The 72,089-nt window shown below is 42.8% G+C and overlaps 1 protein-coding gene across 1 annotated transcript; it reads left to right on the forward strand.

Annotated features, from left to right (window-relative positions):
* Nucleotides 1-13,937: 13,937 nt before the first annotated feature.
* Nucleotides 13,938-40,877, forward strand: LBH (LBH regulator of WNT signaling pathway). The gene is made up of 3 exons (XM_061624988.1): nt 13,938-14,205; nt 17,848-17,947; nt 38,190-40,877. The coding sequence occupies exons 1-3, from the start codon at nt 14,180-14,182 to the stop codon at nt 38,376-38,378; spliced, it is 315 nt and encodes a 104-aa protein (XP_061480972.1). The 5' UTR covers nt 13,938-14,179; the 3' UTR covers nt 38,379-40,877.
* Nucleotides 40,878-72,089: the final 31,212 nt, after the last annotated feature.

Here is a 72,089-nt window from a genome sequence, read left to right on the forward strand (position 1 = left end):
CTTAAGGCACAATCCTAACCCCTGCCAGAAAGCAGCAAAACGTAACAGAATGGTTGAGCCACTGCTGCATCCAGAGCCCTGCACAGCCCTGTAGCCCAGGGGCGGATATGATGGTACTGCCCTCCCCTAGAGCTCAGCTTTACCTTCCTGCCACCCCAGATTTTTTTTTAATTGTCTTTATTTTAACCTGTGACATGACAGACAATGATAGCCTCCATTTGAAGAATAATAGTTTGTTTTAAGAACAGGGGCAATTTAAGTGAACAGGCCAGGGCGAATGCACAACAAAAGCCTCAACTGGAAGAACCCACAAAAGTCTGCTCATTCAAGATTTCCCTAAATGAGGGTGGATTTTTCATGATCACAACCATCCTATAATAATTGCTTAAGTGATCCTGAACAAAGCAGCATATATAGTAACATGACCCTTGAAGAGTTAAATATTAGAATTCTTTATTATGGACTAGAGTTGGACTCTACCTCTTAGACTTTCCTTGGCTCTGCTTCTCAGTTTCAGTTTTAGTTGTGTTCTCTGTCAGCCAGCAATAAATAAGCATGCTGGTTTGCCTGCAGAGCTTGCTTATTCTGAAGTTATTATAATAAGTAGAGCAGGACTGAGTGCTTATTGCTAAAGCATGAAAATAAAGAGATAACTTAAAGTACTCCAAAAGAATGGCTACCCTAAATTACCCTTTACTCTTTTAAAGCACTCTAGTGGTTATTTCTTCTTTTTCTTGAGTACTTGATGGCACAGGATGGACAGAATATGAAGAAACCGATTGGTTCCCCATTGGAAAGGGTGTGAGACAGGGGTGTATTTTATCAGCCTATTTGTTTAATCTGTACGCAGAACATATCATACAGAAAGTGGGATTGGACCAAGATGACAGAGGTGTGAAAATTGGAGGGAGAAATATCAATAATTTAAGATATGCAGATGATACCATACTACTAGCAGAAACCAGTAATGATTTGAAACGAATGCTGATGAAAATTAAAGAGGAAAGCACAAAAGCAGGGATACAGTTGAACGTCAAAAAGACTAAAGTAATGACAACAGAAGATTTAAGTAACTTTAAAGTTGACAATGGGGACATTGAACTTGTTAAAGATTGTCAATACCTTGGCACAGTCATTATCCAAAATGGAGACAATAGTCAAGAAATCAGAAGAAGGCTAGGACTGGGGAGGGCAGCTATGAGAGAACTAGAAAAGGTCCTCAAATGCAAAGATGTATCACTGAACACTAAAGTCAGGATCATTCAGATCCTGGCATTCCCAATCTCTATGAATGGATGTGAAAGTTGGACAGTGAAAAAAGCAGATAAGAGAAAAATCAACTCCTTTGAAATGTGGTGTTGGAGGAGAGCTTCGCACATACCATGGACTGCAAAAAAGACAAATAATTGGGTGTTAGAACTAATTAAACCAGAACTATCACTAGAAGCTAAAATGATGAAACTGAGGTTATCATACTTTGGACACATAATGAGAAGACATGATTCACTAGAAAAGACCATAATGCTGGGGAAAACAGAAGGGAGTAGAAAAATAGGAAGACCAAACAAGCGATGGATTGATTCCATAAAAGGAAGCCATAGACCTGAACTTATAAGATCTGAACAGGTTGGTTTATAACAGATGCTATTGGAGGTCGCTGATTCATAGGGTCACCATAAGTCGTAATCGACTTGAAGGCATATAGCAACAACAACAGAGGAACAGAAGTATTGCTGTGTACACTGCAGTTAGCTAGCTAGCTGGCTAACCACCTAGAATGTAACTCAGGCCTAATTTCTGATATGTGCAGCTCAGCATGATGCCTTTTCAGGGTTTCTGGACAGAAAAATCAACCCAGCAACCAGATTTAAAAAATTCCAATTGCTTTTCACCATTAGTTTCCTATCGCTTAGTTAGTCGTTTATATAGAAGCAAGTTTAAAAGTTTTCCCTTGATTATACAATTGAAAGGAAAATCTAAAGGTCAGGAACAAGACTAGAAGGAGGAACTCTTAAGCAGAAGCTAACAAATATACTCTATAGTATTCATTTTCTTTGTGTTCTGTAAATTTGTAGTATGAACCAATTTGTTTTTTTGGTGAATCTAAAATGGAAATACCTAATGCAGCATCAAAGCCAAGCTCAGGTGCTCACTGTACCAAAGTAGTTCAGTTCATGAAGAGTCAGAACACAGGGACAAACCACAGGTGAAAGAGGACTGTGGTATAGGCAAAGTCAGTTTGGCATTCCTGGGGACCTTTCAAAACGGAAGAGACAAGGGAAGATTGGGGATCACCAACCTGGTGCTCAACGGGCTAAATCTGTCCCTGAAAGACCAGGTCCATAGTCTGGGGGTCATTCTTGACTCTCAGCTATCTATGGAGCCTCAGGTTTCTGCCATAAGTCGGGCGGCGCTATATCAACTCCATCTGATACAAAGGATACACCCCTACCTCCCCAGCCATTTGCTCCCTTCGGTGGTACATGCTTTGGTTTCTTCTCGCTTAGATTATTGTAATGCACTATATGTGGGTCTACCCTTGAAAACGGTCTGGAAGCTGCAACTGGTGCAGCTCACCTGATTAAAGGCAGCCGCGGCTGATATCATATCACTCCAGTGCTCAAGGAGCTGCACTGGTTACTGGTGGTCGGCCGGGCCAAATTCAAGGTATTGACTTTAACTTTTAAGACCCTATATGATGCTGGCCCAGTCTACTGAAAGGAACGCCTTCAATATCACCAGGAGTGCCGTTTAACAAGATCAACCACAAAAGGCCTACTCTATATCCCACCAGTTAAAGCAGCTAGACTGGTGAGGACTAGGGCGAGAGCCTTCTCAGTTGTGGCCGTCACCTTATGGAATTCTTTACCAATTGACCTCCGCCAGGCCTCCTCCTTGATGTGCTTTCGCTGGGTCTTGAAGACCTGGCTCTTCAATCAGGCTGTTGAGGTGGGTTAGGTTTCACAGGTTTTGCAGTTATTGGTTGTGATTTTAATTTCTGTGTATATGTTTTTATACTGAGTGTATTATATATTTTTACTGTACGTCACCCAGAGTGGCGGGACAACCTGCCAGATGGGCATCTAATAAATCCAATAAATAAATAAATAAAAATAGGTGAGACAATTCAACAGATTAAACTTCATTCTGGATGAAAAAGGAGTGAGTGGGAAGGTCACTGCCTTGCCTTTCCCCTGGCCTGGCCCTCAATCCTTTCCACCAGTGGGGGGGTGACTGGTTTGCACTACATGCCTCCACTCCCCCAATGCCCTGCCTAGAAATGTGGCTCCCCCACCTAGAAAGTTGGGTGTCCCACCTAACAAGGAAGGCTGGCTACAGGGCTGGCCCTGCAGCTCATACTGGCCAGGAAGGAACAGTGGGGCAGGAAAAGTCTATATGGCACAGCAAACAAGCCTGGATCAAGCCCCTTACCACAACTTGTCAGTACCTGAACTGGCTTAGGATCTCAGCTCTGCCCTGTTTTAGGGGTTAACAGTGGCTACCACCTACCTGCAGGGATGTCTATGGTGGTAGGGCCTCTTGGTCAGAGGGATGACATCATCCCATCCAAGCTGCCTCCAGTATGGTACGTCAATGGTTTGGACAGAGCTTGGAAGTAACTAGTTACAAGTAACGAATTGCTTGTAATTCATTACTTTTTTGAGTATCGAGTGGGTAATTCCTTTACATTTTGATTGTAATAGAACTAGGAGTAATTTTACTACTTTTGTGGAGTAATTGTAATGTTTCCAGAGTTACTTTTGGGCATTACTTGGGGGGGAGCAGGGGAAGTCTTCTACTCCTCTGATTAGTAGATGAAAATCATGTGCCTCAAACTGGGCTTTTGTGCAGTGTTGCTCTTTCCTTATGCTCTGTGGATGGGTAGGAGGCGACGAGGGAGGAGGCAGAGAGTGAGATGGGGTGGAGTGGAGAAAACAATTATTTAAAAAAACAGATAATGGTGGTGAAGAATGGAGTGGAGGGAGAAAGGATCTGGAGGTCAAGAACATGGATAAAGGAGGAGAAGGAGGCAGCAGCAGAATGGAGATAAAGAACTGTGGAGGTGAAAGATGACAACATGTGTGTGTGTGAATACTGTGTTTGCATATGGCACACAAAGTAGCCTCCACCCCATCTCTGGCTACTGGGCTGCATTTGCAGTATTTTAACTTTTTTGCATCTCAGGGGAAAATGTTTGCTTGAGTGAGTGTCCCTTAGTTGGTGGCAGGGCAGGGTCTGGGAGGTGGTTAAGTGAGAGAGGTTGTGCTGGCTGGCTGAGGGGGGGGTTGCACTTGGTTTGATGTGCAAAGATCTGAGTAGTGGCCTCAGCCTCCCTCCCCACCACCCTTACCAGCAGAGAGACCACCATTGCTATCTTATGAATAAAAATAATTATTCTGCTACCTCTGTATGTGTTTATTTTTAATGTTGTTTTAGGCAGCAGCCAAGGCCAGCACCTTGTAGGCTTTTTTTAAAAAAGTAACTGAAATGTAGTGATTACTTTGGAGGAAAAGTAAAGTAATCAGTTACTTTCATAGCAATTGTAATTGTAACAGTAATTACTACTTTTTGGGGGCCATGTAACTGTAATTTATTACTTTTTAAAAGTAATCTTCCAAGCTCTGGGTTTGGATTGCTCCGCTCAACACCATCTCTTTGCCAGGTGTGTTTGTGCAGCAGGTCCCATTACTTTTTTTGCAAAGGGCCCCCTCCCAGAGTTCCTCTGTCGCTACAGCCAATCAAGTTGCTCAGTTCCCAGCTGCTGACGGTGCCTTTCCTGGTTGCCTTGGGAAAGAAGGACCTGGGAGACAGGGAGTTTACATAGACAGGAGGCCGGACAGCCAAGCCCAGGTACTTACTTTATGATCACTGCAAGCTCAGGCTGCCAGCCAGCAGCAAGCCTTGGGGGAGTGATTGGGGCTTGCTTTTAAAAAAGGGTTGTACAGGGAAGTATGGAGCAGTATATGGGTCCTTGCATGTTAAAGATGCTGTCATCTGCCAGCGACTGCTTCCTTTCCTTTGCTCCAGGGAGGAGGGTTTTTTTTTTGGGGGGGGGGTTGTTCAAGTAGTGTGTGTATGTGAGAGAGAGCTTTTGTTCAATAGGGACGTACTCCTAAGTAAATGTACCTTGGATGGCAGCTTTACCGCCCATTCCTATACATGCTTACTCAGAAGTAAGTTGCACTTCATTCAGGCTTACTACCAGGTAAGTGTGTATCTCAGTAACATCAGAAAACTCTGACCATGCAAATGAAATCCCATGCGACTGATTGTGTGTGAGCTCCACTCTAAAGCACTAACTAGAAATCTTCTCAGATTGGTACCTTATTCTTTTGGAGCAGAGAAAATATATTGCTAACTCTTTTTTTTTTTTAAGTAAAAAAAAAGGGGGGGGGAATGTGTGGTTTTGTTCCAGCCCAAAGACAGGAGTTAGGGAAGGAAAGAGGAAAAAAATAAGTTGGGGGAGGTGTGTGTGTGAAGATCCATATACCTGGGTGTGAGTCTGGATGTTTCTGTTGGGGAGGTGGAGTTGTTCATGTAGATCTTTCTTTCACTTGCTGATCTTAGGCTGGTAATGCTACATTCAGTCAGTCAATCAGGTGTTGCATTTCAGATGGAGAAGGCTGAAAGTGATTTAGGATGTATAGGGATTCTGTTCAGATGTGGATGCTGAGATAAATTAAAATTTTAGATTGTTAAAAATCAAGCACTGATTCATTTGTTGTGGTTATCTATTAATACTTCATAACAACTACATTTTTTTTCTTTTTCATTTTTGAGCAAAAAGGATTGGAAATCACAATCAGCTTTGAAACTCATTTGATGCCCTTGGACCCAACCTACCTCACAGGCTTGTTGTGAAGATATATAAGGAGATGTAAAATGGCTGCAAAGGGGAACTTAGGCTGCAATTCAATACATACTTACCTGAGAGTAAGTCCCACTGAACCCAATGGAGCTTACTTCTGAGTAGACATGTATTGGATTGCAGTCTTAATGCTTGTATCATAGGCATCAAACTTTGCTTCCCTAAACCAAAATGATGCATCCTTATAAAGGAAGGGACATGTTTTTGTCTGTACCCCCTACCCCCCTTAGCACACTTCCAGGCTTCAACCAATCTGGTATGATTGTGTGTTTAGACGCATGCATAAGTCCCAATTGTGTTCAAGTGTGCTTACTCCCAGGCAGAGCTTGGAAAAGTTACTTTTTTGAACTACAACTCCCATCAGCCCAATCCAGTGGCCATGCTGGCTGGGGCTGATGGGAGTTGTAGTTCAAAAAAGTAACTTTTCCAAGCTCTGCTCCCAGGTTGGTACAAGGGGCCCTTTCACCTTCTCTGCCCCATCCTCACAAGAAAGCCTACGCTAGGCTATAATCCTGTGCTCACTTACCTTGGAGTAAGTCCCATCAAACACAAAGAGACTTGCTTCTCTCAGAAAACATGTATGCCATGGGATTTTTTAACATCCACCCACACTTAACTGTGCAGTAGAATCTGCAGAAAATAACTTATAAGGTGTACCTGATCTCAAATGGAGATTACAAGGAGACGGAAGCCACTAGCTAAATACAGGGACAGGGAAAACAGTAGCTCTTTAGGACCACAGGGATTTCTGGTGTCCAAACAACTGATTCATTCATTCATTCATTTTTATTAGATTTATACCCCACCATTCCTCCCAGTAGGAACCCAGTCAATCGCAGAGACTGAAAGCTTATTTTTATTGAATAAAATACAATTTTATTGTATTGCCACCCTAGGCTTCTTTGGCAGTAAGGGCAGGATGTAAATTCAATAAATAAAATAAACTTAAAAGGTTGCATAATTTTAGAAGAGGGTGCGGGTGCGAGGGTGCATGGTGTGACTATTATGAAGGGAGCCTGCACTTCTGAATTTGTCACTACACTCCTGCCCTTTGCACTTGTTCTCTTCCTCCTAAGATTAGGCAAAGTCCTAAGTCTTCACCTTTGCTGGAGGCAGAGGTATAGGTTCGCATAGATCATAAAACAGAGGCAGGGGTCTTCCTTTTTTATTTTTGCATTTGTTTATGTTTTGTAGCTGTTATCCATTGAGAATTTTCAGGGGAGTTGGGATATAAATTTAATTGCCAGACGGCACTAAACTTTTCCCTAACTTTGATTTGCTGAAGTGCCTGATCTTAGGGGCCATCTACTTGCAAAACTGAACTTTGTGATTGTTTGATTTTGCCAAGGAGATCTGGGTTGCTTTTTATTTGAACAGCGAACTGACTCCATTTTTTAAAAAAAAGTAAACAGGCCTCAAGCCCTTAATCTTTGTTCAAGGAATCTTCTTTTTTTTTTTTTATCTCCGTTGCTATAAACTTCAGTGATGCCCTTCAGGGCATCACAGCACAGATTAAATTCTCCTTTGTGGAAAAAAGGGACAGCACCAGGCCTATTCATTACTTACGTCTGTTAAGACATGTGCTGCCCTTGAGTTCAAGGGTCTTACTCTTAACTATGAAACAATTTTTATTAGTGAGCAGTGCACAAAATGGGGGTTGCTGGATCCCACAAATTGCAACTGCCCCAATATATACTATTTAATTACAAGGAGCTGAAATTTTGTTGGAAAACTAATACACGAACTTACGCATGTGTATGAGAGCAAATATGCATTCAGTATGGAATTCAGGCTGTAAATTCACTAGTTGCCAGTTCAGAGCGTTTTCATTAGCCACACTCGGAGGGTGGACAGGTTTATCTGAGCATTTGCAAAATCTCTTAGAAGCGAATTATTAAAAAAACCACACTCAAGCGGCTCCCACCAGGTTTTACAGGAAGAAGCCGCAGTGTTTGAGCAGCATCGTGTGCCCCAGTTTTCAGGAGAGAGGTAGAAACACATTGGAACCAGCAGAACAGGGAGTGTGTTTCTACCCTCAGGGAACAGAGAAAATATAACTGGGGGGAAATTGCCTTTAAATCTAGTAATCTAAAGTCCAAGACTTTACAAACATCCTGTCACCCTTTAGTATAAAAATGGCTGAGATGTGAACAGGAAATTGACTTTATTCTGAACTTATGTGCATATGTCTTCTGATTACATTATTCTCAGGACTATAAAAAAAAGATGGCTTCAAAGTTCAAACTACGGAAGGCAGGAGAAAGTAAAATAGGTACCGTTGAATTTATTATGGAACACAGTAGCACCTTCCCCTTAGTTAGTTATTTCAGGTATTTATACAGTAATACCTCAGTTAAAGAAGAACATGCATTTCTGGACATTACTTCTTGAACAGAAACTTTGGCATCAGAGGTAGGAATCAAATGTAATGAGGAGAGGGTTGGAGAGGGTTGTGGATCAGCGCTTGCAAGTACTCTTGGATGAAACAGATCTTGACCCATTCCAATCTGGGTTTAAGCCTGGTTAGAGGACTTAATTGGACTTGGTTGCCCTGATAGATGACCTTTATCAGGAGAAGGACTTGAGGAGTGCGACCCTGTTGTTCTTACCTGATCTCTCAGCGGCTTTTGATACCATTGACCATGGTATCTTTCTAGGCCGACTTGGTGAGATGGGTATTGGAGGCACTGTTTTACAGTGGTTCCGATCCTATCTCCAGGGTTGATTTCAAGGAATAGCTTTGTATTTTATTGTATTACAATTTGCATTCCATAGAATACAAACTGTAGTACAATAAAAAACAATGTAAGAAATAAAAGAAGCAATAAAATACAATTAAAAATCAATATGAATATTTAATGGGAACATGCTGCAGACTATCTGAATGAAGCTCACGGACCAGTGGTGGCTCATGGACTACAGTTTGGGAACCCCTATACTGTATCAATAATGGCAGCAAGATGAGAGAATAGGGGTAGCTAATGTGGTGCCCTCCAGATTTGAGGGGCTACAGCTCCCCTCATCCCTGACCATTAGCCATGCTGGCTGAGGCTATTCGGACTTGTTGTCCAATAACATGTGGAGAGCATCATATTGGCTGCCCCTGGAAAGGGACATCAACACCAACATAATCATAAAAATACTGCATGTTAATCAGTGGTTGCAGCAGTCCTGATCAATAACTGTCTGGTAATATTTTGTAGACAGTGCCCACATAACTGAAGTGTTAACATGTTTTTTGTTTTGCTTGCTCCTAATGTTTCTCAAAGCTTTTTGTTTTTCCAAGTTGGAGAAAATAATACACAGATCCAATCAATGCTTCAAATGCAGTCTATCCTCACTTTGGTGTAGTATGCTTCTGTCAAAATGTGTAACTATGACAGAAGTGCTTTGTCATCACTGTCATAGTTTTTAGTGTTCAGTCTGCTTTGCAATTCTTATGTCATTTATTGATACAAGAAACCTGTGAAGTCAGCTAGAAAAGCAACTCCCTAAGGCCTCCCAGCAAGCAGCGTTATGGCTAAGCAGGGATGCAATCTGAGATTTCACACATCCAAACTCAAAAATCATTTGTTTATTTATTTTATAATATAATAATAATAATATAATAAATAACACACCTTTCCTCCAAGGCTGCCTCCCCATTTTATCCCCACAACAGCCCTGTGAGGTAAGTTAGCCTGAAATATAGTAATTGGTGCAAGGTTACCCAGTGAGCTTGAGGACAGAGAAGGAAATGGAACTGGGTCTCCCCAGTCATAATCTACCACTCTTAACCACTCTTCAACCCTGGCTGACAGTTCTGATTAGGGCATCTTGTTTCTAATAAAAATAAACTTGACATTGTGGCTGTTTCTATTGGCTGAAAAGGTGAGAATGTGTTTGCTCAGTGTGTGTTTTTGTGTTCTTAAATCTGTGAAGCTGGATAAGCCCCCAAATTTGTTAGAAGAACCCTGATGGTCTATGTGATGGCAAATCAGCACTTGTTTTCTTGTCTCATTTCCAAGCAGAGGTGATGAGAGTAAATGTTTAATTCTCACAAATACATTTTCAAAATGTGAAGAAAATCTAGGTGAATGACTGAAATCAAAGCATGTATATGCAATCCTAAAGATAACATACTTGTCCCAGAATAACCTAAGGAAAGAAGCTGAATGTTCATGGCTGTACTTCTAATAAGGAAACACTGGAAGGAGCAGGTGAGCAATCAAATGCATTATACAAAGCCAACCCAAAACTACACCAGATACAAGTGCTGTAAGCTTCAATACAAACATTTATGCAGCAATCCTGAGGAAAAGCCAAAAGCTCCAGCATTAAGCAATTTCTTGGATCGTATCTGTGCTGTTTTCTGCAAGCCTGCGCTGTTTTGAATGTGTTCCAGGTATCCTTCCTACACAACCATAGTTGTGTGTGAACTGATTTTCTGTGATGCAGTCCCATGCAGCTGGAGGTGTGAAAAAATAAGTCTATATTGACCAGCTTGATGTTCAGGCTTCCATTCTTTTAAAGGTCTCTCTGAGATGTGGTTGTGTATTACCTGTCTCAATGTTTTCTCCCATTAAATACTAATCTGCCTTTTTACTAGGCACAGAGAGAGTTAACTAACCCAGGCAATATGACATCATTCATATTTTACTTGCTCTGATCTGGTCTTCACAAGGTCTTGCATCTTTCCCTCTTGACCAATAGTGATTGGGTTCATGCCACTAAGAGGGACTGTGGCATGAACAGTCTCCCTCCTACTTGCCCCAAAATTGCTCAGGGTTTTTTGAGTGTTTCCAAAAAGCCTTCAGTGACTTTTTAAAAGTTTGATTTGAACACTCAAAGAAGCCCCAGGGATCCCACATCTTTAACAACTGCATAATGTACATGCAACTCAACAGGTGAAGCTCACCATGACTGTGTCTTCTTCATGCTAGGAAGAAGTGTCTACAGTTAAATTTCTATTGTGCAAAAAAAATTAAAAGAAATCTATTTTTGAAGGAAACTTTTTGTAAATTGCTTTGAGAACCTCTTGGGACTATATAGCTGGACATGTATGTTACGTAAATAAACAAATCTTTCCACCAGCATGGCCTACGTTGTGAAGGGGGGGAAAAGAAAGACATGGTTTGCAAGCAAAGGCAACTGAGGGGGCTTCTCCCCTGCTTTGCCTTTGCTTGCAAAAGGCGCATTTATTTCAAGTGGGTGCCACGAACCTCACTGGGTGACCTTGGGCCAATCACTGCCTCATGAAAACTCTATTCATAGGGTTGCCGTAAGTCAGAATCAACGTGAAGGCAGTACATTTTCCTGCCCATCAGCTGATGTCATGAGTGATGTCAACTGACTGACAGGCAAGCATGTTTTGAGGGAAATGGTCTTGCTGGCCAAACTGGACCCCTGGTGGGCCAAGATTGACCCATGAGCTGGAGGTTTCCTATCCTTGGCCTACAAGTTTGATCAGGAAGGCTAACTACAAGCTAGAGCAAGAGGAACTTCCACCCATAGATTTTAAAAAGACACATGTGGACTACTACTAAATAAACCAAGAAATATAATAGAAATAGAAAAATTATAATTGCAGTTGAGACTGCAGTCCTTAACATACATATGTGGATGTGTACATTGTTTAAATCAGTGCCACTTAGTCTATCTAATACTCGTACTCAGAGTAGATTCACTGAATTTGATGGACAGGTGGTCATGCCTATTAATTTCAATGAGTCTTCTCTGAATATGACTTAGTTGGATCCAACCCAGTGGATTTAGAACTGAAAATACAGAAAAGTTTCTGTTTGGAAAAGTTCAATAGGTACAATGGAGCATGTCCCCTCAGTCTGCTTCACCCCTTCTTTGCCCACGCAGATATTTATTGACACCATTTTGCAGTAGCCAAAGCATGAGATGGCCAGGGATGCTGTTACAAAAAGAGGTGGGGGTACACTGAATACAAGAAAAGAAGGGATGGAGCACATTAAGCTCACTAAGCACAGTTCTGTGCACCTGCAGGCTCCACCCTTCTTTTCCAGGTGTGCTGCTAGCCATTTCCACCATTCCTGCAGCTTGGAAACAATGGCCTGCGGCTGGATGACCTGCCTGCTTGTCACCATGCCAACTGCTGGAGCACACCCTGCAGGCAGCAAAGAGAGGCAGGCGGCAGCCACTGCAGTCCCACCCTCTGCAGCAGAAATGGTAGAAGCTCTTGGCCACAGTCCCTGGTAGCATCTGATAGGTAGGTAGGAAGGAAGACAGCCTGCCACAGCTCCAGCCAGTTGGTAGGAGTGGGGCAAGGAGCGAGAAAAACAGGGCTGGACTTTGAAAAGATGCTAGAGGCCTCCTCCCCAAGTAGAACAGCAAATGTTAATGTTATAGGACTGGAGGCAAATGCCAAGAGTTGTCCCTTTCCACAGCCCTGCTTTACTGTCATTGCTGCATTTTCCCTGACAGGGCCAAGAAAATGCAAGAGGCAAGGGCTCCAGGGGGCTGATAATTTTGGCTTCATTTGCAAACAGCCATGCTAGAACTAGCCACAGGCTTACATAAGAGTTTCTGTGCTGCAGTTTCTTCCTGTGACACTGTCAGGAAAGCTTTCAAGCAAAGCAGCTAAGCATAGCATTCAGGTACTGATCACAACACAGATGTAAACTGTGGGCACCTTGGCCTTGCGATGAACTTCAGTTCTATGGGGACGTGATGTGCTAAAGTAGGTCATTCCTGTGTGCAGCGGGGATATCTTCACAACACAGCTGTGTAGCTGTTCTGGGTACCAGAAAGCAGGTGCTGGTGTTTACTTACTGGTGAAAAATGAAGGATTTGACCTCAAACTTCTCTGCATGTGAGTTGAGGGAGCAATATCCCAGGGAAGGGCTGAGACTGCATGCTTTTGCACGCAGAAGGTTCCAGGTATAATCCGCAGCCTCTCCAGGTAGGGACTGGGAAGAATGCTGGTTTTAAACCTTGGAGAACTACTGCCAGGCAGTGTAGACCATGAATGAGGAACATGCCACCCTCTTGTGTTGGTGGATCCCAACTCCCATCAGCTCCAGCCAGCATAGCCAAAGGCCAGGGACCATGGGAGTTGCAGCCCAGCAACATATGGAGGGGGCAGGAGTTCCCCACCACTGGTGTGTAGCCAGTACTAAGCTAGAAGGGCCAATGGTAGAACTCAGATTCAGGGAGCACCCTTTGTTTCTTCGTAGTTAAAGTCTTGTGGCCTACATCTTAAAGCCAAGCAACACAGAAAAACGGTTCCTTACTCCCGCATATAAAAACAAGCTAAAAATAAACTTCATTCCGGAGAAATATGCAAGGAGAGAAAGGCGTTCAGGCCAGAAAATTTACGATCCTGCCTCCTTTCACTTTCCCATTGATTATTTTAAAAGTTTCTCCTATCCAGAGTAGAAAAGCTAAAAATAGCGATCAGCTTCTCCCACCCCCGCCCCTTACTATGCTGATCGAGACAAAAGGGTAAGAGCAACTGTATAGTAAAGGAAGCGATCTGGTTGCTGCTCTAGACCTTGCTTCTTAATTGTGGTGGTGGTGTTGTTAAAGTTCGGAGGCAAGACGTGGCTGGGATTTCATTTCAACGCTAACGAAGGGACCGCCTTTCCAAACGCAGGGAAGATAGATCCGCCGTGGCTATGAATGCAAAGCCACCCTAAATGAACCTCATTGCGATGATCTTAGTAACTGCATCCTACTTAAGAACTCTTGCGTTGGCAGATCCTCTGACTTCTTCAGAAATGCTTCATTTCTCACAGGAGAAGGCTGCTTAAAAGAAGAAAGAGCCCATAGCCACGCATGAAAGAAAAGGAGCGGGGCGTGACATATCCAAATCTGGATGGATTGACTGTGATCAGAGTTAGGTAACAACAGACATCAGCAGCAAGGCGCGCTCGTGCCGAAGATGATGCCATTGAAGCCAGCCAATAGGAAAGCTCAGAAGCCCGCTCCTTTCTTCTGAGACGCGGCTTTGCTACAGGCTGAACGCACGAAACCATTCATGATTTTGGTGACATCATCGGAGGGAGAGGGCGGGCTTTGTGAGCCAAGGCACGCCTCCCTTGTCTATAAAAGTAGCTTCCCAAATTCTTTGTGTGGGTCAGCTTTGTAGGGAAAATCGGGAGTGGGCGTTTTTTGCGTACGTGTTAATAACACAGATCAGAGCTGCTTTATTTTTCGCTTATCCAAACGGGCGCTTTCCCATCGGTGCAGCTCGTCTGGTGGTGTCGCTTTTCCCTAACAAGGGTAGCCCGTTCCTTTTTTTTGCTCTGCCTCTGTGCTCAGATACAAAGGACGTTGGGTCAGCCTCTTTGTTAGGACTTCATGTCTGTATTTTTCCCCATTCACTGGTGAGTAACGTGCTTGCTGGTCTGGCCGCAGTCTTCGCGTGCGCGTGGATTGCCGTGCCGATTGCAGGGCCGGTGTTGGGGCTGCTGCGGGCGAAATGACTTCTTTCGGGGGGAGGTTTCAAGGAAGGCGCGAGGATTTTCTTTAAATTAGTCAGACTCTGGAACTTAAGCGAGAGGCACGTTCAAGGGTGTGCAGGGTGGAGGCGAGAAACAAAAGGAAACCAGCAGTGAAAAGAGCCACGAGGCTCGGGGAAGGCTGGATAAAGATCCTGGCCAGAAACGTGGCGAGGTGCAAAGGGTGTCTGCGTGTGGCTCTTGCTGCTGCCTCTCAGCCCCAAACTCCAAAGAAGCTCCCTGTAGTCCGAGTCTCTGCACGCTTTACTCGGAAACAAGTCCCGCCAAGTTCAACGGAGCTTTCGCCCGGGTAAACGTGCGGAGAGGATTGCAGCCTAGAGAGACGGTGCGCGACGCCGTTTGGACTCTGGCGAAAGCCTCCTTTGCAGTCGCCACACGCTCTGGTGCTGGGGAAAGAGGACGCCTGTTAAGCGGTTATCTATTCTGCGTTTGTCCTCCACTTCAGCCCGTTCGGCGGATTTGGGGTTACTGCAACAGGAGGGGAGAGCGGCGGCTGCCGCTGCTCTTGTGCTGGGTATCTTGAATTACGCTGCAGGCTTGTTTACAGAGGCGGGCGGTCTTGTCGTGTCTGTGCACTGCAGCGAGGGCTTTTCTACCATCTGGAGCTGCATTCCGGCGACGTGTTTTATTTAAGAGAGGGATTCTTTCTGCTAGGGCAATCCGGGCCAATAATGACTAAATAGCAGCTGTCTCTTTGTTTTTTAAAAGAAGTTGCTTGTCGGCTTTGATCTTCAACCTAGAAAGCCCCCCCCGCTCTCCTCCTCGAGATTCCTCCACCTCCTCTCCCCAAGAGGATGGAAGAGGGCAGTTTTGCAACCCGGAGGAAACTTAATCGCGTTAAGAAGTTTGCTGTTGGGCAGCTGCTTTTCTGAAGGCCCGCAACAAAGGCAGTAGTGATCAGGGCAGCCGGCTGCTGACAGCGACGGGGGTGGGGTGGGGTAAATGTGGTCGCTGCGGTCGCTGCTGCTGTCCCCGCTCCTCAATGAAGAAAGTATCGCCGCCCCCCACGCCAAAGCGTTGTAGGGCTAGGGAAGAACATGCTTAGGTTGCAATCAAATACACACTTACCTGGGAGTAAGTCCCATTGAACTGGATTGCAGCCTTAGTCAGTTCACTTCAGAAACTGGTTTGAAAGCCTGGCATATATATGTTTATTTAAAAATATGAAAACATTGGATGCCTCTCATACTGAATACCAACAGAAGTGTGAATACTCTTCTGCATGAAGGGTGTTCTACAAGTGTTAAATTCACACTACCTTTCCCAGAACTCGGTGGTCTGAATGGAACTGACAGCGAGTGAGATTTTTGCAGAAGCTCTGAGACAAGGTGGTACAGTTTTCTAAAGAACAAGTGTGGGGAGAAAGTCAGTAAAGCAAATTTTACTCTCTTGACCAACCTGTGAGCTGAATTAGGAGAGCAAGTGTCAAGGTGTTTGGCGAGTAGTATATTTTGTCTCTAGTGTATTTTTGTCTGCAAGCTATGAGCTTTCTTGGCAGGGGTGCTTTTGATGCTTAATGCTCAGTCACACTTGCCAGGTAGCACAATCTGGGCTGCACACTGTCTAGCTGTTAGCCTGTGGGACAGGCTAACTGCTGTCCAGCTTGCAGTTACTCAGCAATCCAGTTTCCCTTTATGCCCCAACATTTCTCTTTTCTGGTTGAAACTGAAAAAGGAGGTGGCTGTTTACTTGACCTCAACTGCCTGTTATGATTTTTATCTTCCAGTTTTCTTGAAAACCAAAGCAGACTAGAGTTAAGCAAGCTCCATCCCACTCTTTTCCAGCAGGGAATTCTAAACAATGGGTCACCTCTGTGCTATTTAAAACATTTTACAAAGTAAAATCCAATTTCACTTTTTTCCTAAACTTGATTTAAAGATAAGGGACCAAATATGGAGGGTAGGGGAAAGGGAACCACAGCAAGTGGGTTAATTATATTGGATGCAACCCTTGTTCTGAGAGTATATGCAACTTAGGAGTGAGGAGGAAACTCATCTGCTGTATTCTACCAAGCTAGTCTTGGAATGTGCAGAGATAGTCTAATCCTGATAGGTGTAACTCCCACTTATTCACGGAGCTTCAGATGCAGCAACAGGAGCAAATGAGTTTATTATTTGGAGGTTGGGAAGCTATTTTGATGCCATGTCCCTGGCGTACCCAAGAGTGTAGGAGCCTTGGAGCAGAGATTTGTCTTTTTATTAGTGTAAAACACATCCAGGTGTGTGTATTGATGGCACTATAATAAGTACCCATATTTATTATTATCTGCACAAGTGATTCCTAGCATGATCAGCTTATATATATATATATATATATATATCCTTAAGCATGTCTGTTGAAGCTTAAGCTTGGTACTCAGTATGAATTTATAAGATGAGCAGTTGGCACTTGGCAAGAGTATAAGGCATGCACAGTGAAGGGAACTCTATTGTTGTATTCTAGTGTCCACCATAAATCTGACCATTGGTGACTAGTGGGCAAGCACTCCTGATGCTATTATTATAGATTGCCCTTGCATTTTATTTTCTGGAATGCATCTGAAGCCTTGCTTGCATCCGTTCATTTAGCCATCGAAGGAAAGAAAATCTGTTGAATGGTACTATGAAGTAAGTTTTATAAAGTGCTGTGCTTCTGAATTGAAACAGTTCAATGTACACCGAAATGCAGAAGTTACTGGATGTGTATGCAAATCTACTTTTGCTTTCACAATTAAATTTACTGCAAAAAGTGAGTGTTAAAAAGAGTGCATCTTTTACTCCCAGCATGGCAATCCCTGAAATGGAAGTTATGAAATTAAACTATCAGAACTGAATCCTTTTCAATTTGTGTGGAACCCCATTCACTAAGCTTCTTACCGTGGTTTTAAAGAGGTTGTGGAATTGCTGCCTTTATAGGCTTTCAAACATAATGTTGGGATGGGCACCTACCAGCGTTGTTCTAGGAAGTATCTGACTGATTTATTTCTAAGAGAGGCTCGGTTTTTGGGTGAGTAGGGACCCAGAATTGAATCATGTGCTACACCCTTTTAGCAGGTAGTTGCACTAGAAGTTACAGCTTACTATTTTTTTAAGTGGCTGTATAAGAGTAACAAAGCAGGGGAAAAACTAGAGGATGAAGAAGATTGGAGTTGTACAGTAACAATTGAAAGTGGGGGCCATGTTTTCTGGGTTAAAGAATCCAGGTTTATAAAGACTTTACTGCTGTATATAGTGTGGGCATGGTTTGAATGTGCAAGATCCTCCTTGGAGCAGGGGGTTGATCTTTGGGCTTCTCAATTCCTATGATTGCAAATTGGTTGGAGTGTTTCATTCTTTATTAAAAATAAAATAAAATAGCCAAGGCCCTTTCCTAAACTGGAAAGGCATGTGTTGAAATCCTTTACTATCTTGATTAGATTGAATGGTTCTTCAACAATATGAAGCCTTAGTAACATTTCAGCTTGGTCTAATGATGGTGTTCATTTAATGGAACTGTAACAGCAAAAGCTCTCTCTGCCTCTGTTTCTAGCACTGATTATCTGAGATCAGCTGACATGACTGAGGTGATGAGCGCTCCATCCATGGATGAGATTGGTTTAAGCCCCCGCAAAGATGGCCTATCCTATCAGGTATGTTTCCTGTGCTTTTACTGAACGCTATTAACCAGTTAACTGCTAGTTGTCCATGGAATCCATTGGGAGTAGATGGTGACCCTTTTGACAGCCGGACCTACTACCTAGTTCTTAATGTTTTAAAACTGATTAACAACTTGACATATTTCTTTGACAACATCAGTTAGGCTACCAGCTTGATTTTGTGCATGTTCACTTGGGTGTAAGGCTCACTGATCTCAGTGGGACTTGTGTCCAAGTTAGTGTGCAAAACTCTTACTGGTGTGAAAGTCCTTTATTTCTGAGTAAAGATGCTTAGGACTGCACTGTACAGCTACTTGCATTTCTTGTTGAATCCACTTATGATAAAAATGGCATTTTGTGTTTTTGGAGGCAAGTTTCTTGCATCTTGTTCTTTCATCTCCTCAAAAAGTGGCTGTCGACTAGGCCAGGGGTCACCAACCTTTTTGGACCAGAGGGCATATTTCAAGTTTTGAGTGAGTGCTAGGGGCACTAGCCACAAAACAACTGCCATGGAGTGTGGCATAACACAAAATTACAGAGTTGTCATGGTGAAGCTTTTCCCATAATTGTATTTCCATACTAGGAAAGGCTTGACCTGTTGAATTTCTGCCTGCCTTACAGCTGTTAAAAGGCACAAGAACCCTGTTTTTCTCCAATACCAACCCTAAACCAAAGCCTAGGCTGCCATCCTGTACCCACTTACCTGGAAGTAAGCTCCATTAAACACAAAGAGATTTAGTTCCAAGTAAACATGTATAGAGGAAGGCAATGGTAAACCACCTCTGAATACCACTTACCATGAAAACCCTATTCATAAGGTTGCCATAAGTCGGATCGACTTGAAGGCAGTCCATTTTCAAACATGTATACCATTGTACTGTAAATTAACTATACAGTGAATTCTTAATGAGTTCCTGGTCTTTAGCTCCTGCAAAGCAAAAGACCTGCCTAAACCTCTTTGCAAAGTTTTCACATTTGCCTTTTGCGGGGAGGGGGATTCGTTAACATTCACCCACACTTACTGTGTAGTGGTATTTGCAGACAATACCTTCTAGGCACTACCTGATCTCAGGTGAACCCAGCACAGGAGAGATGAATCCTGGTTGCTAGGTAAAAAGGAAGGGGAAACTATGGAGATTCCAAGGATTAGGGGAGGAAGACAGAAGCAGGAAAAGTGCATTGAAAGGGAAGGCCAAACTGCAGCTCTTTACGATCCCAGGGATTCCTAATGCCTAGTGTTCAAAATTCACTTATTGGTCATAGCTCTGATTTCACTCATTGGCTAATAACACTGACAAGCAGGAGTAGGTAAGAGGAACTAGGGAGAGATGCATAATATCTGTCCCCTGTTCCGGGCCTGTCCAGAGCCAACAGACAGCTGAGGGATGCTTGACTCCACACTCTGGCCTTCGACTGCTGCTGTGCAATGCCAGGTCTATTGCCCAAAAAACATCCCTCATCCATGATATGATATTGGATGAGGGCGTGGACCTGGCATGCATTACGGAAACCTGGCTGGATGAGGCTGCTGCTCCTATTCTTGTGGCCATGTGTCCGGCTGGGTTCTCGTATGCACAGCAGCCGAGGGTCGGTAGTCGGGGAGGGGGAGTGGCGGTTATTTACCGAAGGTCCCTGGTTCTCACCAGACCTCCTCTCTGTGAGACCAAGGTGGCAGATTGCATGTACTGGAGGTTGGGCCCAAAGGGCAGTCTAGGGATTCTGCTCGTGTACCGCCCACCCCGCTGCACGACGGACTCCCTGGCTGAGGTGCTGGAGGTGGACTTGGCTGTGCGTGTACAGTCCCCAAACCTGCTGGTATTGGGGGACTTCAATGTACATTCAGAGGCCATCCTTACTGGGGCGCCTTGGGACTTCATGGAAACCATGGTTTCCTGGGAGCTGCACCTTATTACAATGGGGCCCACCCATGTAGCCGGTCATGCACTCGACCTTGTGTTTGTCTCGGGAGAGGAGGGGAGTGATCTGAAAATTGGGGGTACATCCATCACCCCCTTGTCATGGTCAGACCACTACTTGATGAGGTTGGACCTTTCGGTGCCACAAACCCTCCGTGGGGGTGGAGGACCTATTAAAATGGTCCGCCCCAGGCGTTTGATGGATCCTGATGGATTCCTGAATGCGCTTGGGGATTCTCTGGAGCATGCACACAGCCACTCGGCTGAGACCCTGGTGGAGAGGTGGAATGCCGCAATCGCCAGGGCATTAGACTGGGTGGCTCCGAAACGCCCTCTCTCCCTGAATAGAACTCAGACGGCACCGTGGTTCACCCCATGGTTGCGAACTCTGAGGCGGGAGGTGAGACGGCTAGAGCGCCAGTGGCGGAAATCTCGCTCTGACGACAATCGGACACATGTTAGAGCGGCTGCGGCAGCCTATCATGTGGCAATAAGGGCAGCAAAAAAAGATTTTTATGCTGCCTCCATTGCATCTGCAGAGTGCTGTCCCAGGAGACTGTTCCAAGTGGTCCGGAGCCTGGTCAGTCCAGTTGCTCTGGAACCAATGGAACATGCTAAGGCCTCCTGTGACAAGTTTGCTAAACACTTTGCGGAGAAAATTGATTGTATTAAGAGTGCTATTCCGTGCGCTGTGGACACAGTGAGCGAGCCAGAGGTGACCAGTGGTGCTCTGGTGGTGTGGGATCGGTTCCAGCTTCTTCCATCTGATGAAGTGGACAAGGTGCTTTCAACCTTAAAGCCAACCACTTGCTTACTCGATCCTTGCCCATTGTGGCTCATTATGAGCTGCAAAGATAGACTGGGTGAGGGGATCAAGATGGTGGTAAATACATCTCTCGAAGAGGGAGTAATGCCATCATCGCTCAAGGAGGCAGTAATAAAACCAATCTTAAAGAAGCCCTCCTTGGATCCCCAAGATCTGAACAACTTTCGCCCAGTCTCAAATTTGCCATTCTTAGGCAAGGCGATTGAGCGGGTGGTGGCAAAACAGTTGCAAGCGCACTTGGAGGAAGCGGATTATCTGGATCCATTTCAATCGGGCTTCAGGCCTGGACATGGGACTGAAACAGCCTTGGTCGCCTTGGTAGATGATATGAGAAGGGCGTGGGATAGGGGCGAATGCACCTTCCTTGTCCTCCTTGATCTCTCAGCAGCTTTCAATACCGTTGACCACGTTATCCTCCTGGACCGCCTGAAGAGGTTAGGCATGGGGGGCACTGTATTGCAGTGGTTCCATTCCTTCCTCTCTGGTAGGTACCAAAGAGTGGCATTGGAGGATGAGGTTTCGGATCCTTGGCCTCTCACTTGTGGGGTGCCACAGGGTTCCATCCTCTCCCCGATGCTGTTCAACATCTATATAAAGCCGCTGGGGGCAATCATCAGGAGATTTGGGCTGCAATGTCATCAGTATGCGGATGACACGCAGCTCTATCTCTCATTTAAATCTTCACCGAGGTTGGCTGTAGAAACCCTGTCCAAGTGCCTGGAGTCGGTGAGTGGCTGGATGGGAAGGAATAAGCTGAAGCTGAACCCTGACAAAACCGAGGTACTGTTTGTGGGAGACAAGGGAAGGCTGGGGGATGTGGACCTGGTGCTCAATGGGGTACGTTTGCCTCTGAAAGACCAGGGCCGCAGCCTGGGGGTCATTCTTGACTCCCAGCTGACCATGGAGGCTCAAGTCTTGGCTGTGAGCCGGGCGGCGCTGTATCAACTCCATCTGATACGGAGGCTGCGCCCCTACCTTCCCAACCATCTGCTCCCACTGGTAGTACATGCCCTGGTCACCTCTCGCCTAGACTACTGTAATGCGGTCTACGTGGGGTTACCCTTGAAAACGGTCCGGAAGCTGCAACTGGTACAGAATGCGGCGGCTCGTCTGATTAAAGGCAGCCGCCGGCAAGATCACATCACTCCAGTGCTGAAGGAGTTGCACTGGCTACCGGTTGTTTACCGGGCCCAATTCAAGGTGTTGGTTTTGACCTTTAAAACCCTACACGGTTTTAGCCCAGTCTATCTGAAGGAGTGCCTCCAGCATCGTCAGGGATGCCGCTCAACAAGATCAGCCTCAGAAGACCTTCACTCGATCCCACCGGTTAAAACAGCTAGACTGGTGAGGACTAGAGAGAGGGCTTTTTCAATAGTAGCCCCCACCCTGTGGAACTCTCTCCCAAATGATCTCCGCCATGCCCCTTCTATGATAAGCTTCCGCCGGGCCTTGAAGACCTGGCTCTTCAGGCAGGCTTTTGGGGTGGGTTAGGTTTCTTACTGTTATGGTTTTAAATTTTAATGTTTTAATGTATTGTTTTATCTTGTACGTTGCCCAGAGTGGCTGGACAACCAGCCAGATGGGCGACTAATAAATTAAATAAATAATAATATAATAATAATAATAGTCAGACTGGTTCATTTCACATTAATCACTTAGAAGGGTACCCACACATTTTACTCCATAATCATCTTTCTAGGAGGGCTAGAGAATTATTATTTTTTAAAAATGAAAGCTCAAATTCTGAACTACCTGCTGAAGGCACCACTGAAGGCCTTCCTGAGCGCCATGCATCTGCAGGCGACAGGCTGGCAATCTCCACACTAGCCCTTTCTCCTTCAACAACTGATAATTCAGCTCTGCAGTCATGTAGTAGAAATTGAAAAAGAGCCTGCTGGATCAGGTCAGTCACCTCTCTCGTCCAGTAACCTGTTCTCACAGTGGCCAATTAGATACCTATGGAAATCTTACAAGCAGGACCTGAATGCAAGACCATTCTCACCTCCTGTGGTTTCCAGCAACTGGTATTCAGAAGCATAGTGCTTCTGACCATGGAGGCAGAGCATAGTAGTCATGGCTGGTCATCATGACCATTGATAGCAGGGGCTATTGTTTCTCCTCCCCGCAGCTGATCTAGGGAAAAAAAGGTTGCTTAAGTAGCCTTTGTTACTTGGGGCCAATTTTGACACACAGTCTTCCCACTTAGCAGTACATTTGGCATGGCTCGCCTTGCATGTATATTCCTAGCAAATATTAGAGCTAAAAACCCACAAGGATTGTCAGTTTTATATTTTTATTTATTTACTAGATTGATATCCCATCCTTCTTCCCAGTAGGAGCCCAGGGCAGCAAACAAAAGCACTAAAAGCACTCTAAAGCATCATTAAAACAGACTTTAAAATATATTACAGCAAAACATCCTTAAAAATATTAAAACAAAACATCTTTGGAAACATTTTTTTTAAAAAACGCTTTAAAAATATTAAAAAGTAATTCCAACACAGATGCAGACTGGGATAAGATCTCTACTTAAAAGACTTTTTGAAAGAGGAAGGTCTTCAATAGGTGCCAAAGGATAACAGAGATGGTGCCTGTCTAAAATTTAAGGGGAGGGAATTCCACTACACTAAAGGTCCACTTATGTTGTGCAGAACAGACCTCCTGATAAGATGGTATCTGCAGGAGACCCTTACCTGCAGAGCATGGTGATCAGTTAGGTATATAAGGTTCTGGATTAGTAAAAAGGTCAAGGGTCCTGGCTGCCTCAAAATATAACATGTAGTAGAGCAATCAATATTTGAGATTCAAGCAAGTGTTTGGCAACCTGGAATAAATTCATTACACTTAGTCTCCAATCCAACTCAAGGCTAAAGAGTATTTAAACCCATTGGGCATGCTGCTCAACTCTGCACTGGATAGTGACCACCTTTTCACACCATCCCTGGGCTGTTGTCTACTTTGCAATCATTTGGCTCAGTTTGGTTGTGGAATGGCTGGCTGGGCATAATTTGGTTTCTAAATGATCCATTCTTCTGACAGCTCACACTTTTAAGAGTTCTTAGACACTCTGGTTAACCAGCGGGTAAAGTAACACATGTGTTTTACAAGGTCATGATATGAAACATTTGATGTAGCCGTGTCTTAATTTTGTAAGACAGATTTGGGAAGGTCTTGCCACAGTACAGGCACTCTTTTCACTTGGTTTTTGACCCATCAAGTGAATTACTTCAGTTACCAGTGTCCAAAGGTGAACTGTTCATATATAGGTGTTCAAATAATGAGCTTGAAGAGTGATGTCTCATAATATCAGTGAGTTATATAATATAACTGAGAGCTCATTCATGATGTGTTTGCAAGATTCACCAACTCAAATGTTCTTGGGCATTGCAGCAGACTCTCACTTAATTCCAAATTTGCACAGTGATTGCATCCTTCAGATGCTTTCAGGGTGCCAAAACCATTCTCTGCACTTACCTTACTTTCCTGCCTAGCAAACCAAAAAACGCTGGCTAATGGCTATATTTGGTGTAAGAAATAAGTCACTAACCATATTAGAACATTGCTTGCATTTTTTTGTTTAGCATTCTTTGGGTTCTACATGAGGGCAAACCTGGGTACTTGCTAACAGCTGGACATTGAAAGGAAAGCCAAATAACTAATTGCCAACATGAATGAGGTTAAAGGTTGTGCTGGATATGTGTTGCCATGTGATGCCTGCTGGGATGGATTATGTAGCATCCTCCTTAGGCCAAAAGCAGTTTTTCTTCATTGTAAGAAGAACCAAGAGAAAGCTTTACAGCCTCGAGGAGGCCTATTAGTATCATCATATTGCTCGTTGTGATTCTGATGAACTAGATGGGCTTTAAGTGTTTAAGTTATAGATAGATAGATAGATAGATAGATAGATAGATAGATAGATAGATAGATAGATAGATAGATAGATAGATAGATAGATAGATAGATAGATAGATAGATAGATAGATAGATAGATAGATAGATAGATAGATAGATAGATAGATAGATAGATAAAAAACCCATGCTATTTTTTGCAGGGAAGGGAATGCATTTTACAGGGGAGGGGAAGCATCTAAAAAAGTTATGACTTAAGGAAAAATAGTTACATTGCACAGGGCATTTCCAGACGTAGCATTCCTTAGAATGGCAGCTGCAAATCCAAAAGCAATACAGGAAGTAGCTCACAGATGAAGTACCTGTTATCCTGTGGCTTTGGAGTTATCAGCGCATTTGAACTAGCAGCAATCAGTGTGGAGATTGACAGAGTGGACACGTAGGCTTCTGGCATGTTTGCATGCCAGTTGCCCCCAGGAACGCCCTGACCAGGGAGGCTTACCTGGCACCAACTCTGATGCCTTTTTGGCACCAGGCATAAGCATTTGTTAATTTGGCCCAGGCATGCCTAGGTGCTGTTTTGTAATAAGTGCTTTTTATTGTTTATATCTCACTTTAAAAGATTCAAATCCTCCCAGAAATGGTGTAAGTAACATAGGAAGCTGCCTTATACTAAGTCAGACCCTTGGTCCACCAAGCTCAGTGTTGTCTACACTGACTGGCAGTGACTATTCAGGGTTTCAGACTGGGGTCTCTCCCAACCCTACCTGGAGGTGCCAGTGATTGAACCCTGAGGCCATCTGCATGCAAAGCAGATGTTCTGCAACTGAGCTATGGTCCTTCTAAATGGTTTACTTAGAAGTACATTCAAAATAAATTAATAAAACAAAATCCAAACATAAGAATTTAGTAGGATCCTTCTCAGAACAGCTAGTGGCATATGGTCCTGTGGGGGGGGTGTGGGGGAGAGAAGAGAACAGTCCAGCTGGAGAGGCCCTGATGTCCTCTTTGCCTGCCTCCTTCATTTTCCAGGCTTTTTGTTTTCCTGGCTTTGGTTTGCTTTTTAGTTTTAGAGATCCATTATTCTCTTTTCTAATCTCTACTTTTTCTATTCTTTTAATTTATGATAATGGTTAGCTGTTCTGGGAACCCTTGGGGGTTTAAGAGTAAAGCCTAAATATTATGTATGAAGGAATAAAGTAAGGTCGCTATGATAGCTGGAGAGAGCTGACACCTGGAAGACAGCGGGCCTGCATTGACTTCAGCCTACCTTCTCTACTCAATAAGAATTCAACAGAGAAACTCCCTTGCTGAGCTGGCTAAGATTAAATAGTTTTGACCAACCTTGCTCAACCAGGTGCCCGCCAGATGATGGCTGGACTATACCCCAAGCTGGAGCTGATGGGAGTTGTAGCCCAACAACCATCTGGAGGGCTCCGGGTTGGGAAAGGCTGGCTTTGAGTGTTCTGGCCAAAGTTGCATGAGGATGAAACGAGAGCCTGCTCTCATCTTTTCCTAGCAGCTGCATAAGTCCTCTGTCTTTGATATGTCTATTTGGAGAGTCAATACGTACCTTGGGGCAAATCCAGATGGCTCTAACATCAGATATTGGTGGCGCTGCTCCAGTGCCAGCATGTACAGTGCTTAAGTTCCCAAGTGCTATTCATTTGATAGTGAATATGATGAACTGGATCAGAACAGGAGCACCATGGCCTATGCAGGCCACATGGCTAAAGTCCTATGGGGAAATACAGTTACACTTAACTACATTTCCAGCTGGGGTGCTGCAAGGCCCACCAGGGAGTTGCTCAAACTCCCACTTGAACATGTTTGAAGTAGAGCTTCAAATCTAAGGCTTCCATACCTTCAGTTTTCTTATTTGACTCCAATGTGTACTACTAGTTATAACTTCAGTGCCATTCCAAAATATCCTTTGTGTAGACATTAAAAATATGGGTGGCATGCTATTATTAATTAATACACATAGGGCCTGCTTTTCGGCAGCCTGCTTTTCGGCATTCTGCTGATATGGCGGCTTTCAATTAGAGTAAGGTCCCACTCACACGGTGCTTGTTCCGCTTTTACGGCGTTTTTCGGGCATCGGGCACCATTCTATTGAATGGGTTCTGCTTTTCGGCAGGTTTCGCTTTTAGGAGGGGGTCTGGAACGTAACCCGATGTATGAGTGGGGCCCTACTGTATTAGAATTTATTAATATATTAATAAATATTAATATACTATTTATTTAATAATATATTAATATGAGAATTTATTACCTGCCCTTCACCCAAAGGTCCACGGGTAGGTTACAACAGGTTTAAAACACATAATTAAAAACAGTTAAAATCAACCTAGACAACATCACAGAAAATAGGGTGGGTCCTAAAAATATATCTCTCAGCTGTTGAAGACCAGGGTAAAGAGGTGCGTCTTCAGCATTTGCTGAAAATTGTACAATGAAGTTGCCAGGCACACCTCAATGGGGAGGGAGTTCCACAGCTTAGGGGCTGCCACAGAGAATGTCCCCTCCTGGGTCACCATCCCCCGAACTTCCAAGGGTCACGGATCTACCAAAACGGACCCTTCTGCTGATCTCAACGCCTGAGAGGGTCTGTAGGTAAGGAGGCAGTTTTTCAGATATTTGGGATCTAAGTTGTTTTAGGGCTTTAAACACTAACGTGAGCACCTTGAACTGGGCCTGGAAACAAACTGGCAACCAGTGCAGTTTTAAAACAAGGGTTATATGAGTTCTAAAGGGAAACTCAGCCAGTAATCTGGCTGCTGCATTTTGGACCAGTTTCAAGTTTCTGAGTCGGTTTCAAGAGCAGCCCCATGTAGAACACATTGCAATAATCCAGTCTGGAAGTTATCAGAGCATAGAGCACTGTGGCCAAGTCTTCTCTGTCCAAAATGGGCCAAAGCTGGCAAACCAGCCCGAACTGGAAAAAGGCACTCCTAGCCACTGAGGCCACCTGAACCTCCAGTGACAGTGTTAGATAAAGGAGTACCCCCAGGCTGCGGACCTGCTCCTTCAGAGAAAGAGCAACCCCATCCAGAACAGGCCGTCTTCCCACCTCCTGAACATGAGAACTCTGGACACATGACACCTGTCTTTTCAGGATTCAGCCTCCATTTATTGGCCCACATCCATCACTGCTTCCAAACACCAGTTCAACGCCTCAACTGCCTCCCTGATTCAGATGGAAAAGAGAGATAGAGCTAGTACTCCTAAGAGTAGAGCCATCAAAGTTAATGGACTATGATAAGTCCATTAACTTCAGTAGGTCTACTCTGAATAGGACATAGTTGAATACAACCCCATATGCAGATTTACCAAAGATTTGGGCTTTTCCTGAGGTGTGTTTTTATCTCGATAGTCGACTCAGAAATTCTGTGCAGAACTTCTTGGGAAACTTTCACTACCACTCTAAAGATTACTGTAAAAGTCTTGCTTGCATCTCTGTTTAGTAAACTTGAAAGTCACACACTCTCCCACCCATCCAAATAGAAACTGAGATTTTGCTTTCTGATTGCATACAATAGGGAAAGGTTGAGGAACCTATGGCCCTCCATATGTAGGTAGACTGTAATCTGGCCATGTTGGCTAGGGCTGATGGGAACTGGGGTTCATCACCAGCTGCAGGACTTTGCTTTGGGTTCCTCTGCAATAAAACAATAATGCCTGTTTGATATTCACATGATGAATGTATAATGCAGGTTTTTCTTTTGCTTCTGTAAAAACTTGAGACGTAACAAGGTGTTTTCAGTGCTTGCCCTGCTCAGAGTTGATCCATTGAATTTAATAAACATGACTAGCTTAGGTTCATAAATTTCAGTGGGTCTACTCTGAGTAGGACCTAGCTGAATATAACCCAGTGTTTTGCCTATTTTATTATCTCTCAATCATGATTTCTAAAATTAATTGTGTAAGCACCAACATTGATCATGTTCTTAAGCTATCTCTTAATCCAAACTTGCTGAAATCCATATCTTGCATGCTTACAAACAAAAATGGCCTTAACAGTGCTCTCATTGTATGTTTTTTACCCATATGTGGCATAACTAGCCACTTCCATTGAAATGGCTCATGCCAATTTGTGCATGCAGTAATTTTCTTGCGTTTATATCCTGCCTTTTTTCTGTTATGGTGTTGGGGGGAAAGGTTGAACCTAGCATTCTTTCAAACGTGCTGTTTTTCTAAATTCAGGGACGGTTTTTCACTTGGGGAACATGCAATGGCTGCCTAATGGCAGTCTGGATTGAAAGGGCCTGCTACTACCAGGGAGTGAGTGAATAAAGATGTCCCTCTAGGTCTAGCTGCACAGTTGACCACTTCATTAATCCTATTCACACATTACTCACATAAAGGTGCTTACTTGGGGCAGGGCTGTGCTTTTAGAGAAACACCAATGTGCAGGCACCTGCTTACATGTAGGCCCTCTGCATGATTGGGACACCTGCACAACCACGTGAGTAGGGCTATGTAAAAGAAACAGCAGTCCTTCAGCAAAATAAGTAGCAAGTAGGTATGTAGTTCCAAAAAAAGCTTTGAATGTACTAACCTTTAGCTTTCTCAGTTTGTGAAGGATGATAGCGGCAGGGCTGGCTCCAGGCATGCGGGCGCCCTTGGGCATCAGCTTGGCCTGGCCCCCCCATGGGTGTGTATGTGCGCATGCGTATGCACATGCCCCCCCTGTGGGTGTGCATGCACCCCCACACACCCCCCACAGCCCCCCTACCTGTCTAGTCTTTACCATTGCCCTTAATGAAGATGGCGGCCGCGGTTTCCCTAAGGGGAATGAAGCCTCCGCTGCAATCTTTGTTGATGGCACACATGCGTGCTATGCACGCACATCTCTGCCATCAACTAAGATGGCGGCAGCGGATTCAGTACCTTAGGGAAGCTGCGGCCGCCATCTTCATTAAGGGCAATGCTAAAAAGCCGGCTGACAGGTAAGTGGGGGGGTGCGGATCGCGGAAGGGGAGTGGAGGGCCCCTGAGGGGCTCCTGTAGCTCCGGGGCCCTCGGGTCAGTGCCCAACCTAGCCACCCTTTAGAACCGGTGCTGGATAGTGGGTAGGGTATTTACTTTCCCCATGAACCTTGTCCATGCCTCAAAATGCATCTGAGAGAGTGGCAAAAGGGTACATCTATTTTGGGGATTATTTCAAGCATCCCGTAACTCCTCCAGGAATCATAAAAGAATAGCTCTTCTAACTATGCCGTTCACTAAATGGACAGATGTTCAAATGAAGGCTTAGTTCATTTGCAACCTGTTGCACTTTTAGCAGCTTAGTCTTTTGTGCCCTTCCCTCTTTTCTGAATCATGCTTAATACTTGGAAGTGCTTAATCACTACCTCGGAAGTTCACTCTGTTAATGTAATTTGACTGCAGCACCAATAACTGTGTCTGAAATGGAGGCTGGCTAAGAATTAAATTAATCGTTTTACTAGCCTGCTGTCAAAACAATGCCTTGATTTGAAACTTTTTTTTAATCCCGTTGAAATGAAATTTGAACTAAGGGCCATTGAAACACATCTCTAGTTGTGGCAGCTGTGCCAGGCAAACAATATGGCTAACTTTAGAGGCAAGCGTTCTGCTTTTTGCACTCAAATTGCATTGAACAGCTGGTTAACTAAATCCACTGACTCTGTAGGGAATGAGCATTTAAGGCTGGCTGATGGCACAGTCAACCCAAGTAGTTTCTTGGAGCAGCAGTATTTTTTAGGGATGCTGATTATGCACCCAGGAATTGTGCCCCAGGATAGCATGTTTTGCAGAGGATGTTGGGGTGAATCCTCTCTCATGTGTTGTAAAAGATCTAGAATTGTCCCCCAGCATCTTTCTGAAAATGTGCAGGTGTTCCTGGGGCACACTGCTTGGAGTGAATAATGCATTTGCTTGGGAACAGCAAAATATCTCGGACTAGCCACACACCTTAGGAACCACCAAGCCAAAACTTTCCAGCTGTATATTGTGGCCTGCTGGATGTTTGATAACCACTGTGTTTGATATCCCAGGCAAGCAGCAAAATCTGGGGCTTTTATCACACTCTGGTGGGCTACATTTGGCTTGTTGGTTCATAGATTTGGAGTTGGGACCCCAGCTGTACTGCCAGCAGGCTGGGTCTGGCTACATCAGAGATGGGAATCTTGTGGTTCTCCAGGTATTGTTGTATTACAACTCCCATCATTCCTAATCATTGCCCATGCTGGCTGGGGTTGATGGGAGTTGGAGTCCAGTAACATCTGGATGGTCACAGGTTCCCCATCCCTGAACTCTATCCTGGCACTGGTAGGCAAAATATACTTCATGCCTCCTTGCTTTGCAGAAGGGCTTGCTGATTATATGGACAATGAAGTAGTCAATGGTGCAGTTAAGTGGATACCTTTTAAATCATTTTCCAGTAGGGTTGGTTTCCTTTTTAGAATGGCTCGGTTTCTTGCACTGCAGTTTGCACTGAGCTGAGCTCTTCTGGTTTGCACTCAGAGCAAGCTTGCATACAGCAAGTCTTTTTGTGGTCATTAAAACATTTTCCACTCTTAGTGCCAAGTTCAGTCAACTTGCAAGAAGGGGGGGGAGGTGTGTTACCTGGCCCAGAAACAGATGAGGATCTTCACATTTAGAGCTTCAGTTTCAGTTAATTTCTGAGACAGGCAAAAATGAAGTATTCTTGTGTATGCCTGAATTGACTTTTAGGCCAGAGCAAACTATTCTTTTTATCAGTGGATTTGAGAGAGGATCTTTTCAGTCTGTGGTTAGGTAGCTATCTGCCTTGATGGCTCTTATAGTCAGCATATAAATCTTCTAATTTTTTTTTTAAAGTAGCCTGTTACTGTCTTTGAAATTTCTAGTGGCTTTCTGCATATTTGGCCCTATTCATTATAATACCACAGCAGTAAGATAATCCAGCAATGTTTCCTCTGTCCTTAACATTGCTTCAGTAATGTGTGGATAGCTCAACGTTAGCAGTGTGAGAAGGGGGACTGAGTGGGCACGGAAACATTAACAGTGTGAGAAGGGCAATTCTGTGTGATTGTGATCTAAGCTTCCATACGTTAACAGTGTGAACAGTTTGTTTTTGGCAACTGTCACATGAACGTAGTACAGGTGTGAAGCGGGCCTCTGATGCCAAAACGCCTGGTCTCTTGTGTTTTGTAGAGGAAAATGAAAAGCTACCTGAAATGCAGTTCAGGAAAGGAATTAAGTATGTTCAGAACCCATTTGATTTAGTCTGCCATTTTAGGTAGGTGTATGGGCTTGGTACTGATGATTGTACTGATTTTGCTGTCTCTCATTACTTAGCTTTAAGCTGCAGACCATTTGTTTACAATTAAATGCTTTCCATGGCATACCATAAACAGATATGTGCCTGGCTCCCCTATCCTGCCTCCAAAAGTGGCCAGCCGGATTTCTCCAGAAGCTTAAGAGGCAGGGCTTCATGAAGGTGATGACCATCTCATGTTTATTCTCACCACCTGGTACTTAGAGCTATACTGCTTCTTAACAAGAGGCATTGGTGGATCTGTCTTCTGTGGCTTAGTTGCATAAAAGCAGTGTGGAATGCTGTGCCATCAAAGGGAATTGCCTTAGGCTGATCATACCCCTAGTTAACTCCAAAAGCAGTTTGGCCTGTTAAAATGAATATAGTTAGTTTGACTTTGTCTACACTAAATGTATGCCCACCAAGTCTGACATGCTGTGTAAATAGATGCCATGCAAACATGTAATCGATAGTATGAATACAGGCTTTGCGATCTTTTCGTGTAAATAAAGCCACAAAAGTTAACATAACATTTTTATTAGCTTGCTGAGAGCTTAACAGAAGAGGCAAAAGTTGCATTGCTATGCTGGGCACAAAGGGAGGGAGCTTTCCTGCTCTGGTAGCCTTGCTTGGTTTCTCTACTGGATACAGAGGAGGGATGGAAGGGTCTTCCCCTCCTCCTCCGGCAGGCTCATGAGCCTGCATAGAATTCCATGCATGCGCCTGCATGCAGTTTATGGGCCCCTATGGCTACCAGGCTGGTGCTTAAATACATGGTTGTGCTAAGCAATGGGAAAGTGTCTGTTTCCATCCTGCCCTGCCCAGGACAGCAGATATTTCTCGCCTCTGGCATTCCAAAGGATCCAAACAAATTATTTCTCTACTAGTATTATGGAAAAGTCTCTCTTGCAAGGCTATTGTTCAGTGATTGGTTTTGCATTTATTCTTTGATCATCTTTGTGACATCCTAAGGGGTTGTTTATTGGGATAACTGTCAGTGTGAACAAATGGATGGAAATCTACCTCTTATGTAAAGAGAAGAGAGCAGTTAGTATTGAGCCAATCTCCTTCATGGATAAAAAAATACCCTTATGCAAAGGCTCTTTTGTTCCTTTGTTCCCACAGACAACCTTGTCTTGTTTCCCTGTCTGTCATGTGCTGGGAAATGTGACTTCATTTATTTTCCATTGGGCCATCCCTAATCCTTGAGTGTAATTGCAACATCTCATTTTTATGCTGCCTTGATTATTTTAAAAAAGCATGACTTAGTGGAAAAAGCCTGACCTCCTCTATTGCAGCTGTTGGAGATAAGATAGTCCATTCTATTTAAAAAGAAAAAAGCACACCCAGCACAACACATTTGGGGGATGTTTATTTAAGGAAATTGTTTATTCCTTAGGTTTAAAGGGGGGGCGGCTGAAGCGGACAGTGTATTTCCAAAACAGCTATTCTAGCTTGACCTAATGTATCTAACATGACAGTGAATGCTTACTACTCTGGTGTTTCCTGCACTGTTGGTCACTATAAACATCAGTTTATAATACTGTGGTTCCCCCCACTGAATGCTCTAAATGAATGCCAAAGCTCTTTGCAGTCTTAAAATTAGGCAATCAGTCACTAGTGAAACTCCTGCTTGATCCACAGCACACCAACTATGGTGTATGGTGGAAGATTTCATAAAACAGGGGTAAACAATTTTAGTCCAGCAACATCAAGAGGGCCACAACTCCCATCATCCCTGACCACCATCCATGCTGGCTGAGGCTGATAGGAGTTGGGAGTCCCAACAGCACCTGAAAAGCCACAGGTTCCCCATTCCTATTGTAGTGCCACACAATGGCCTTACAGGTATGTCAAGTGGGTTTGCTAAGATATTTTAAAAACAGCTAAAAATATTTTTTAAAACAGTGCCAGCAATTACTGAAGTCAGGTTTAAAACAATACAGAATGAGCATCTAAGACATAGACCTTTTCATCCAGCTGGAAAAGCTTGTTGAAACAAACATGTGCATGTTTGTATGTTTGTTTGTTTATATATAATCCAATAGGAGCCCAGGGCTGCAAACAAAAGCACTAAAAACACTTTAAAACATAAACTGTTTAACTGATTCCGGCAAGTACAGACAGTGGGTGGCGGTCATGTGCCCCAGAACAGAGGCAGCCACACTGAAAGCCCTCCTCAGAGTTGCTGTGTAGTGGGCTTGATATTTTTAGGACTTGAAGAAACTCTCCATTAGAATGCAATAATGTACTAGGTACATAAGGGATAAGGTGGTCTCTCAAATAACCTGGTCCTGAGTTATATAGAGCCCAGAGCTTGGAAAAGTTACTTTTTTTGAACTACAACTCCCATCAGCCCAATCCAGTGGCCATGCTGGCTGGGGCTGATGGGAGTTGTAGTTCAAAAAAAGTAACTTTTCCAAGCTCTGATAGAGCCTTATGTGTTAGCACCAAAAGCTTGAATTTGGCCCAGTAGCAGATTGGCAGCCCACGCAAATCCCACGAGCAAGGTGTTATATGCTGTGCTGGTGATAGATTGCCCCCGCAAGCAACCTAGCTGCTGTGTTCTGTGCTAGCTTCAGCCTCTGGACCAACTTCAAAGATAGCCCCACGTACAGCACATTGCAGTATTCCAACCCTGAGGTCATCAATGCATGGACAACTGTGGGGAAGCTATCCTGATCCAGGAATGGCTGTAGCCGTCTTACCAGCCAAAGCTGATAAAAGGGGCACATCATTGGGTGCATACTCACAATAATCTTGTCAGTGCCATCGGGCTGCAAAAAAACTGAGAATGATCCCACAAAGCACTGCCTGATGGAGTATTGGAAACTTCATTCGGAGGTGTGTCAGGTGTGATGTCTAGCTCACTACGGAAGCAAACAACTTTGTCCTCAAAGTGCCTAGCAAGGAAATCACAGAAAATCTCTGAAGTGTCCCAGACCCCATTCACTGGTGTAGTTGTCTACAGCCTATAGACTACCCTGAAGAGCTCTGCGTGGTAATTACTTGGCGGCAATGGAAGCAACAAAGTAGGCCCTCTTCGCTGCTGTCACCACCATGCAGTAAGCATGTTTATATGCTCTAACACAGGGGTTCCCAAACTGTGGTCTGTGAGCTTCACTCAGATGGTCCACGGTGTGTCTGCATTAAATAGTCATATTGATTTTTAACTATAGTTTAATGCTGCTTTTATTTCTTATATAGTATTTTATTATATTACAGTTTGAATTCTATGGAATGCAAATTATAATGCAATAAAATACAATACAAAACATCTAGCACAGCACATTACAATTGCTACACCAGGCAGAAAATTCATTAAATGGTCTGCCGTCACCATTAGCGATGTTCAAATGGTTCATGGGGAAACAAAGTTTGGGAACTACTGCAGTACCACATGTTTGGTTGTCCTTGCAGCAGGACTTTCACACAGCAGACTCAGCAAAAGCAATTCTGAAATGTTTCAGCAGTGAGATGGGCCGCATGGCTTAGACAATAATGGCCTCTTAATACCTTGACTAGTTGAATGACTTATACTTGCTCTGGCTGTTTCCACACCATTCTTAGGGTGGATCCATAAGGCCATTTTCTTGTTTATAGAATTTTATAGAAGCTCCCTATGTGACTGCCCAACTGGGAAGAGAGCCAGTTATTTATAGCATTCGAGTACATGGAGAGCTGCCTTGGCTTCCTGAAGCTTTTTGGAAATCCAGGGACATAGGAACAATGTCTGCTCATAGCTACAAATGGCATAGTCTGCATGGCAAAAGTGTATGTGTGCATACTGCTTTGCCTATAGCATATGAAAACATTATTGGGGAGCTGTGTATGTGTGTCTGGGAAAACTCAGTTGGATTAGAGCAAGTGTGGGGAACCTTTGGTCCTCCAGATGTTGCTGAACTATGTATCTCATCATTCCTGGCCACGTTTGCTGGGAGTTGTAGTTCAGCAACATATGGAGGGCAAAAGGTTCCCCACTCCTAGATTAAGAGTCTTGCTAGCCCCAGAATATAGATGTGCGTGTACATGTGTCACCTGCTTAAGTGTTTGCAGCATGAAACTTCATTGTGTGCATGCACTTGCCATATAAAGTGTGGAGCTGCCCTAAAGTATGGCCTTGCTGTAGCCTGTCAGGAGCTAGTGATATGCAGCTGCAAAGCCAATTGCTTTCTCCCCAGGAGTCCTTGAGCTTCATAAACAACAAGTTTCCTTCCGTAATTAAGGCAGTAAGAGATCTGCTAATGTTGTTGGACTACAGCTCCCACCAGGCTGATGAGAGTTGTAGTCTAACAATATCTAGAGAGCCACAGATTTCCCACTGCTGGCCTAGGCAGTGGCTCCTGCAGCCAGAGATTGTACCCGTGGAATACCTGCTCCACAATTGTGGACAGGGAAGCTTTGTCAGGATCTCTAAACAACAAGCAGGGCATTCTGTTTCAGAAAGCAGCCACCCAGTGTCCTGCTTATTCAGCTTTCCTCAGACCCTGCAGGTTTTCATGCAGCCTCTGCTGTTGACAGGCAGCAGAATCCCAGGGAAGAGAACTGAGTGAGGTTCTTTCATTTTGAGTTACCAAAGCCATTGAGAAACAGAAGACCCTGCAGTCCTGCCAGTAGATAGAGTAGAACAGATTTGTTCTGAAGTAAAAGAAATTGGTACGATTTCTGTTGTCTTATGGAATGAGTGCATGCAGGTGAGCACATGAAATTCTATGCAGGCTCATGAGCATGCTGGAGGAGGAGGGAAGGACAGCTTCCATCCCTCCTGTGCACCCAGCAGAGAAACCAAGCCTTTAACATCTGGCAATCCTAACTTGAGCATAGGAAAGTTGAAACTGCTTTTACTGAACTGCTGAAAATACTGGTGCTCATTCATAAATAGTTTGACCGCTGGCAACAGTGTGAAACAATATGTCGGAAAGGTGGTGGCATAAAACTAGAAGGAAAACTTATTCCTGTGCTTGTAGATATTAAGGGACATGGCCATTGGGTGGGGTTAGCCCATGTGGTTCCCCCTTCTTCCAGTCTTACAAAGTGTTTGTGTGTGTTGGGTTTATTTACTATTGTTTTTAATATGTTTGTTTATTTATTGCATTGATATCCCATCTTTCCTCCAAGGAACTCAAGGTGTGCATGGTTCTCCCCCTTCTTATTCCATACTCACAACAACTCTGTGGGGTAGTTTAGGCTAAGAGGCAGTGGCTGGCCCAAGGTGACCCAATGAGTGTCACAGCCAAGTGAGTATTGTTCTCAAAACATTTTGCCCTGTGATAATTGTACGACTCTGTCCTGCACTGAGAACTTCACCGGCACTTTTAGACTTGTGGTTTTCCATTGACCCAGATTCTTATATTGTAGCTGTTCATGCACCATTGGTGGCATGAGCAGATGGAAATCTTTTGTATTTAAGAGCTTGTAGCAAGCGAGAGAGTTGAGTGATGAACTTTTTGCGTTATCTGGTTTAGATGTTCTTTGGCCAGTTTGCAAGTTCCTTCTGGAATCTTTGGAGGCCAGTGTAGAGCTGTTTCCAATGGAAGCATTAACGAGAAGTGTGATTACATGCAAGCTGGTCCTTCACTGGAAAACATATTGTTAGAACATGCTAACATATAGTTTGGTCAGAGGGAGCCTGTTATAGCATAAATCCAGTTAGTGATAGCCTTATTTTGTATATGAATGTAATACTAATCCTTGCAGATAAGCAATAAATAATTAAGCAAGGAGTAAATGAAATGATTAGAAAACTTTAAAAAAACATAATTGTGGACTGGTTCACACATGCGAACCTTCACTGGATGCTGTAGTCAAAAGTCATAAGCATGCATGTTTCAGTGGGGCCATCAGAATGTTGATGCTGTCTCATATTATCCTAACATAGTACTTTTCATTGGTGTTAGTTCATATATTCAGCTGCCCTTCATCAAGTATTGAGACATAATGTACATACTGTGATATTTGAAAGTTCTGTGTTGGACGTGCATTAGATATCAACCTAATTACATGTGCTAAGATGACGTTGGTTGCTTATTTGTTGAAATCAGAATTGTTTGCAGAGCAGTTTACCCCATATTCACTGAGACACCTGAGTGCGAATTGCTGCTGACTACATCTTGTGAACTGGCCAATTGTTTGGAGCCAGATCTCCAGGCAATTGTTGAAGGAAAGATTGGTTTGCCCTTGATGTTCTATTTGGTTACAATGATTATAGTGTTGATTTTTTGATGTGGAAGACCTAGGTTCAAAATCTTGTTCAGCCATGAAGCTCACTGGTGGGACCCAGGACAAGTCATTGCTTACCCCACAGTTATGCTAAAATAAGAAGAGAATGTCAAGTATGCTAAAGAAATGGAAAATTGACTATTGTAAATCTCTTTGTTTTCAGATTTTCCCTGATCCTTCAGACTTTGATCCTTACTGTAAACTGAAGGATCGTCTCCCTTCCATTGTAGTCGAGCCAACAGAAGGAGATGTGGAGAGTGGAGAGCTAAGATGGCCACCTGAGGAGTTCCTGGTCCAGGAAGAAGAGGAAGAAAACTGTGATGAAGCAAAGAAAGAGAGCAAGGAGCAATAAATGGCACAGAGTCTTCTGTACTGCTTCAGATGCTATGTCATCTTGAAGTGGGAGAACCACAACTGTTCTGAAAAGACGTTCACATTTTGCACCTGCAAGATCTTAGTTTTTTCATATTCTCTATTGAGAACTGAAGCGCTTGACGTGACAATCTCCAGCTGTCAGTAAGGAAGAAAGTTGGGCGGCAGTGGGGGGGGGGAACGGCTGCTCTGCTCAAGACCACTGTTGAATTTTGTTAAGGTTATCTGGGGTAGCCGTGAAATTACAGGTTGTTTTGGTGGAGGATCAGATGGGCAGGAAACATACTTTTTCCCCCTGAGGTGGTGGAAGAAATGACTGCAAAAGTGTAAAATGCAGCTGCCTCTGGCTACAAAAGCATGAGATTAGTATTCATCTCTCAAAACTTTGCCTTCTTTATAGTGTTTCTGTTTTTTTGTTTTGGGGTGTGTGTGTGTGTGTGTGTGTGTGTATGTGTGTTTTGTGGGTTGGGAAATATTACATGCCACTGAAATGCTCCAATGACAGTAGAGCAAGGCAAGTGTTCCTGCTGAGCAGAATAGAGGAGCAGTGGATCAATAATTTCACCCCAGTCTAGTATCGTCTCCCTATAAGTCATACAGCCTGTGGGAATTATGTTATTTGGCACCAGTTAGCCCATCCTGTTGCACCTAAGCCATCTTTCCCTCCCTCTCCCCCCCCTTAAAGTATGCATTTAACCTGAACAGTTCTTATGACTGTAATAAAGGTATTGACTAACTGGCATTTGAATCTTGCAGTGGTGAATACCTTTTTTTTTTTATTGGCACCGTGGCGCTGACTTTAGAAATGGTCCTTTGCCACTTTTTCTGCAATAGCCTTGTTTATCCTGCACAACATAACAAACAAGTTGAATCTGTTTTTTTGTTATTGCAAAAATAAATAAAAAGCTTTGAGAGATTTTTGCAATACAAGTAATGTAAGTATATGCATATATTTTCCCTGTCACCAAAGTTGCTGTTTAGTCTCCCGTCCAATCGTACATCTGGTTGCTGTGAGATGCCAGCATTTTGTAAGGGGTGTGTGTGTAGAGTAACCATATGCAAATGTTGGATGAAAAGCTCATCTTATATCACAGTGTACAAGGCAGCTTTGGCCAACAACTACAGTGAACCCTAACAGAACTTTAGAGATGATCTGGAGACAGTTTAACAGAAGTAATTATTGAAGGAAAGCAGGTCTTCTCTTCAAAATAATAAAAGTATTATGGTCTCTCAGTATTCTGGGAAAGATGTTTTTTGAACTTTATCTATGGGATTTATTGATGGGTATAAATTTGTTACCAAGATTTAAATTCGTAATAATAACCATCAGAATTTTTAGCTGATTTATCCTTTTGAGAGGAGGAAAACAAATTGCAGGACAAGCTAACTTTGCTGCTTTCTAGCAAAGCAGTGTCTTGACCACTTGATTGGAAGTCCTTGCTGAGACTTGACAGTACGTATGGACCACTCTGAGAAATGAAAAGCCAATAATTTCCATTTTTAATTCTGACAACACTAAAAAGATGCAACACATAACATATATATATATCATGGCCTTAACACAATATTCAAAATAATCCCTAATCTCCCATGCCCTTTGTTGATTGGCTCCGTTTCTTTTTTCTTAAGAAATCTGTTGGGACTCTATGTATATATTGGTATTTGATACCTCATCAGTAGTAAAAACGCTGGTAAGGAGTTAGGGAATTTGCTTGTTAAAAATCAGCAGAATTATTATTTTCCAGTCTTTGTCTTGCTTGTGTTTTCAACATAATGGCAATAACTTTTTAACACCTGTGAGTCATTGTTACATGTGGGTGTGAGGTTGCCTGAGTATTTTTTATAATTATTATTTTAAGCATAATAATGTAGAGATGTAGTTGGTGTTCTTGTGTGTTCTTTTGGCAGCCAAGAACCTGTCACACATGTACTACCTGTCTTGGTGTTCAGTTTTGTCATCGCTGAAACCTGTCTTGCATCACTACCTAGGCCCAGGTTGCTTTTAAAACCATTGGATCCAGATGTTTTTGGTCGTGTATCCTGGACATCTGTTCTCGTCTTGCTATTCAGTAGAATTAGCTTTGATACCTGCACATCAGCCTGAATTTCCTAGGGTTTTTTCTCCAAAAATGCCTTTTGTTTTCTGATTTTTGTCCCAAGTTTGAAGTTGTCAAATGTCAACCACTCAGACAAGCAAAAATCCTTAATGCTTAGGATCAGAGTGGAAATGCTGTTTGTCTTTAAATATTTGCATATCCTTTTCTGCCTCTCCCTTTTTAATTGTTGCTTGTATTTCTGTCATTTTTGAATGTGTCTGAAGAACAAAGCACTCCAGTTTGAATTTATCCTGTTGTATATTACATTCTATATTTCTGTAAAATTCTTTTTTGAGCCTCAGGGAAAAAAAAGCTTGCATTTTTTTCAAACTACTTTTGTCACTGTGACAGTTGTAAATAAAGTTTGAAAATGCTTTCCAAAACTCTTGACTTAAGAAGTGTGTTCTTGTACATTATCATTATTATTTGCTGTTCTACAAACTTCTTAATGAATATCCAAGGAGTGTGTGTTGGGAGGGGTTGTAAGAACTATAGTGGAGTTAAATGCATGTGCATTCCTGTCTAAATCCAAGTGTGCTGCTCTTGGGAGTGCAGCCATAAACAGAATGTATCAGAAGGAAAACTTTGCTTGATACTCTCTGGATTGTTCAATGAATTAAGCCATGTGGGACAAAGAAAGCAGAAAAACCTCCAGATTTTCTAATCATTGTGATGTGGTAGGGAGATCCTGCTTCTCACTCACTCAGAGAAAACAGGGTTGTCATGGGAAATCTGACCCTCTCCAAGAATAAATAGTACCCTTTTAGTACAAACCCCTACCTAATGATCAGTATTTGGAAAAGATCTTGAAGTGCATTCTTAGAACCTAGTTGTGCTCAGGTTGTAGCTCAGTGGTAGAGCATCTGCTTTTCATGCAGAAGCTCTGAGGATCAATCCCCCATATCTCTAGGTAGGACTAGGAATGCCCCTAGCTGAAACCCCAGATAGCTGTTGCCAGTCAGTGCTGGCAATGCTGAGCTGGATGGACCAGTATAAGGCCGCTTCCTAAAAAGGTCCCACTGTTTTGAATGGGATTTACTCCTAAGTACATGTGCATAAGATTGTAGCCTAAGGTTCCTTCTAAGATAAGCCACTAGACTTGGTGTACTCATTAAAAGGAACACTGGGAATTTTAAATGTTCTCTAGTCTAAACATTTGCCTTGTATGTTGCTGCTGTGATGCGACATAAAAAATGGAAAACTACCTTATACTGCAGGTCTAGCCAGCTCAGTTTGCTCTCCAGGGTGACTCTTAACTCCTCTCCAGAGTGACAGCCACAGGTCTTTTCCAGTCCTATCTAGTGATGCTGGGGATTGAACATTGTGCTCATCCAAACCATATGCTCCTTTCCACTGACAGCTTCAGGAAACCTCCTCTTGGCAGTGCCACGTGTAAGAGAGACTAATGGAAACTGCTGCTTTGTCCATATGTTGCCTGGAGTACAGGTATGTCCTGTTCCTGCCTTGTAACTAGCCAGGTATGCTTTTTACCCTCTATCCTATTAAATGCAGGAGACTTACTTTCATGAATTGGTTACCCTCCTTTCACCACAAGGTCCTATGGCAGGGTATGTACATTCAGTAAATGTCATTTTAAACTATAACTAAAACACAAACTGCTACTATGCAGGAAGTGAGGTGTTTAGATCAGTGCAACGTGTCCTGACTAACCAGCCAAAATGATACAGTGATGATGTGCTTTGAGCGGGGGAGAGTTTCATAATCGGAGGGAGGTAGAGGAGAGAATGTGTGAAGCCAAAGGGCTGTGGCAGCAGCAAATGGATTTCTAACATCTGAGTTACTATATGGCTTAGCCTGGTTTGTATAAAGTAATTGACCTTGAAAAAGTGGGGAGGGCACATTAATTGTATTACGTGAACAATGGAATTGGAGTCCAGCAGCACTGAGGTTTGACGCTGAGAAGAGCCCTACTGGTTAAAGCCAAAGGTCTGTATGATCCAGCATCCTGTTCTCAGTGGCCATCTAGATGCCTACAGGAAACCTGCAAGCAGGACTTAAGCACAACAGCACACTCTCCCCATTGCTGATTCCCAGAAACTGGCATTCAGAGGCATAGTGCCTACAACACTGGAGGTAGTCCTTAGCCATCATGGCCTGTAGCCATTTATAACCTTACTCTCCTTTTCTTTCTGGTGGAATACTGTGCCTTTAACAACTTCATAGCAAGAAGAAATTTCCTGCTCCCTGATTTGTATGTACTGGGATACAGGGGTGGTCCTACTATTAGACTGGGTGTGGGAAACCTCTGGCCCTCCAGATGTTGCTGATGAACTACACCTCCCATCAGCCCCAACAAGCATGGCTAGATGCCTGGGGTTGTGGGAGCTGTCGTTCAGCAACATCTGGAGAGCCAAAGGGTCCCCAAGCCTGCATTCCACTGAATGAGGCAACTGTCTCTGTGTGTGTATGCTGGTTTGCCTCACGTAGCAAAATGTCTTGGGTGGGCCTGTTGCAGGAAAACATGTCTCTTGAATTTCTACCAGGCAGGCAGCTGTTACAGGTCAAGAGTCACTGGAGTGGCACCAAGCCATTTGATTACAGAATATCTAAACATAAAAAAGATAAAAATCAAGAGCACACGGTTAATTATGAAAGGGAACATGAAGCATTAAAGCAACCATTTTAAAGCAACAACCAACCAAAAGCAAAACATTCCCCAAATGCAGCAAATCAAATTACTCACCAAAAGCCAAGGTGGACAGGGCAGAATTTGTACCCCATATGCACCCACTTGATGGCTCAGATCTACAGTACTAGGACTTTTACAAGTGCCATATAACATTGGTTCTGCAGTTGCAGGAAATAGATCTTTTAGTGTGGCAGCACCTACACTTAGGAATTCCCTTCCTATTGATATTAGGCAGGTGTCTTCCCTTTAATGTTTTCAGTGCCTAATAAAACCTTTTTTGTTCCATGCTACCCAGGCATGTGATTTTAGTAGGTATAAGTGTTTCAAAATTACTGGTTTTATTTTATAATTTTATGTGCATCTTTAATTTTTTAATTTTTGTTTTTGTTGTTATTGGTATTTTAAATGAATATTTTATACTATCTTGCAAATCACTTAGAGGTCTTTTGTTCTACTAAGCAGTATATAAATTTTGTTTTTAAAAAAGAGCAGCAAGGTGGATCTCCCTTGATCACAACAGTGACATTGCTGCTTGAACAAGGCACCCACCACCTCTCAATTTGTTTCCAAAATCCTGGAAAAATGGAATATGTGTGACCAGCTTTACATCTGTTCTGTGAGTTACAACAACCTAAGGGTATGCAATGGAAATTCTAAAATCACTGAAATAGTTAATTGCATCTTATATGGCAGGATTTCAACTTCAAAAGCTGCATTTCCTTTAAAACCCATTCTCAGGTGTTTAAAGGTGCAATCCAATTGGCATATACACCAGGCTGAGAGGATTCAGGATGTGGCAGAGGAGGGATGCCTTTGGCGCAGTTGGGCTGTGCCGGCAACAGTCTCCTCCCCTGGGTGCAGCCACGGCGCAGCCAGGGAACTCCGCTACTGCCAGGGCGCAGCCGGCTCAGCCAAGACCAGTGCAATTGGAGCTGGCAGAAGACCCGAAAAAGGGACATCCAGGGGGCGTGTCAGGGGCAGAACCAAGGGGGAGGGGGTCTTATGCCACATCCTGAGCCTGCTCAGCTGGGTCCTGTGGCCCTTAGTCCTGACAGCTGATACTCCGGGAAAAGGGGTGGTGGAAGGAAACATGACTTTCTTTTCCTCCTGCCGAGCCCTTTCTGTGCAGTCAGCGTCCTCCCTCCCAGCGGCTCCTGAACAGAGGTAGGGTGTGGCAGCCCCTTCTACTGGCTTCACTACCCCCAGCCTTTGCCAAGTTGGATTGCGCCCTAAGCCACTAGCATGCTGGTGGACACTTAATTTCACTTTTGTCCCATGTTGTTCCAGAAAAGCATCACTTCTTAAATTGCTTCGTGTCATGAACGAAGGCACAACATTACTGCCAGACCCAACTACAGCACATTTAAATGCCCAGGATGACTTCTTTAAGCCTATTGTACATTTAACATAATGTGCAAATTAAAAGTTTCAGCCTTTAGTCCAGTTATAAAACAGTTAAAAACTAGTTCACTTCCAAAACATTCCTAGAGACAGACCCTTGCATTCCAAAAGTTGCTTCAACTGCCCACATCCTCACCTGTTTAATCACCATGTGTTGCCTACTCTCCCAGGGCCAGCACAAGACATGGTGCCACCCGAGGTGAAGTGAACCACTCCCCCTTCTCCATCTCATCTCCTTGCTTCTCTTACTTTTAATGGCAGCATTGTGCCTCCATCTCCGCGTACCCATCCTCCCTGTCTTGCTCCGAGGAATGAAAGAAGGTCCTTCCTCAGAGCATAGCACACTGGGAGAAATGGCTCAAGAGAGTGCCTGTACCTACCACTACTTTTCTGGGGCATCCAGACATTCTTTTTAAAATAGACGTAAAAGTTTAAAGTAAATGCCTCACTCCAAGCAAGGACCCCCTTCCCTTCCTCAGAGTGAGGCAGAAGAGGAGGAGGAGCACTGTTGCCATGTGAGCACTGACAAAACATTAAACATAAGGGAGGGGGCGAGGGTCTGCAGAGAAGGCAAGCAAGGGGAAGTCCTGGGGTACTAGAGCACTGCAATTGCCTCATTCTGCCTAATGGGTAGGCTGGCCCTGCACTCCCTGGGCCCCAAATCTCACATGCTCATCTTAATCCCACCCATTCTCTACTCTTCCAAGGAGGATGAAATATCTTTAATCACCTTTTCAATTGTCTATTTGCTGGAATCTGGTTCATCCTAGTAGCTGAGCTATGTCTTGTTGGGTTTTCAAATGAAGAGCTCCTGAACTAATTGGCTGCAACAGCAGCAGGGAGAAGCTAGCCTGGGCTATATATTTAGGATAATATAGCAATGGGGAATCTGGTCTATGAAGGGAGCCCCAGCTGGCAAAGCATCTCAGCCCCAGTGACAAAGTTTCAAGATGGCAAGTGAGATAGGCAGTAGGGTGAGAAGGCCAGGGCGAACTACTTCCCTCCCTTTTTTACCAAACAAATCTCAAACTCCAAAGGAAACTCAATAGACAACAATAACAGGTCTGCAGATAGAAGGTCAGCAGGGATGTGGGGACTATCCAGGGTATTATACAGAAAGTTACATGAACAGCTACTTGCCTCCTGGGCAAAAGTCATGGATGTGTACTCAGTGCAATGAGCTCTTCCCTTTCAGAGAACAGGTTAGCTCCCTTGAAAATGGAAATGGACTGCCTTCAAGTTGATCCTGACTTATGGCGACCCCATGAATAGGGTTTTCATGGTAAGCGGTATGCAGAGGGGGTTTACCATTGCCTCCCTTTGAGGCTGAGAGGCAGTGACTGGCCCAAGGTGACCCAGTGAGCTTCATGGCTGTGTGGGGATTCGAACCCTGATCTCCCAGGTCGCAGTCCAACCTCTTAACCACTACACCACACTGGCTCTCTTGAGGCTAAGGTAATTGATCTGGAGAAGCTGGAAGAATCATGGTGAATAAGGCCATCAGGGATGTGATAGTGGTCTCCACTTCCAGGGTTACAGCTCCCCCACTGTCATGGGGAATGAGGGTTTTAGGAAAGGAGGAAGGAAGAGCCACTCCGACGAAGAGGAAAATTATCCTTTAGAATAGACCTGCTCCAGAATGCATGGCGATTTGCCTGCCTGGCGCAAAGGTTAAAGATGTTACATGTTACCTATTGCCTGGTAGAATGAGCTGAGGAGGAGTCAGTGGTTGTGATACATGTTGGCATCAGTGATGCCGGGAAATGTAATTGTGTAGTCCTAGGGAAAAAAGTTAAATTGCCGGGTAGGTGGCTGAAGATAGTGTTCGCTGAAATGCTACCTGTTCCATACACAAAACCACCTGTACAGACAGGGCTGATTAGTGTGTGGATGAGAAGACTGTGTTCCAAGGAGAGGTCTGGACTTATTATGCATTGGAGACTGTTTGGGGACAAGCTGGGCCTGCACAAAAAGGAAGGGCCCTACTTACACTAGAATAGCACCAGACTGTTGGTGCTTACCTTTTTTTTTTAAGTGACAGATAGGGACGGAAGGATCTGTCAATTTCAGTTTTGTTTCTCATTTTTCCAATCTTACATTCAGTTCTCCATGTTTCTGCAAATATGAAATTTTTAAAAATAAAAATATCTTCATGAAAACTCTTCACTTCTTAGTGTAAATTTCTTGTTATAAACACATTTTACATACAGTTTTGACTAATGTACAGATTTTTTAAGAACATAAGAACATAAGAAGAGCCTGCTGGTTCAGGCCAGTGGCCCATCTAGTCCAGCATCCTGTTCTCACAGTGGCCAACCAGGTGCCTGGGGGAAGCCCACAAGCAGGACCCGAGTGCAAGAACACATATCGGAAGGACAGGGAAGGACGTATTGGTGGCGGAGTCGCTCTATACGTGAAAGAAGGCATTGAATCCAGCAAGCTCGAAACCCCAAAAGAGGCAGACTCCTCCACAGAATCGTTGTGGGTGGTGATACCGTGCCCCAGGAGGGACTTAATACTGGGAACGATCTATCGTCCCCCTGATCAAAATGCTCAGGGAGACCTTGAGATGAGATATGAAATTGAGGAAGCATCCAAACTAGGAAATGTGGTAGTAATGGGTGACTTCAACTACCCAGACATAGACTGGCTGCATATGTGTTCCAGTCATGACAAAGAAGCAAAGTTTCTAGATATTCTAAATGACTATTCCCTAGATCAGTTGGTCATGGAACCGACCAGAGGGACGGCAACCCTGGACTTAATCCTCAGTGGGGACCGGGACCTGGTGCGAGATGTAAGTGTTGTTGAACCGATTGGGAGCAGTGACCACAGTGCTATTAAATTAAACATACATGTAACTGGCCAATTGCCACGAAAATCCAACACGGTCACATTTGACTTCAAAAGAGGAAACTTCACAAAAATGAGGGGATTGGTAAAAAGAAAGCTGAAAAACAAAGTCCAGAGGGTCACATCACTCGAAAATGCTTGGAAGTTGTTTAAAAACACTATATTAGAAGCTCAACTGGAGTGCATACCGCAGATCAGAAAAGGTACCGCCAGGGCCAAGAAGATGCCAGCATGGTTAACGAGCAAAGTCAAGGAAGCTCTTAGAGGCAAAAAGTCTTCCTTCAGAAAATGGAAGTCTTGTCCAAATGAAGAAAATAAAAAAGAACACAAACTCTGGCAAAAGAAATGCAAGAAGACAATAAGGGATGCTAAAAAAGAATTTGAGGAGCACATTGCTAAGAACATAAAAACCAACAACAAAAAATTCTATAAATACATTCAAAGCAGGAGACCATCTAGGGAGACAATTGGACCCTTGGATGATAAGGGAGTCAAAGGTGTACTAAAGAACGATAAGGAGATTGCAGAGAAGCTAAATGAATTCTTTGCATCTGTCTTCACAGTGGAAGATATAGGGCAGATCCCTGAACCTGAACTAACATTTGCAGGAAGGGATTCTGAGGAACTAAGACAAATAGTGGTAACGAGAGAGGAAGTTCTAGGCTTAATGGACAATATAAAAACTGACAAATCACCGGGCCCGGATGGCATCCACCCGAGAGTTCTCAAAGAACTCAAAGGTGAAATTGCTGATCTGCTAACTAAAATATGTAACTTGTCCCTTGGGTCCTCCTCCGTGCCTGAGGACTGGAAAGTGGCAAATGTAACACCAATCTTCAAAAAGGGATCCAGAGGGGATCCTGGAAATTACAGGCCAGTTAGCTTAACTTCTGTCCCTGGAAAACTGGTAGAAAGTATTATTAAAGCTAGATTAACTAAGCACATAGAAGAACAAGCCTTGCTGAAGCAGAGCCAGCATGGCTTCTGCAAGGGAAAGTCCTGTGTCAGTAACCTATTAGAATTCTTTGAGAGTGTCAACAAGCATATAGATAGAGGTGATCCAGTGGACATAGTGTACTTAGACTTTCAAAAAGCGTTTGACAAGGTACCTCACCAAAGACTTCTGAGGAAGCTTAGCAGTCATGGAATAAGAGGAGAGGTCCTCTTGTGGATAAGGAATTGGTTAAGAAGCAGAAAGCAGAGAGTAGGAATAAACGGACAGTTCTCCCAATGGAGGGCTGTAGAAAGTGGAGTCCCTCAAGGATCGGTATTGGGACCTGTACTTTTCAACTTGTTCATTAATGACCTAGAATTAGGAGTGAGCAGTGAAGTGGCCAAGTTTGCTGACGACACTAAATTGTTCAGGGTTGTTAAAACAACAAGGGATTGCGAAGAGCTCCAAAAAGATCTCTCCAAACTGAGTGAATGGGCGGAAAAATGGCAAATGCAATTCAATATAAACAAGTGTAAAATTATGCATATTGGAGCAAAAAATCTTAATTTCACATATACGCTCATGGGGTCTGAACTGGCGGAAGCCTCAGGAGGGGAGAGTGTTCTTGCACTCGGGTCCTGCTTGCGGGCTTCCCCCAGGCACCTGGTAGGCCACTGTGAGAACAGGATGCTGGACTAGATGGGCCACTGGCCTGATCCAGCAGGCTCTTCTTATGTTCTAATGTTCTTATGTTCTTAACACTCTCCCCTCCTGAGGCTTCCGGCAACTGGTTTTCAGAAGCATGCTGCCTCTGACTAGGGTGGCACAGCACAGCCATCATGGCTAGTAGCCATTGATAGCCCTGTCCTCCATGAATTTGTCTAATCTTCTTTTAAAGCCGTCCAAGCTGGTGGCCATTACCGCATCTTGTGGGAGCAAATTCCATAGTTTAACTATGCGCTGAGTAAAGAAGTACTTCCTTTTGTCTGTCCTGAATCTTCCAACATTCAGCTTCTTTGAATGTCCACGAGTTCTAGTATTATGAGAGAGGGAGAAGAACTTTTCTCTATCCACTTTCTCAATGCCATGCATAATTTTATACACTTCTATCATGTCTCCTCTGACCCGCCTTTTCTCTAAACTAAAAAGCCCCAAATGCTGCAACCTTTCCTCGTAAGGGAGTTGCTCCATCCCCTTGATCATTCTGGTTGCCCTCTTCTGAACCTTTTCCAACTCTATAATATCCTTTTGAGATGAGGCAACCAGAACTGTACACAGTATTCCAAATGCGGCCGCACCATAGATTTATACAACGGCATTATGATATCGGCTGTTCTATTTTCAATACCTTTCCTAATTATCGCTAGCACACTGGGTCGACATTTTCATCGTGCTGTCCACTACAACCCCGAGGTCTCTCTCCTGTTCGGTCACTGCCAGTTCAGACCCCATGAGCGTATATGTGAAATTCAGATTTTTTGCTCCAATATGCATAATTTTACACTTGTTTATATTGAATTGCATTTGCCATTTTTCCGCCCATTCACTCAGTTTGGAGAGATCTTTTTGGAGCTCTTCGCAATCCCTTTTTGTTTTAACAACCCTGAACAATTTAGTGTCGTCAGCAAACTTGGCCACTTCACTGCTCACTCCTAATTCTAGGTCATTAATGAACAAGTTGAAAAGTACAGGTCCCAATACCGATCCTTGAGGGACTCCACTTTCTACAGCCCTCCATTGGGAGAACTGTCCGTTTATTCCTACTCTCTGCTTTCTGCTTCTTAACCAATTCCTTATCCACCAGAGGACCTCTCCTCTTATTCCATGACTGCTAAGCTTCCTCAGAAGTCTTTGGTGAGGTACCTTGTCAAACGCTTTTTGAAAGTCTAAGTATGTCCACTGGATCACCTCTATCTATATGCTTGTTGACACTCTCAAAGAATTCTAATAGGTTACTGAGACAGGACTTTCCCTTGCAGAAGCCATGCTGGCTCTGCTTCAGCAAGGCTTGTTCTTCTATGTGCTTAGTTAATCTAGCTTTAATCATACTTTCTACCAGTTTTCCAGGGACAGAAGTTAAGCTAACTGGCCTGTAATTTCCAGGATCCCCTCTGGATCCCTTTTTGAATATTGGCGTTACATTTGCCACTTTCCAGTCCTTAGGCACGGAGGAGGACCCGAGGGACAAGTTACATATTTTAGTTAGCAGATCAGCAATTTCACCTTTGAGTTCTTTGAGAACTCTCGGGTGGATGCCATCCGGGCCCGGTGATTTGTCAGTTTTTATATTGTCCATTAAGCTTAGAACTTCCTCTCTCGTTACCACTATTTGTCTCAGTTCCTCAGAATCCCTTCCTGCAAATGTTAGTTCAGGTTCAGGGATCTGCCCTATATCTTCCACTGTGAAGACAGATGCAAAGAATTCATTTAGCTTCTCTGCAATCTCCTTATCGGTCTTTAGTACACCTTTGACTCCCTTATCATCCAAGGGTCCAATTGTCTCCCTAGATGGTCTCCTGCTTTGAATGTATTTATAGAATTTTTTGTTGTTGGTTTTTATGTTCTTAGCAATGTGCTCCTCAAATTCTTTTTTAGCATCCCTTATTGTCTTCTTGCATTTCTTTTGCCAGAGTTTGTGTTCTTTTTTATTTTCTTCATTCGGACAAGACTTCCATTTTCTGAAGGAAGACTTTTTGCCTCTAAGAGCTTCCTTGACTTTGCTCGTTAACCATGCTGGCATCTTCTTGGCCCTGGCGGTACCTTTTCTGATCTGCGGTATGCACTCCAGTTGAGCTTCTAATATAGTGTTTTTAAACAACTTCCAAGCATTTTCGAGTGATGTGACCCTCTGGACTTTGTTTTTCAGCTTTCTTTTTACCAATCCCCTCATTTTTGTGAAGTTTCCTCTTTTGAAGTCAAATGTGACCGTGTTGGATTTTCGTGGCAATTGGCCAGTTACATGTATGTTTAATTTAATAGCACTGTGGTCACTGCTCCCAATCGGTTCAACAACACATCTCGCACCAGGTCCCGGTCCCCACTGAGGATTAAGTCCAGGGTTGCCGTCCCTCTGGTCGGTTCCATGACCAACTGATCTAGGGAATAGTCATTTAGAATATCTAGAAACTTTGCTTCTTTGTCATGACTGGAACACATATGCGGCCAGTCTATGTCCGGGTAGTTGAAGTCACCCATTACTACCACATTTCCTAGTTTGGATGCTTCCTCAATTTCATATCTCATCTCAAGGTCTCCCTGAGCATTTTGATCAGGGGGACGATAGATCGTTCCCAGTATTAAGTCCCTCCTGGGGCACGGTATCACCACCCACAACGATTCTGTGGAGGAGTCTGCCTCTTTTGGGGTTTCGAGCTTGCTGGATTCAATGCCTTCTTTCACGTATAGAGCGACTCCGCCACCAATACGTCCTTCAGTTTATATCCAGGGATAACCGTATCCCACTGGTTTTCTCCATTCCACCAGGTCTTCAAGCAGTTTCTCCTACTATAAGGCATTTTTGTATGTTATTTTCCCTAATGTATTCATTTTTATGTACACTTTCCACTAATATATGCATTTTTGTAAACATTGGTTGGAGAACTGCATTGCAAACTCCAGACAAGTGTGAATGTCAAAGGATGGCTGTGTTTCAGGTCTCATATTGTTTCAGAAAGTGCGGATTTGATAGATTTGGCTTTAAATATGAAATGAATCTAATTTCTCCAACACCCGTCATGGGAGAACAGCTTCTCAACTGATTGCTGCGGGAAAGCTGACAGAAGTTGAGGAGCATTTGGAATAAATTTGGAATAAATTATCAAACCAAAGGCCTATCTGATATAGCATTGTGTTCTCACGGTGGCCAGCTAGATGCTTCTGGGAAGCCCACATGCAGGACATGAGCACAATAGGACTCTCATGCTCATGGTCTCCAGCGAAGGGCATTCAGAGAGGCCTCTGGCACTGGAGGTAATATGTAGCCACCATGACTACTAGCCATTGATAGCTTTATTCTCCATGGTTATAATACACCAGGAAACAACAACAGAAGAGGCCAAGAATAAGAACTTTGCGACCCTGACACAGTGACTCTTTACAGGTGTGTGGCCCTTTAGAATGCCTGCAAGGGCTTCTCTTTTTATGTCCATTGAGGAGGCCTCTCTATAGGAGCAGACAAATATGTGAAGAGAGCTGCTATTCAAATTAGCAAACAAGATGGCCCGCAGGCGGTGTTTATATTCCCAAAAGCAACTGTGTTTTGGGATAGAAGTCCCACTTAGATGCATGTCCTCTGTAGCACGCTGCCGCTGAAAACACAACCAATTCGAGTCTTGTTCTTCAGATGCAGGAAACAGAAGCAACATTTTTTAAAAGGTTAAGGATGGAACCCTTTGCTTGTTCTTTTTCTTCTGAGAGACAAGGGCTGCTTTCAGACATGAGGCATATTGCATTAGTTTAACGAATTTAAATGGTAGCGCTTCTGTCCTGATTTCTAAAATGCCTTTCATACTGCAGTACCTGTTGCATTAAGAAACAGTAGCTTTTTCAGCCAATAAAACAGCATTTTTGGTCTTTCTTATACACATGAGCACTGTTCCCACTAGAGGTCGAGGATCTCATCCCATTGCCATGCATGCCCTCTCCCTTTAGCATATGACTTGTTAAATTATTTTAGTTGTATAGATGCAGGGGGTGGGGGTGGGAAATGCTGCTGCTATCTGTGCCTATGCCGGAATACCAGTACAGTTTTCATCAGCCCCCTCAAAAAACCCTCCGTGCCTAAAGGGTGGGAATGCACTGCATGCTGGGATGCCTGTCACGTGAGCAGCTGCAGCTGGTAAAAAATGCATGCAATTTTCTGGGTTTCCAGGCTTGCCAACAGATTCTTTCCGGTATTATTGATCATGAAAATTAGCGCTAAACTTGCTCTATATTCCACTAGAATTCCAGAACTAGCTGGGACATCAGGTGAAAGATCAAATATAATGGGCAAATTACCAGGTAAGAAATTGTCAGAATAATGGAATAAAGTGCAGTGTGAAAGCGACAAGGAAGGTAGTGGTGGGGAGGGGAAGAACTGTATAGGAAAGACTGGGGAGGGGAAAAGCCACAGAGGAAGCTTATGCTGCACATTCACTCTCTCTAAGAGGCCTGTAACTGTGAAGGTGCCATGAAAGCAGGCAGAAGCCATCCGCTTGATCTGATAAACGTAAGCATTGAAGTAAAGTGTGCATGAAGAAGAGGATGTCATAAACCGAGCATGAAAATGTCACAGGCTCTTGGGTTTTATTTTTTGTGTTTCCTCCTTCAGCCTGTGCTTTAATGGGTTCTGCTAACATGGCATTTCCTGCTGTGAATGGACTCCTTACTGTGTACAGACCCTATTGTTCTCCTCTAAAAGTGTGTCTTCTGGTGTTTCACCATGGGGAGAGAGAGAGAGAGAGCGTGCACAGGGGTGTGAACAACATCACAATATCAATTCTTTCACTGATGTTTATCTCGTAAAATTTAATTCACTTACTTTATACTAATTTAATTTAATTCATACATTTGAATCTTAACTTATAAAAATAAGAAAATGTATATGAAAATTCTATATAATATTGTACATTCTATTCTGTCGTATTGACAGCTGTGAAAAAGCCTCAAACAATTCCAGATTATATTCTCATTTTATATTGTTAGGTCCAAACCCAACACGCAAGTCGCCCTGTCAACCCCAACTCGCTTATAACACCCGGGAAGAGTGCGGAGTTGAGTGCAAATGAACCCACTATCAGAGATCAAGTAACACGAGACAAAACCTTTGCAAAGGGGACCCAATACTTACAAGCCGGAGCAGGCCAGCATGGGAACCTCGTTTATTGGTGTCCAAGGGTTTATATAGGCTTACCCCGAAGTTTACAATATCGGGCTCACGTCATAAAATACAAAAGAAGCAATTGCTAAATGTTATAGCTTTGGGGCATATGTAAGGAGGTAAAGGGGTACAGGGGGAAGGACAAAGTGGAAACATCAAGACTATCTCCCAGACTCTATGTCTGCATATTTCGCATGTCCTTGAGATAAGCACTATGCAGGAGCAGACAAAGGCAACTATTGAGGGGAGGCCCAGCTGCAACCGGGCGCCCCCTAAACTGGAGACAGACATGATATTACTTTGCTTACATATCAAAGGAGTTTTACAAGTCAAGGTTTGTGGGACATTGGAACAGCGTTTGACATTTCTATGCAAGGCGCATTAGTAACAATAAGCATAAATGTGATACAAGAAATGCATAGTAGGGAAGTTTCCAGCTTAAACCGGCTTTTATTATGCGAGCCACTGGAATGTAGGTAAGGGTCAGGTCACCAGGAAATAAACCGACATTTTATATCAAAAGTCAAATAAAGGCCACTTTGGTTCTATTTCCCGTGAAGCCCAAGCTGGTTTAGGTAGGACAAGTGAACTATAGTTTTACAAGCACTGGGGGTTTCAATTTAACCCTAACAATATAAAGGAGACCAAAGGTTATCAAATAGTGAATTACTTTGTCTTCCTTCTCTTAATCTTATCATTTCAGTAAGTTTTGCCATTGTGGCAGCATACCATATTTTATTAAGTCATTCTCATTCTATGTGCACCATTTGGCTACTATTGACATTTTTGCAGCTGATATTAAGACTGCAACTCAGTTACAATTTCTATTTGCACTTCCTCTTTAAGGTATCCTAAAAGAATCCGTAAGGAGTTCATTGATATGTGATTATTTCCTAAATAATTCCACACACCCCATTTAAAAAAAAAAAAATTCTCACACACTTACCATATATGCGTATAATCTGTGCTATTTGCCCACATTTCACTCAAATTTGGGTATATTTTTTTTACCAAGCAGTATGGGGTTAGCTACTGTTGGGAACTTGGGGAAGTACCTCAAGGACTGCCTGACTCCCTATGTTCTGTCTTGATCACTGAGATCTTCTGATGGGGTATTTCTTAGTTCCTTAGTTCCTCGTACTCCTGAGGTTCAGTTGGCCTCCACCAGGGACTGAGCCTTTCGTGTGGCAGGCCCTGCCCTGTGGAACTCCCTACTGATAAAGGTTCAGCTGGAACCTTCCCTTCTTTCTTTCAGGTGTCTCCTGAAAACTGAACTTTTTAAATAGGCTTTGAAATATAAATTTGCTTTTCCAACCAATGCAGTACTGATGGATGCTTTTATTATTGTTTTTAGTTATGTTTTTGTTGGTTTTTAATTCTGTCATGTTTTTGTATGTTGTAATGCCACCTTCTTATACTTTATGAAAAGTATGGCTTATAAATATTTGAATAAATAAAATAAATACATTTTGCAAAAAAAATCCTGTTTATAATAATACAGGATGATAAAGCTACATTAGCAACAAATATTTTTTCCTACATATCACCTGAGATATTTATTCCTTGCCAGAATTTTCTATTTTTGTTTAAACACATGTCCTATATCTTTGTTGGCTATCAATATTTTGTATGTAGAACAAATCTTTTCTATTTTCCCCTTATGTGGTTAACTTGATATTTTGGCTCTAATCCTCCTTTCCTTAAGATTTTTTTAATTGAAAAGCTCCTCAGTTGAATATATTGATACCATGAAGGAGTATTTGCTTTAATTTGGTTATTTTTATTTTATTATTTTAAGAACATAAGAAGAGTCTGCTGGATCAGGCCAGTGGCCCATCTAGTCCAGCATCCTGTTCTCACAGTGGCCAACCAGGTGCCCGGGGGAAGCCCGCAAGCAGGACCCGAGTGCAAGAACACTCTCCCCTCCTGAGGCTTCTGGCAACTGGTCTTCAGAAGCATGCTGCCTCTGACTAGGGTGGCACAGCACAGCCATCATGGCTAGTAGCCATTGATAGCCCTGTCCTCCATGAATTTGTCTAATCTTCTTTTAAAGCCATCCAAGCTGGTGGCCATTACTGCATCTTGTGGGAGCAAATTCCATAGCTTAACTATGCGCTGAGTAAAGAAGTACTTCCTTTTGTCTGTCCTGAATCTTCCAACATTCAGCTTCTTTGAATGTCCACGAGTTCTAGTATTATGAGAGAGGGAGAAGAACTTTTCTCTATCCACTTTCTCAATGCCATGCATAATTTTATACACTTCTGTCATGTCTCCTCTGACCCACCTTTTCTCTAAACTAAAAAGCCCCAAATGCTGCAACCTTATTTTGCAATAGTTAAATATTGACCCATTGTTTATTACATTGCATATTGTGATATTATTATACTTTGCCACAGTTCCGTGATGCCAGATGGCTGGAAATTGACATTATATAGAAAAGATTGAAGCTGTGATACACCAGGGGTCAAAAATTTCTTATAGTTATTCCAAATGTGTAACACTGATTTAATAATTAAAGTTGTTTTTATTAAATGCTTTAACTCTGTGTGTGATTTATTGTACACCTAGGATAGTTTTTTCAAGAGGTATTTTACCATAATTTTGAAGGAGTCTTTATCTACCCATTGTGCAATGATTTTCAAACAGATAGCTGCATAATATGATACTATATCGGATAACCCATGCCATCTCTCTGAAATGACGTTTGTAAAGTAGCAGTAGTAACTCTGATGCTTATCTTTAGATTGTGCTTGTAATGTCACTTTGAATCCCTTTCTTGGTAATCCTCATAATATCCTTTTGAGGCTGCTAGGTCAGGAGTGTTTCTAGTGTTCAGGACAAGGCTGATAAAATTAAGACTGCTGTCAAGCCAAAGCTGAACTCTTAGCACCACAGTTTACTTTGTGCCAGGGTCCAGCCCCAGGATTTGTTTTCAAAACCAGAGAGAAGTCCTGGGATTTGTGAAGAATTACTATCAGAAATTGCTTCTCACCATATGCACAATTTCTTTCCCCTTAAATCTGAGCAATCACAGCCAGTAGTGTAGTGGCACATTCAGAAGTGCAGGGTCCCTTCATGTTAGTCACAGCCGCACACACCCCATTTTGTTGCTGGGTTGAGAATGAGATCCCTGTTAACACCTTCTCCCATAACAACAGATATCCCTAGGAGCCAATAAGCATGAAAGGGGAGAGTGTTAGCTGCTGGGAAGAGTCTTCTCAATGGTTGACTCACCTCCTTTCACTCTGATTGGCTCCAATCAGCAGGAAAGGACAAGGAAGCATGTTAGAAGACTCTTCTCAGTGGCTAACACTCTCCCCTTTCATGCTTATTGCCTCATAGGATGTTGAAGACATAGGGACCCTGCTGGGACCCTGCTCCCAAAAAAGTGAAGGGTCTAAGAACCCCCGAGACCCTGGACAACTACACCCCTGACCACAGCCTGTACCCACAGCAACAGGGCTTCCTGGGCAGATGGTAGGCATAAATCCTGGCTTCTCACTCTGGCTGGAGGCAGACAAAAATGTTTTTAAAAGGGAGTTGAATGAGGTTTACAAAAGGCTTACCTTAACATGCACACTTTTCTTTTATCCTGCTGTTGCCTCATGTTGAGTATGAAACAGGTTATTCAAACAATGCTAACCTGGTTTCCCACAGGAACAGTGGGAGCAGAGTACATCCCACAAGCACCAATACTGCTTCCAAAATATATTCAGAGCTCTCCTTCTGTGTTCAGTCTTATTAGAAGTTGTTGTTCAACAACACTGAGGTTTGTCTCAACTGTAGTTGCCTGTGGTTGGGTCATGACAGATACTTTAAAAAGTTGCACAAAAGTTTCTTTTCATGTACATACCTTAGCAAGTTTTATGTTATGTTTTGTTTGTTTTTTCAGTCAGATTTGCCAAATATACTGGTGAGCAAGATCCACTTCCACATGGATCTCACCAAGGAATGATAGAATGATCACTTTCTGATGGAAAGAAAGAGGTCTTGTGAATATCATGGGTTTGGGGATTGATATAAATGATTTCTGTGAGTCCCCCAACCAGCCTCTGGTTTGCAACCCTGCACCTGATGGTGGGTTGTGCAGTGGAGAAACCTGCTCCACTGGTCAGATGAGTCTCTTTTGTTAGTCTGATAGAGTGGCCAGGTGGGCTAATGGGTCTGCCAACAAGTGCCCATTAACTGGTGAATAGGCCAAGGAGATCCTATTGTTATTGAAACTCTTCAGATGAGCCTCTCCTCCTGAGGCCAAAAAAGAGGCTTGTGTTTTTTAGTTGAGTCTGAGGAAAGGCTGGGAAGTAGAGACATGCAGAGAGGCTGACTTCCTGCATCATGGCTTTAGCATGCCTCCTGTAAGCCTGATGGAAAAGAAGGATCTATGTGACTGCTGATGCGTTGAACCCCTCCATCCTAAGCTCAGGTTGGAATGTGTGTAAATAAACAAACCATATTTCATAAAGACACCACAGTCTTCGTTGACCTTCTTTCCAAGGAAACCAAACCCTGGGTGAGCGCAGGGACCCCTGGAGATCTCTCACTGCTCGGAGATTGGGGGCCGTGCAACAATATACTCTTACTTACTTTTAGCTTACTTACATGTATACATCCGTATCTATTACAGCTATTTAGAATAATATGCAATGCTAGTCATACTTGGAGTAGACTCGCTCAAATCAGTGGACTTAAAAACAGCTGAAAGTGTGTTGGTTTCAATGGGTTTACTCTGGGTATGACTAATGGGGAGCAGATACAGCTTTCAGGCCATAGGTTAGCCACTCCTGTGAAACCATTGTTTTAAGTGAAATGTTTTTCTAGCAGTTCACTGAAAATCTGTTGGAAGGTATTATCTGGCAAGAACAGGGAAGCTCAAAGATGGGCAGAGCAGTCCTGACAGGCAGACACACTGATGCTATCTCCTATGTAATTTAAGCTGCTTCCAATGGTGGCTGGTGCCCATTGGGACAGTTAGGGCAGAAGGCAGGAAGATCTACAATAGGTAGAGCCAAAGCCAAGGAAGGCTAGGCCAGAACCGATGAGAAGTGGAGCCAACTAATTCTAGTTTTGTTCCCTTTCTCCTGAGTTCTGCAAGGGGCAACACTAAGACTGAGGAAGCTGCCAGACAATGCCACTCCCTGGACTGGATATAACTTGAAAGGCAGGCAGGGGTAGGCTGGCTTGAGGCAGACTGAGGTTGGTGGGGCAGTGCTCCACTTGTCCTAATGGACCAGCCTCCACTGACTGGATCCTCGCATGCTAACTGCTTCTGGCCTGGGGGTCTGTGGCTGTGGTGGTGGGGGCAGTGGAAACCTTTATTTTCTGCTCTTCCATTGACTCATGTGGAGTGAAATTAGTAACACCTGCATTTTTGGTGAAGTAAGTTTGTTTGTTTGTTTATTAAATTTATAACCCATGCTTCCTCCTAGTGGGAACCCAGGGCAGCAAACAAAAGCACTAAAAACACTTTAAAACATCATAAAACAGACTTCAAAATATATTAAAACAAAACATATTTAAAAACATCTTTTTTAAAAAAAAAAGCTTAAAAGACATCATAAAAACAATTCCAACACAGGTGCAGACTGGGATAACGTCTCTACTTAAAAGGCTTGTTGAAAGAGGAATGTCTTCGGTTGGCACCGAAAAGATAACAGAGATGGCACCTATCTAATATTTAAGGGGAGGGAATTCCAAAGGGTAGTGGCCATGACACTAAAGGTCTGCTTCCTGCACTTCCTGATAATATTGTATCTGCAGGAGGCCCTCACCTGCAGAGCACAGCTATCAACTGGGTATATAAGGGGTAAGACTATCTTTCAGGTATCCTGGTCCCAAGCTGTATAGGGGTTTGTACACCAAAACCAGAACCTTGAACTTGGCCCTGTAGCTAAAGGAAAGCCAGTACAATTCTTTCAGCAGTGGAGTGACATGTTGGCAATACCCTGCCCCAGTGAGCAGTCTTGCCACCGCATTTTGCACCAGCTGCAGCTTCCAGACCAACCTCAAGGGCAGCCCCACATAGAGCACATTATAGTAATCCAGCCTGGAGGTTACCAGTGCATGGATGATAGTGGTTAGGCTATCCTGGTCCAGAAATGGCCGCAGCTGTCTTACCAGCTGAAGTTGGTAAAAGGCACTCCTTGCCACTGAGGTCACCTGGGCCTCTAGCAACAAAAATGGATCCAGGAGCACCTCCAGACTACGAAGCTACCATTTCAAAGGGAGTACAACCCCATCCAAAGCAGTCAACTGACCACTTGTCCGAACTCGGGAACCGCCAGCACACAGTGCCTCTGTCTTCCTAGGATTCAGACTCAGTTTATTGGCCCTCATCCAGCCCACCACTGAATCCAGGCAGCGGTCAAGGGCTTGCACAGCCTCTCCCAATTCAGATGTTATAGAGATGTTACACCCCACTCTGTAGGCAGGAACAGTGAATGGAGTTAGGATGAAGCATAACTTTGTTTATCTCTGTCCCTGCACCCAACATGCCCATTCTCCACCCTTGGCATGCCTCTGATTTGCCCTCTACAACTGGTGTAACTTCTGCCACATCCTATCCACTCCCAGCAGATGTATCAGTGGCTTAGGATTGCACTGTTATGACTGAAAGGTTTTCACAGATTTTATTCTTCCCTAGATAAATTAAGTTCTATCAATATGGGTCCACCTCTGAAAAGGTGCTCTCTGCCTTTTAGGGATTATGATGTGGCTCAGCCCTAATCACTTCCCCTATCCTTAACTTTGTGTGAGGGGAAAAAAGCATGTGAACTGCACAATTTCATTCCTGTACATGTTACTGTGTATATAGAAAAGCTGAGTGGTGCATGTACACACTCCTCCACCATGTGAATAGATCACCAACAGGGTAGGAGTGGGGAAAAATATGTTTCATCTTGCATTTAAAGAGGAACATACCTAATAGACCCTTTCTGAAACAATGCATAAATTGAAACACACCATCCTTTGAAATTCACAGTTCTCCAAATTTTGAGTGTGGTTTTCCAGCCAAATAATGTGTTAAAAATGCATATACTAGGCTAAAGTGTGCAGAAAAATGCATATACCAGGGAAAATAACATATATTAGGGGAAGGCTTTGCTAAAATGTGTATGTTAGGCAAAATTGTATACAAAAATGCTTATACTAGGAGAAATTCATGCTAAAATGCAGATGAATTTTCATGAGGACTTAAAAAGTCACAAACTGATGTGGAAATATGGAGATCTGAAATTAAGACTGGAGAAATGAAAAACCAAAATTGACAGTTACCCATCCCTGCACATGCATAAGGCATCAGAAATTGAAATGGACCACAGTAGACCTCAGTTCATTGTTTTATTGTTGAATTGTTTTATTGTTGATGCTAGGTGGGAGTAAAGATAGGTATTACTAGACAATTTATTCAGAGACAGAGAGAGACCAACTAAGTATTTCTAATTCCACTTTATACAGATATCTTTACTTCACCTTATGTTATGAATGCATCTGAGAGCAGCTTGGAAAAAACCTGCTGTTTATCATTCATGCTCAGCAATAAAACTGAATTGTTTCACGACACTCTTCATGTGGTTGGTTGCAGATTTTGTCCTGGAAAGAACATTCCATTTGCATAGTGTACTGTGCCAAGCATTTTGGGACAAAGATTAAAGATGAATCAGCACGAGTGGTTACTTTGCTTTTGTTTAAAATAAACAAGGATTTGCTCTGAGCCTTTTTGTCTACTGTATTGAAATTTCCCCTGATCTTACAAAGACATCACTGCAACTACTTTCATGAATCATTTTAAGTACCTATGGGAGATGTGTGCTCTCTCTTTTTTTTTTTTTTTACAATAATTTTTATTCAAATTTTCATAAAACAAACAAAACAAAATCATAAAACATTCAAAGACAAAAAACAAAACAAAACAAAAATGATTAAACAAAAAAATAAAATGTTGACTTCCCATTTGTCGCAGATCAGTTATAGGTCTACAATATATAACAATCCTGTCTCTTAAATTATATTATAAAATCACTTTCCTCCAGTAGTTATCTTAATTAATCGTCAAATCTCATAAACATTACTTTATTCTTTCCACAAAAAGTCAAAGAGAGGTTTCAATTCTTTAAGAAATATATCTATCAATTTTTCTCCAAATAAACATGTAGATTAATCCATCTCGTTAATAATAATAATAATCTTATTGTCATAACCATAGTCCAAATAAACATATTGATTAATCCATCTCATCAAAATCTGTTAGGTCCAATAATTTCAATAGCCATTATTCCATTATCCATATTAATTCCATCTTCCATCTTCAATAGTCCTGTTAAGTCCAGTAATTTCAGTGTCCAATCTTCCATTATCAGTATTCCATAATAATCTTGCTGTCATAGCCATAGTCATATAATAAGAGTCTGATGGGAATTTCCTCTATCCCAAATATTTTCTTGCCATCGATTCTGAATAAGTTGCTGAAATATTGTTGTAAAGTCATATCTCTGTTCTTCTTTTTTACAAAATGCACTGGCTCATCTCTTGAGAGTTTTTCCATTGTCACATGGCTGCAGTTAATTCCACAGATTTTCTCTATATCAAGCTCCATCACGTCATTCCAGTCCAGAAAATTATCCAAGCCATTGATAACTTTATCTCTAATATCTTCATTAATTTCTTCAGAGATGACGTTAAATTCCAAACAGTAGATTTTATTTCTAATATCCATAAACTCCAGATCTTTTTCCAATTCCACATTTGTTCCAATCTCCAGGGCTTGTATCTTCCCTTTATTTTTTCTTTTCTCATCTCTGATCTCATTCTCCTCTCTCACAGGATCCCCTATTTCTTTAAGCTCCTGCGTCATTTTGCTCAGTTCAATTTTCAGCTCCTTACTGCCCTGTCGCAGGGTTTGTTTCGTTATCTCAATCTCATCCATTATTTTCTGAAATATAATTACTTCCAGATTCTCAGCCACTTTCTTGATTGCCATTTTTAAAACCACGAAAACAAAACAAAACAAAAATAAAGAAGAACCACTTCTTATTTCAGCAACAATTGGGTTAATATTCCAGGCTTGATGACATCACAGTATAAACAGAGCAGCCTGCCTTATCTCTCTATGTTCAAGAATACAAAACAAATTTAGTTCCCAGCATCAAAACAGTTAGTGGCGTCGTGAAGAAGCAGATTCGTCAAAATAAAATAGACCAAAAAGAGAATAGTCCCAGACAATATAATGTTCCAAAGTTCATATTTTTTATTTTTTTCTCCTCGGAATAGAAATCCCTCTTCTGTTTATATCTTTAGAATGCACTTCCAGGACAGCTTTTTACAATAGAAACAGAGATAAGTTAATTTCGTGAATAACAGAGAAGAGTTGTAGCTCACCCAGAAGTTCTTTAAAGCTGATTCATTTGACAAATCTCTTTTTGCTGCAACAATTTAAACCAAGTAAAAAAAAAGAATAGAAAGAAGGGTGCTTGCCTGTTAGTCCGTTTTCTCTTTGAAGAAAAGATAAACGTGTCGCATTAATCAGATAGAGCTTGTTCGGAAGTCCGTCCGGCATTGCTGGCTGGACCTTTTCTCATAAATTAATGAAATCCAGTCCTCCCAACAAAAACAGGCTTTTGAGGTTGATCTCTACATTTCTCCCTGCCCGGGAGAAATTTCATCAGTCAAAAAAAAATGTTCTGACTGATTTATATCTGAATAAGCTTCTTCTGAGGCGGGAGCCCGTCTCAAAAGCAGGCACAAGCGAAGTCACCCTTCCCGGAAGTCCTGTGTGCTCTCTTATTATGGATTCATTGTTACTTATGTAATAGCTAATCCAAAATAAATATTACCACCTGTCAAGGCTTGTCAGCTTCTCTGTTTATTTCTTTTTTTGTAAAATATTACAAAGCTCTTCTGTATTCTTTACCATGTCAAGTAAAGGTTCAACAGGTTCAATAACTCTATGTTTGGAAAAAGTTTGCCAGCTGCATTTTTGTAAGGCATTTGGCCACTGAAAGTACAGGAGCCCTGACAGAAAAAAAAAGGTGACAACCCTTATCCACATCAGTTTTCCTGTTGCAAGTACCACTTTTTACATTAAGGCACCAAACCTTTTTCCATATTGGAGTCTGCATGCATTGCCATTGCAAACTGTTTTATAGACAAATCAGCCCCATGCCCTTTTGGCTAATGACAAGCAGAAATCAATTAAAAGGGGTTAAGTAAGGAGTAACATCCTAAATTAAATGTCCCCTGCATTAGAGATTGTGACATAGGAGGCTTTGTAATTTTTGATGTGATCTCTCAGACAAAAGCAAACCGTAGGAGTCAAACTTCCAAGATTTTTATCTATGACCGAACACAGGGGGTGTCTGGGTAAGGTGCCTGGGTAAGGGAAAACTGACATAAGCTGATAACATGCTGACTCTGCTGATTATTGTTTCTAAAGTCCAAAGTCATAGGAAAAAAGACTAAAATTACATTTTGCACAACACCAACATGAAAGAGATTACTGGAACATGTGAGTCATCATCATTTGGAACAATCTTAATTATATATTGTTTGTTACACATAAAATGACTCTTATTGTGAAAGTACATCCCTGTTTGGGTGAGCTCAGATCCTCTGTTTTTTTATTATAGGCATTTTTTTGCCACATAACTTTCAGTTTGATGAGAAGACCCAAGGAGCTTGATTGTTCAGTGGAAACGAGTTTTCAAATGATCTTGGAGAGTGCTGTGATAAATTGATTCCTTAGTACAAAGGCCTACTGTCATTTTTTACGCAGAAAAGAAAGTATAGAATAGGTGTGTGGATGACTTTAACGGTTCAAAGAGAAGGTGAACTTTTCTACTTTACAAATGTGTTCTGACATAATTGGGGGGGCAGAAATTGCTGTGAATTAAAATAGCTAAAGCTGTTTATCTACTATATCAGTTTTTAAACATGCACACACAGATGAGCACGTGCACACACACAACATAGCAAATATTTCATTCTCTTCAAGTAGATAATGTCTTAATATATACATAGTATGTATATTTTAAAAACCTGATGCAATGATTTAAACCAGTGGTTCCCAACCTTTATGAGCATGGGACCCCCCTTTATAAGCTGAAAATTTTTTGTGACCCCCTTCTCCCAGGGAGGCAGGCTGGCTGCCAGGAAGGAAGGGGGAAAGCAGCCTTTCTTTGCAGCCTTGCTTCTTTTTGCTTCACAAAAAGCCCTCTCCTCTCATTCTAAGTAAGGGCGTTGCCAGTAGCGGCAGTGCAAGGAGACTGGAATCAATCAGGGTTGCCAGGTGTCTGGTTTTTGGCTGGAGACTGGATTTTTGGGGTCCTCTCTGGGTTTCAGGATAAATCACCTTAATCTCTGGATTCTCAGCTTTCATTTTTTTTAAAGAAAAAAGTTTCCAGGTGGTCTAGTTCTTAAGATATACACCAAAATGTCACACACACACACCCGCAACCTATTAAATGAACTTGTAGCTGGCTGCTCTAATCCCACCCTTTCAGGTTTGTAGCCAATAAGTGTTGACCTCCAGGCAGTGCCAAGGCTGCATTGCAAGGCCTGAAAACTTTGTTTCATAAATTGAGTAAGTATATACCTTTCAGTCTTTTCCTCTCTTGTGTGCAGGAGTCAAACAGATTTAAATATTCCTGGGCTGTTGAAGAGGGCAGGGTTTTGAAAACCTTCCCAATGTGAAGGTTTAATCCAATACTCGCTTTTCTGGGAGTAAAGTTGCAATGCTAATCCCACAAACCCAGAAGAAAACCCATTGAATTCAATAGGGCTTACTTTTGAGTAGACATGGTTAGGATTGTTCTGTAAATTGATGGGACTTTTGAGTGAACATAGCAACAAATTGTCTTTGTGTTGTAAATTTGTCTCTTCTCCTCCAATCCTATTTTTGAAGCAATTAGGCAAGGCTTACATAGGTATCACTGCTTTTATCATGTAGGAAACTAATACTGATTTTATTTTTAAAAAATGTTCTGCAATGACCAACTGGTTTTGACAATAAACTATTTTATGGGGTGTATGTATTTTTCAATCTCCAGTGTGTGTGTGTGTATATGGAGTCCTTCCAACAACCCTGTGAGGTAGTGTTGGTGTCTGGAAACCAATGCAGCTCAGAACAAGAAATAAATCCCTTGAAAATCCAATAACCATAAAAACAAGTATAAACAGTTGCAAAACAGCTTAAAGTGGCATGATTCTGAATTTTGGGATGGGTGAGTGAAGTTTTTTTTCACTTGAGATTGCAGTTCTGTGCATGCTTCCCTGTTTGAATAAGCCCCATTGAATAAATTGGGACTTCCTTCTGAGTAAACAAACATAGGATTGTACTACAAATGTCTTTACAGATTGTGTAAATAAAAACATCTTTGACAGTCATACTTATATAAATATTTCTTCATTTAAAGCACACGGCTGCCCCTAAAGAATCCTGGGAAGTGTAGTATCCCCCCACAGTTATAGTTCCCACTACCCTTAACAAACTACAGTTCCCATGATTCTGTGGTGTGATTCATGCGCTTTAAATGTACGTTGAATGTGCCATGAATGAATGGTGTGCATCTGCCCTAGATACGAGGTGCATTCATTAGTTAATTGAAAAGAATGATTTTAAAAGACACTCTTTTAAACAGGGGAAGGGCTGTAGCTCAATGCTAGGGCATATGCTTGGCAGGCAAAGGTCCAAAATTCACTTTCTGGAAAAGACTATTGCCTGGAATCCTTCAGAGCCAATGCTAGTCCATACTCAGCTAGATGACATCAAATGGCCTGACTTGGTATAAGGCAGATTCCTTTGTGCCTAAAAAAGAAAAAAAGACCCAAGGGCCACAGTGACTCCAAAATTTATTTATGTATTTTATTTACAACATTTATATACTGCTTTATTTAAAAAAAAATCTCAAAGCAGTTTACAGAAGGAATTAAGACAGTAAAATTATTGGCAAAGACAGTTGAAACATTGAAAATAATAAAACTAACAATGAGTTAAAAACAGATAAAAAAATATAAGAGCTTCTACCTGCCTGGATAGGCTTGCCTAAACAAAAATGTTTTTAGCAGGTGCTGAAACGAGTACAATGAAGGAGTCTGCCTAATGTCAATAGGCAGGGAGTTCCAAAGCATAGGTGCTGCCACACTAAAGGATTGATTTCTTACAAGAGCAGAACAAATACTGTGTGGAACCCGTAACATGGAAAGCACACCTTGAACTTGGCCTGGTAGCACATCAGCAACCAGTGCTGATTTCAGAGCAGAGGTATTATGTGCTGACATGGTCTCACTCATGTCAGCAATCATGCCACAGCATTCTGCACTAACTGCAGCCCCTGTGTCAGGTTGTGCTGCGTGGGGATTTCTGTGACCTTGGCTGACTGGCTGCCAGAATTTTTTTAGTTTTTGTTTGTGGTTAGGAATCTTGACTGGTTGTTGGGATGTTGAGTGTTCTGCCTTACTCATAGGGATTTTGTTGCGGTTGGTATGGTATTGCATTTAGGAAATCATGGCTGTCTTTTGATTTTCTTTTTCTCTTTGCATTTGATTTACCTTTAACCTCACTCCCTTACATCCATAGAAGCATCAATAGTGGTTCCATGCGCTGAAAGCTAAACCCCCTTAAACCCACGGATGATGTATCTTGGTTGCATGACCGTTTGTTTCTTGCCCAATAAAAAAGAGAATTCATGTACTGGGAAGTGTCTCTGCAGTTATTGTTTCCAAGCTGCAGCCTGTGAAGGTAGACCAGACCATGTGTGTTTTCTTTCTGTCAATTATTACTCACTGGAATTGGGTTGGCTGTCAAAGTGAGTTCATAGCAGCCCACAGGATAGGCAGAGAAGGGTAGAGAATCTTCTTACTCTTACTCATTTCTTAGATGTCTTTCTGAAGTGACGCAGCCATGGTAAAAGGGAGGGGCAGGGCATTCCAGGCAGGGGGTTGCCAACCCTCCTTGAATATCTTTGCAGCGGATCCCTAGTCAAGCTTTACCAACACCACAATCCAAACCATATCTACTCAGAAGTAAGTCTATTGAGTTAGTAAGTGGGGCTTAGTAAGTGCGTTTAGAATTGCAACCTTCAGGTGCATCCATCTTTACTCTTGAGTGCCCCCATCTAACATCTCCACAACACTAGGCTCCTTTCTTCCTACAATGGCCTTCTGGTGACTGGGCTGCCCTGAGGGCACTTAAAACCCTTCTTGCAAGAAGCAAGTAGGCTAGATTAAATGTTCCCTACCCAGGCTCCATCTTTTAGCTAAAATTTATTAATTTCCAATCAGAGTAATGTTTTTGTTTGAATTGTATGCTTCAAGCAACTGTGGTTGATGCTTAATGTATCATGCTCAGAGCTTGGAAGTAACTAGTTACAAGTAACAAATTACTTGTAATTCATTACTTTTTTCAGTAACGAGTGGGTAATTCCTTTACATTTTGATTGCAATAGAACTAGGAGTAATTTTACTACTTTTGTGGAGTAATTGTAACTTTTCCAGAATTACTTTTGGGCATTATTTGGGGGGGGGAGCAGGGGAAGTCTTCTGCTCCTCTGATTTGTGGATGAAAATCATGTGCCTCAAACTGGGCTTCTGTGCAGTGTCTCTCTTTCCTCATGCTCTGTGGATGGGCAGGAGGCGATGAGGGAGGAGGCGGAGAGTGAGATGGGGTGGAGTAGATAGTGGTGGTGAAGAATGGAGTGGACGGGGAAAGGATCCGGAGGTCAAGAACATGAATAAAGGAGGAGAAGGAGGCAGCAGCAGAATGGAGATAAAGAACTGTGGGGGCGAAAGATGACACACAGAGAGAGTGAGTGAGTGAGTGAGTGAGTGTGTGTATGTGTGTGTGTGTGTGCGTGTGTGTGTGTGAGAGAGAGAGAGAGAGAAATACTGTGTTTGCACTTGGCACACAAAGTGGCCTCCACCACCAACTCTGGGTACTGTGCTGCATTTGCAGTATTTTAACTTTTTTGCATCTCAGGGGAAAATGTTTGCTTGAGTGAGTGTCCCTTAGTTGGTGGCAGGGCAGGGTCTGGGAGGTGGTTAAGTGAGAGAGATTTTGCTGGCTGGCTGAGGGGGGGGGTTGCACTTGGTTTGACATGCAAAGATCTGAGTAGTGGCCTCAGCCTCCCTTCCCACCACTCTTACCAGCAGAGAGACCACCATTGCTATCTTATGAATAAAAATAATTATTCTACTACCTCTGTATGTGTTTGTTTATTTTTAATGTTGTTTTAGGCTAGTTAGATGTGCAGCAGCCAAGGCCAGCACCTTGTAGGTGCTTTTTTTAAAGTAACTGAAACGTAATTGTAGTGATTACTTTGGAGGAAAAGTAAAGTAATCAGTTACTTTCAGAGCAATTGTAATCGTAACTGTAATTACTACTTTTTTGGGCCATGTAACTGTAACTGTAATTTATTACTTTTTAAAAGTAATCTTCCAAGCTCTGATCATGCTTTATCACATCACTCGGGCCTGCCCCGTGACATCACTAGGGCCCACCCCTGAAATATCAGGGTTTGGGATGCTTCTGACCTGGCAACCCTACTCCTAACAGAGGTGCGTTTAGCACCTTCGTGGTACAGCTTTCGTCATATGCTGAAGATACACTTCTTCACCCTGGCTTTTTGACGCATGAGAGATATATTTTTAGGACCCTCTCTAGTTGTGAATGTAATTTGTTTCTAACTGTTTTTAATACAGTAATGTATATTATATTGTCAATCTTTGGGTGATTTCCAAGAGGTCTTCTGTATCTTTAGAAGTTGTGCTGGGGGAAGGGAGAATTCCACCTTGTGGTTTTCCCATTACAGTGTTCTCACTTGGCTGACTTTCTCTTCTCCTAAAGGTACAGGATCAGTCTCAGGCCCTGAGCCTGGCAACCCTAGACCCTGCTTGTGGTTCCCACCAACTACTGTTTAGAGGCACACTTCACCCCTGGTGAATTGTACAAGTTTAATATATGTATATATACACACACACATATATTTAAAAGCACACATCTTTAAAGGATTTATAGAGATTTCAGATCCATCAAGAAACAAATAACGGTAGACTATACATGGTTACTCAGAAGTAAGTCTCATAGTATTCAACAGCGCTTACTTCAAGATAAGTGTGCATAGGATTACAACCTAAATAAAATAATGTAATTTAATTCTCATTTGTTTCAATGGCAGTGTTTTAAGCATGTGTTTAACTCTCATTGAAATATATAGGACACAAAAGTGCTTAATTTGTGTGAATTGTGCCCTCCCTTTGTACATTACTTAGAAATATATCTATATTCCCTACATAGAATGTTGGCAACTTTTTCTTTTCTTTTTTTCTTTTCTGATAACATGGTCTCCTTACCTAAGTGTAGTACAGTAGGGCCCCACTCATACAGCGGGTTACATTCTGGACCCCAGCTGTAAAGCGAAAACCGCTGTAAAACGGAACCCATTGAATAGAATGGAAAACCACCATAAAAACAGAACAAGAACCATATGAGTAGGGCTTTAGTCTAATTGTGTCTAATTGAGACCGCTGTATTAGCGAATCACTGTAAAGTGGGGCCCTACTGTATAAAGAATTTGGAATATATGCTGCCCCCTAGAGGCAAAGGAATGAACAAAGGTACTTTTCAATGATATGACTTACCACAGAATTAAAGGGCTACACACTGTGCCCATGTATGCCTGTGAGGTCATTTGCCAACACCATAGTAAAAACTGAAATATGGTATGGCTGATTTCAGCCATTTTGGATCCACAACATTTATTGATGTTGTAAAGGCAGTAAATAAGGTTCTGTGAATGTTTGTACCAAACAGTCTGGCTTTGTTGCACAGTATAAAGTAAGATCTTTGAGAAATGGTGGCTTGTAGATTTAAGAGAGGCCAAGAAGAGACTGCAGTAATAGAGACTGGCTGTAAGGAAGTCATTTCCTGCTAGTTACTTCAAACGTCAACAGGCTATTCCTTTTCATAACAGCTGTGATCAGGAAGTCACTTTCTAAATCATACAAATGCGCTTTGTCAACATCTCATGATATACCTATTTGGAGATCTGCAACCTGGAAATGCCATTAATTAAGGAGTAATTTGCATGACCATTGTTCCTAGAATGAAGTCAACCAAACTGACTTTTGTGGTGCAGTCATTCTTTCCATACCTTGAATATGTAATTCAGAAGGCTCCAATCTTCAGATGTGTTTGAGGAAGAACCAAGTTGTGGTGAAGAGTCAACACATTCATAAAATTGGTTCATCTTGCCCAAGTCTACCTGAAGCCATCAACTGTGTTAAATCTAACAATAAAGAGTCTTGTGGCACTTTATAGATGGGAACACGCTGATTATGGCATAAGCTTTCATGCACCAGAGCCCACTTCATCAGGTGCATGAAGTGTTATCCTAACTTGCAGAATAACCAGGGGTACTCAGATGTAAGTGCTACTGAATTCAATGGGATTTACTCCCCTGTTAAATGAGGTTAGGATTGCAGCTAGGCAGAGCAATTTAACTCCTGTCTTATGCCAGGCTGGAAGGGAGGGGGTTGGAATGAGCAGAGCTCTCCAGGTTAAGCTGGCCTCCCACCAGCCACTGAATATATGGGTAGGTGTGCTGATGGTGGGTGCTGTGTTTACAGTAGCCAGCAGAAAGCTCTGAAATTGAATGTTCCGAGGGCTGAGAAGCGGTAGGGCTAAGCCAGCCCAGGATCCATTGGATCCCAAGCCAGTCTCACTCCTGTGGTGTGACAGCATCTAAATTTGGGTTTGATCACTGCAACAGCTGCAGGCTGGTGCAGTGATTTTACTGCCCCCCCATCTTTCACCAGACTACTGTGAATGGCAGAGCTGTGGATGCGGCAGTGGGTCCACCGCTCTGTAAAGCCTCACTGGAAGGGAGAAGGTTGGGACTGCAGCCTTA

This window comes from Rhineura floridana, chromosome 4 (assembly GCF_030035675.1).
Source record: "Rhineura floridana isolate rRhiFlo1 chromosome 4, rRhiFlo1.hap2, whole genome shotgun sequence".
Taxonomy (NCBI): domain Eukaryota; kingdom Metazoa; phylum Chordata; class Lepidosauria; order Squamata; family Rhineuridae; genus Rhineura; species Rhineura floridana.

Coding starts and splice junctions, on each gene's coding strand:
- LBH (XM_061624988.1), top strand. CDS start 14,180: ATGTCTGTATTTTTCCCCATTCACTG. Junction 14,206..17,847: donor GTATTTTTCCCCATTCACTG/GTGAGTAACGTG, acceptor CTCTGTTTCTAG/CACTGATTATCTGAGATCAG. Junction 17,948..38,189: donor AAGATGGCCTATCCTATCAG/GTATGTTTCCTG, acceptor CTTTGTTTTCAG/ATTTTCCCTGATCCTTCAGA.